At 31.6% G+C, this 72089-nt stretch overlaps 4 protein-coding genes, 1 long non-coding RNA gene and 1 pseudogene across 9 annotated transcripts; 5 read left to right on the top strand and 1 right to left on the bottom strand.

Moving 5' to 3' along the window:
• The first annotated feature begins 3202 nt into the window (after window positions 1-3202).
• Window positions 3203-11036, top strand: LOC137807585 (formin-like protein 5). 3 transcript variants are annotated; one of them, XM_068608411.1, is made up of 8 exons: window positions 3203-4130; window positions 5463-6195; window positions 6276-6803; window positions 6849-7128; window positions 7209-7411; window positions 8141-8376; window positions 9071-9935; window positions 10629-11036. In XM_068608411.1, the coding sequence occupies exons 1-7, from the start codon at window positions 3975-3977 to the stop codon at window positions 9917-9919; spliced, it is 2985 nt and encodes a 994-aa protein (XP_068464512.1). In that variant the 5' UTR covers window positions 3203-3974; the 3' UTR covers window positions 9920-9935; window positions 10629-11036. The 3 variants fall into 3 exon arrangements, with proteins under 3 accessions (XP_068464512.1, XP_068464582.1, XP_068464436.1); XM_068608481.1 differs by having other exon boundaries at window positions 3211-4130; window positions 6276-6812; window positions 6861-7128; XM_068608335.1 differs by having other exon boundaries at window positions 3211-4130; window positions 6276-7128.
• Window positions 11037-34713: 23677 nt separating this feature from the next.
• On the top strand, window positions 34714-37484 carry LOC137820315 (uncharacterized). The gene is made up of 2 exons (XM_068624344.1): window positions 34714-36068; window positions 36644-37484. The coding sequence occupies exons 1-2, from the start codon at window positions 35381-35383 to the stop codon at window positions 37273-37275; spliced, it is 1320 nt and encodes a 439-aa protein (XP_068480445.1). The 5' UTR covers window positions 34714-35380; the 3' UTR covers window positions 37276-37484.
• A 5936-nt stretch (window positions 37485-43420) lies between these two features.
• Window positions 43421-47609, bottom strand: LOC137830530 (putative anthocyanidin reductase). Of its 2 annotated transcripts, none has more exons than XM_068637942.1 (5): window positions 47349-47609; window positions 44979-45149; window positions 44650-44867; window positions 44403-44562; window positions 43421-43871 (listed from the first exon to the last, which is right to left on the bottom strand). In XM_068637942.1, exons 1-5 carry the CDS (start codon window positions 47500-47502, stop codon window positions 43510-43512), a joined length of 1065 nt encoding a protein of 354 aa, XP_068494043.1. In that variant the 5' UTR covers window positions 47503-47609; the 3' UTR covers window positions 43421-43509. The 2 variants fall into 2 exon arrangements, with proteins under 2 accessions (XP_068494043.1, XP_068494051.1); XM_068637950.1 differs by having other exon boundaries at window positions 44979-45144; window positions 47349-47531.
• A 6148-nt stretch (window positions 47610-53757) lies between these two features.
• LOC137806435 (uncharacterized) lies at window positions 53758-54537 on the top strand. The gene has a single exon (XM_068606560.1). The coding sequence runs from the start codon at window positions 53758-53760 to the stop codon at window positions 54535-54537; it is 780 nt and encodes a 259-aa protein (XP_068462661.1).
• A 2222-nt stretch (window positions 54538-56759) lies between these two features.
• LOC137825112 (uncharacterized) lies at window positions 56760-58960 on the top strand. Of its 2 annotated transcripts, XR_011083290.1 has the most exons (5): window positions 56760-57770; window positions 57893-57970; window positions 58076-58144; window positions 58310-58562; window positions 58679-58960. It is a non-coding gene; the product is annotated as an uncharacterized lncRNA (long non-coding RNA). The 2 variants fall into 2 exon arrangements; XR_011083289.1 differs by lacking the exon at window positions 57893-57970 and having other exon boundaries at window positions 56766-57770.
• A 10633-nt stretch (window positions 58961-69593) lies between these two features.
• LOC137806442 (uncharacterized) overlaps window positions 69594-72089 on the top strand; it is a 7663-nt pseudogene continuing 5167 nt past the window's right edge.

Consider the following 72089-nt stretch of genomic DNA (forward strand, 5'->3'; position numbering starts at 1 on the left):
TATAAAACAATCGGTTGTTTCGACAAAACAACAGGTTGTTTTTCACTTAGTTTGAAAAACACTTTTCAATTAAAAGGTTTGAAATTGCTTATGCTTTGGATTCAATCAAGAGTGGATATATTCAATTAATCTACCCCAGATCCTATCTAAAGACAGCTCAACAAAAGCAAGCACATCCAGCCTTTCATCAACCTTTAAAGGGTTTGGATTCTTCAAAGCTTGAACACACTTGGTTCAACTTAAAGCAGATATTAAAGAGTTCAGGGAAAGAGATAAGCACACAAGCAGATTTATATTGGTTCACTCTTATCCCAAGAGCTACATCCAGTCCTCAGAAACCACTAGGTATTCCACTATGCAATCAATCACAGATTACACACACACATACCAAAGAAGTGATCTTGAACCCTTCAAGAACACACACTTCTTTTGGCAACCACACCACAGAACTCAAAACAACCTATGATTTTGCACACACCACAAGTATTCCAGAAATAGAAGAGATAAAGAGAAAGGATTACACCTGATCAAAATTAAATCAAAAGATTAAAAAGCAATCCTATTCCACTCTTTTAGAAAACCCAAAAGGTTGGAGTAAATCTTTGAAAACTGAAATCACTTTGCTTAAACTGATTTCTCTAATATGTAGTATGTTCCTTAGGAGCGTAAAACAATCTTTATATACTCCAAAGGTTTGTTAAAAACATTTAAAGCTAGAATCAATTCAGTTTTAAAACATTTAAAGCAGATTTACCAATCTTAACAGAATTTTGTTATGGATTTTAAAAAAAAAAATCGGTTGAATTGTCGAAACAATCAATTAAATTGGTTTGACAACAAAGTCAACCAAATTCAAATGGTTTCAAATTCTTTTCAAAACCCACTAAGTGTCAAACAATCAATTGAAACGATAAAACAACATGTTATTTTTCCTCTTCTTTAGAAAACACTCTTTGGCAAAAAGGTTTTGATTTAAATCATATTTGGATTCTAACCAATAGTGGATTATAAATTCAAACTACCCAGAACCAACACACACAAGATACAACTAAGCCTTCAACCAAACTTCATGGATTTGGAGATATCAAAGCCCTTGTTCAACAGTAACTTCATGTAACATTTTAAAAAGATGACTTTAAAATTATCGTGACTTTGAGAGAAAAAATGTTTGCCTATAAGTAAAGCCCATGACTACATACTCCATAAATGAAAATTTGTTGCCAAAAGTTTATGTCAAACTTGCTTAACTTAAGGAAATGTTTTTAGTGTTGTTTAATGACAAATTAAGTATAATGTTATAATATGTAGTTTTAAGGGATAATAAGGGTTTATTAGATAAAGAGTTTGAGAGATGATTTGTTAAACTCAAGTTTAGTATATGACCAATTATATTCTTAAATCTGAGTTTTCAATAAAACACATTCTTCAATGTTAATTCAAATGAAATAGTGAAATGAACAAAAGTGAAGAAAGAAGAGATACAACCCCAAAAAACTATATTGACTTCTATAGACTTAAGGCTATATATCCAATTATTTATAACTTTTCAAGTTCCATTACCATAATTTGTTATAACACGAGTATTCTTCAGTAATCATTCATAGTTTATACCACTTTGAAAGCTTTTCTAAGTTATTACAACTATAATAAGTATTGTTTTACATCTACCCCAAGCTATTACAACCATATGTATTCCTTGAAACAGACAAGCCACCCCTGACTTACACACTAAAAGTTTTTATAAAGAATATTAAAAATAAATGTATTAAAGACAAATATAAGGTATGAGGCCACTAGAGATTTAGATTTACCATCTTAACAAACAAATACATAGATTACTCTCACCAAGACAAAATAACTCTCAATGATATGAATATGAGCAGGGAGATGTTTACAAATAGCTAAAAGGGTTGAAGGAATTTTCTCATAAGAGTTTTCTTAGAATGAACTTTTTGGAATAACAACCACTCTTTTTTTTTTTTCTTCTCTTATGTGTGTGTATATGTATATCTATACATACATATGTATATGTTTGGGGGTGTGAGTGTGTATGTATGTATATATATATGTGTACATATATGTGTATTAATCTTCAAAAAGCAATTGTTATCTCAACAATATTCTTTTTGAAGATAGTTATTGTAACTTAAGTTTTTCCTTGTTCTTCTTCCCATTTATTCATTTGTCCCTTGTTTAGTTAAGGTGAGCCTTTAATAAAAATCATAAATTAAATGTTTGGCTTGGAGTTGATGATAAACATATAATACTTTGTTTCTTTTCAAACAAATTATGTTGCTTATTAGTCATAGGTAGTGCAATTTCTTCTACTTTCAACTTTTGTTACTTCACTTTTATAATGGAGAGAATAAGTAGCATTAACACTCTTTTGTGTGTATTTCTCTTAGAATGTGCCTTTTGATGTAGAGAGTTTGATAGATCTTTTAAATTTCAGTGTTTGGACACGAATATTCTTAGAGATGTACTTTTCCTTTTTAAAGACATTCCATACTTAAAAGAAGACAAATCAAGTGTATTAATGTGTTCATAGAAAGTAAATGAGGCACAACACAAAAGATTATTCATATGCTTTATTAAGTACCTAAGGCTCGCAAACATTGTTGTATGAACATAGAAACACTATTTTAGCCCAATCCAAATAATAAAAATATTCGAAAAACAATATAATATGGAGAAAACATAGTTGTTCGAGTGAACAAAATAAACACTTAGTCTCTATGTTTGATGTTGTAAAACAATATACTTTAGAATCTTCAATTGTGTATCAATCTTCAATTGTATCTTCACCTTTGCATTCAATGTTTTATTTGGTGAAATTTATTGTAAGATAAAAAAAATTTAGTAAGAAATTACAATAATATTTATGAGATTCAAATTGAGTGTTTTGAAACATAATAGAGAAATCATTGTTAGAAAAAAATCACATAACTAAAAATATAAAAATAAAATAAAAAAATATAAACAACTAAAAAAATATAAATAGATGTAGATGGAATAAGTTGATATTTTTTGCAAATAGTTTGTTAGATTAATAAATTAAAGTTTAATTATTCAAGTCTACCCTTAACAATTGACAAAAACCAACGTTGCTGACCCACAGTCACACCATTCTTTGGTGCTGCTATTTTTTCAAATTTGAAATGTAATAATTTAATATATTTTAATTTTCAAATGTTATATACATATCCATTTAATTAATGGTGGAATGAGAAAGCTGAGTGCAAGACATTTCGGAAGTGGCTGCAGTGCAATGACTGAATCCACCATCCAGAATCTTTTCTCTAAGACGGTTCTTAACGCGTAGGGTTCTATTCTCTGGCGCCAAGAAACTTCCGTTTCCTTAACACCAACTCTCTCTCAGGACGTTCCTTCTTTTTACTATAAGTCTTTGCTTTTGGTCAACTTTTTACCATTTATTACACACTTTCTGCACACGGGAAAAAGTTGTCGCAATCAGTAACATTTCATGGTCAACAAAGCCAAAAGCCGTCCTTTTTAGCTTGGATCCTGCAAGAAGCAAGTATCCTTTTCTTGAATCATTATTTGGAGCCCCAGTTTGTGTTTTCACTTGGAGGGTGATTTTGATGCTTCAACACCTACCCAAGATTTTGTTTTTGTTTGAGTTGTTTTCTGATTGATGCATGTGGTGGGGTTTGGCTGGACTTGATCCGATTCGATAAAAGTTTGAAGCTTTGAAGAGGGGCAAGTATTTTTTTGGATTTGCTTTTGGGCTTTTTGTTTGATCTTGAAGTTTTGTTTTTTGCTACAACTCTTGTTTGGTGTTGGGGGATTCACCTCTGTAAAGTACCGAGTGGGGTTCTGAGGAAGAATTGAAATCGTTTGGAGGTGGATTATGAAAAGAAGGTTCTTTTTTTCTTGGGAGTGTTTGTCGGTGATGAAGGGATTGGAGGGGGTTTAGTCCTTTGGGGAAATGAAAAGCATATCAAACGCTTGGAATGGGAATTCTAAAACATATGGTTAACAAAAGCTTAGGTGGTTTTTTGGTTCTTCTTCTTGTATCAGCAGTCAGCCCTTTGGAGAAGAAGGAAACCGAAGATGATTTTGTTAGGGAGTTACTTGATCCAGCATCTGGGTTATTCAATGAACACACGGTAAGGCTCCCTGTGTTTGGATTTTGCAGGTTTCTTTTAAATATTTGGTTTGTTTCTTGTTCAAATACTAAAAATCCAAAAGGTGATCAACTGATCGTAGTATTGGAGCTCAGAAATTTTGGTTTCTTACCCTGAGTGAGGTGTTTGCCTTTTCTTTAAGGGTTGGGGTGAATGCCGTGTTTCACTTTCTCATTCTTATCTTGACTGTCTTAGACTGACATTTCTTCATTTGGCAATCCCAATCCCAATAATGTTGTAAGCTGTGTTTTTTGTGCTTTTGCTGCCTAATTCTTAACTCCTAAGCAAGTGGTAGTCTATGGTTAATCTGAAATATATTTTGGCTTCTCATAGAGATAGCTAACATAAAAGTAACAAATCTTGCAATGCTTGAGGTAGCTAACATGGTTACCTAAATCCATGATTCCCTCAAGCTCTGGTCAAAATTGGTCTTAGTCCTTATACTTTAAAGTTGTTGATATTGGTCTTTGTACTTTTATAATTGGAATCATCGTTTTGGGACTATTGGAAAATTTGACAGAAAATGAAGGGACCTGAAACACATTTTTTCTTAATAGTATGATGCTCTGAATGATATTTGAGCCTAGGGCCAGAAGAAGTCAACTTTTTGTGTGGACTGCGAAGATAAAAACTGTTAGTCCGTCAGTGATACTGATTGCATAGAGACATCTCATTTAGATTAAATGCAAGTATGTCCTTCCTTTACTGCCCATTTGGCTAAGTCTTATTAGTCAAATTTTATTATTATCTTTTGCATAACTCTTTTCGTGTGGAAAAGTGGTTAGAGAAGACATTGGGGTCTTACATTGAACAGTGAACTATGCATCCTCTTGTTTTGCATTTTCTTCCTGCGACCATAGATTAAAATGTTTCATTCTGAACCGGAGATCTTACATTTTTGCAAAGTTTTAGTTTTAGTATGTTTTATGATTCCCTTAGTATATAAATACTAATTCTGAGAGATAATCATCTACTAAAGATTGTTTTACGCATGCTGTGTTTACATGAGAAACACACAAACTTGATCAAGAACAATTATAGAATGTATAAATGCATCTATGCTTCTACCTCAACCAGCTTGCTCTGAAATTCTATTACCCTTCACTTGATAGCTTGAGCATTCCTTCCAAGTTATGTTTCTAAATTTTCTTTTGTAATTGTTGCTTATTGTCATCTGACTCTAAATTACAGGGACTTGATTGTTTTATGATTATTTATTAGACTTGGGAAACATAGAACGGATTACATTATGTTTTCATGATTGCTAAGAATAAATGGATACACTCTAAAAGTTGTTAAGTTTCATGACTGCAGGCAAAGTTCTTATGGAAATATTGCAGGGAAGATTTATTTCATTTAATGAAAGATGTTGGGAATCATGATTTGTGTCTTTCAAAGGAATTATCTGGCATCACCAATATAATCAGTTCAGAGATTCAACCATTAGCACGAGAAGACACCAAAAAATTTATCAATGCTTACTGTTCTAAATTCAAGGAGAACATTCTTCATTGTTTGAGAAAAGATAATTTTCCAATACCTGTTTCAAGAAATGAGGATGGGCATGTTACTTATATGGGACCACTTTTTTCCCGATCCAGTGCTCCTACAAGAAATTTTGGTCGTAGTTTGCTTCAGCACATATCAGAACCACCTAGTCCAGGCCCTGCACCCAGTTCAGCACCATCTTCTGAACCCAGTCCAGCACCATCATCTGAACCCATACCAGTACCATCATCTCATGCTCCAGTACCTCATCATCTTCCTGAACCACTGCAACCTTCTTTCGCACCAACACCTTTTTTTCCAAAATGGACACCAGCAGCTTCAGATATTTCTGCTCCTCCATCTTCGGAAATTGACAAACAGGAAGATGGTCACAGTAATAAAAAAACAGTTGTTCTTGCGGTAGTTATAACTGCATTGGTGACATTTGTAGCTGCAGCACTGCTCTTTTTATGCTGGAGTCGGTATCGGAAGACTGGTCATGTTAGACTAAATGATGATAGGCCTCTTCTCAGCTTGAGCATGAGTGACTACTCTGTTGGTATGTATCATGTTACCATTTATATTGTACCCTGTTATAATATGTTGTACTACTCTTGACAAAGTGGACTTATCCTACAGGTCCTTCCAGTTTTTCTTTTGGGAATTCAATAAAAGGGGAGAAACTTGGGTTTCAGTCATCTAGTAATAGTTTAGTAGACGATAAGAAGTACTCGGTGCAAGAAAGTCAATCAATAGGAGCTCTTAATGCTGCTACAGGATCACCATTTGAACTGAAACCTCCTCCCGGGAGGGTGGGAATCATTCCTTCTGGAATGCCTCCCTTAAAACCTCCTCCAGGCAGGTTAAACCCTCCTCCAGGTAGGTTAAACCCTCTTCCTCCTGAGCCACCTTCATTTAGGCCGTCGGATGCTGCTGCTCCTCCGGTGTCTACTACTACTGTTGCTGCAGTTCCTCCTCCTACCCCTCAAAAGTTTGCTATTAGTAGCATTCCACCACGCCAACCACCAATGGGTGCCAAACCTAGCCCGCCTCTACCACCACCGCCAGCACTAGCTGGTTCCAGACCAGGTTATCCTCCACCCCCTCCAGCACTAGCTGTTTCCAGACCTGGTCCTCCTCCTCCACCACCCCCTGCAGCCCCAGCTGGTATCAGACCTGGTCCTCCTCCACCACCACCCCCTGCAGCCCCAGCTGGTATCAGACCTGGTCCTCCTCCACCACCACCCCCAGCACCAGGTGGTGCCAAACCTGGTCCCCGCCCACCACCACCTCCTGTGAATGGTGTAGCTCCTCCTCGACCTCCTCCATTTGGCTCAAAGGCGCCACGGCCTTTAGCTAGTGGATCAAAAGCTACAGTTGCAAGTGAAGCTGATGCTCCCAAAGCCAAGCTAAAGCCCTTTTTCTGGGATAAGGTTCAAGCAAACCCAGATCAATCGATGGTTTGGAATCAAATCAAATCAGGATCATTCCAGTAAGGAATAAATACCAAGCCTCTTTTGTTTATCAAAGATAATTTATCATTAATGTGCTTAAATGACAAACATTTTACAGGTTTAATGAAGAAATGATAGAGACACTTTTTGGCTATAATGCTGTGGATAAGAACAATGGTCAAAGACAGAAAGAGTCTTCCTCTCAAGATCCTTCACCTCAGTTTGTCCAGATCATTGACAAAAAGAAAGCCCAAAATTTATTGATTCTGTTGCGAGCATTGAATGTGACAATGGAAGAAGTTCGTGATGCACTTTATGAAGGTGCTTTCTTGTTCCTTCAATTTCCTCTGAAATTGCTTATAACTGTATGCTTAATAGTAAGGACATACATATTTGTGCACCCGTAGACTTGATATGGATTCTTTCAAACTGGTGCCATGTCCTTACTCTTGAGGAGGATAGATTGCTATATTGTTGATAGGTTTGAATATTGTTCTAAAATTATTTGATTATGATAATGTTGTGTACTAGGGAAGATAGATTGTGGTAGTCCTGCCTATGCTTAAGATATTTTTTACTGAACTGAACAAATGGATTAATGCCTTTGAACCTTTTGTCATAAATCATGATACTTCAATATGTGGCACGTGATACATATCTGTATCTGATACTCTAGGATGCTTTACTGATACTTATTGATGAAGTATACAATCTATGAAGCACTAATACTTTTATGATGACAATAATTTATAATTTTTTTATTTTGACAATGTCTAAGAAATGTGATTTTAATTTGGACACAATTGCATTTATATGTTTATTAATTTCTTAAGAATTATTTTTATACATTTTTAAACACATATATGTCATATAATTGTATCCTATTATTTTCAAAAATAAATGTATTGCCATATTGGATATGCGTTGTTCCTGATACACATATTATATCTGTGCATCGTATTTGTAGAATTCTTTCTAAAAGAAAAATTGTTTGGTTGTATTGTTCCGCACTTAAATGAAACACTTTGCAACCTCATTTTGGCTGATCAGGACATGAGCTACCCTCGGAATTCCTTCAAACTTTGCTAAAGATGGCACCAACATCAGATGAAGAGCTTAAGCTTAGACTCTTTGGTGGTGATCTATCTCAACTTGGTCCTGCTGACAGTTTCCTCAAAGCCCTGGTTGACATTCCATTTGCATTCAAGAGAATGGAAGCTCTGCTTTTCATGGGCTCATTTAAAGAGGAGCTTGGAACTACTATGGAGTCTTTTTCCATTTTGGAGGTATACATCATGCATGCAGTTGCTTTGCTTATGCTCTTTCTATCACATGGATCATGATGATTTGAATTTTTAGTTGCACTGATGCCAACTGAGATTGTATAATTACCTGAGTATATGCTATATCATCCTAATATTGCTACTGCCAATCATAGGACATCAATGGTATCATAGAAAAACTGGTAAAAACATGGCTGAGTATGTTGTTTGTTGCATAAGTAATGCCAAATTAAGGCTTTAATTAATATGCAGAGTTTTGATTTAATTTCAAATTTAATTGTATTTAGATTTTGGTATCATTCAAAGTTTTGGTTTTAATGCCAAAATTATTTGATTATGGTGGAATATTATTTTCATCTATCATTCAAAATTATTTGCATGCATATCCATGTGAAGGAATATACCTTGTAATACTAGTAAATTTATGATGTATGTGAAATTGTGAGTTTGATTGCAGTTTGTGATCTGTTAATCTTAAAAATGCTATCGAACGTTGCTTGGTTAGTTTAGTTTTATGGTATGTTAATTAATTTGAAACCATACACAAACAAACACGACAATGTTCTGTAATTGATATCCTATCATTGTAATTTCTTTGGTTTTGGAATCTCTGTGCTCATTTTTGTTTACTTTATTATCACCCTGTGACGTTGAAGAAATAATCTTATTTTTCTTGCAATTGTATCTGATATGTCAGGATGCTTGTAAGCAACTAAGAAGTAGCCGGCTGTTCCTGAAACTTCTTGAAGCTGTTCTCAAAACTGGCAACCGAATGAATGATGGAACTTTCCGCGGTGGTGCTCAAGCATTTAAACTTGATACACTTTTGAAATTATCTGATGTAAAAGGAACAGACGGGAAGACTACACTCTTACACTTTGTTGTTCTAGAGATTATCCGCTCTGAGGGCATAAAAGCTGTCAGAAAGTCCAAAGATAGCCAGAGTTTATCCAGTATTAAATCGGATGACCTTCAGGATAGTATTCAAGAAACAGAAGATCACTACCATGAGATCGGCCTTCAGGTGGTTTCACGCTTGAGCAGTGAACTTGAGAATGTAAAAAAAGCAGCAGCTATAGATGCTGACAACTTAACAGGAACCACTGCCAAACTTGGGCATGGTCTCATAAAAACACAAGACTTGATAAACAAAAACATGAAGAATGTGGAGGAAGACCGGGGCTTTTGTGAGACAGTGAAAAGTTTTGTACAGAATGCCGAGGCTGATGTTAAGAAACTGCTGGAAGAGGAGAAGAAGATCATGGCTTTGGTGAAGAACACTGGTGATTACTTTCATGGGAATGCTGGGAAGAATGAAGGCATAAGGCTGTTCATAGTAGTACGGGACTTCTTACTAATGCTGGATAAGATATGCAAGGAGTTGATAGACACACAGAAGAAGCAAACAAAAACACCAAAACAAGAGAATCCTCGAGGACCAGCTTCCTCTGAGACACGTCCACCACCTGATCTTCGTCAGCGGCTCTTTCCAGCAATTGCTGAAAGGAGGATGGATGACATTAGCTCAGATGATGAGAGTCCATAGATTCAAGTTGAAAGTGGTATTGAATCTGTTCCCTTACTAACATATCCTTGTATAGCTTAGCACAATTGAAGACTTGCATATTGTTTGGCATGGCTTTTCTAAATGTTAAAATCTATTTTAATGATAAAAGCTATTCTGATTTTAAGAGATTTAATTAAAAGTTAAACTTGCTTGATAATTTTGTCAACTTGTAGATTAAAAAGTTGAAGGAGATGTTCTTTTTGTCATTGGAATTTAGTATAGGTGAGGAAGAAGAGAAACACAAAATTAGTTTATTCTACTACTTTCAAATTGTCTTTTTGAAGGAATGAAAAATATATGTATTGTCAATATAAATGTTTTTTGTACTATCATTCAACCACAAACTATTATGCATAATAAGTTTGTTTACTTTAGAGGAGTACTGAAAACACACTCTTTCTAGCACATCTCCCGAAGTTACAATTCATTGAGAACTACAAAATCATGGAAGAGAATCATGAAATAGTATGTGGAACCCACAAATTTGTGATTTTCAATAGACTTCAATGTATGTATGTTTATTGAAGTCTCTATAAGGAGAAGCTCCTATTATGATTTAGGCGTTCTGTAGAATTCAGTTTGGCATTGCTTCAACTTTAAGAGAAGTCCCAAATAATATCCAAATTTATTATGTAACGATCATTGATATTTGAATTTGAACTGATGTTCTTTTGGCTTACTTTTGCAGAGGGATGGTTGCATTTGTTTTTCATGAATGATGGAAATGGCATGTATTTTTACACTTCTCAAACTAAATGCCATATGTACAGACCTGGCTGGAGCTGTTATGAAGCAATGCACTTGCTTCCTATCACCATTGTTGAGCCCCCCATTGGGAATTAGCTTCATAGTTTGAGATAGCCATTTCTGGAACTAAAGTTGTGTAGGGTCTTGATTTTTTGTTCTTCATGATTCTTTATTGAATTTAATATGTCAGTGCATTTATTTATTGAAAGGGGCAGCAGGATGTAGCATATTACTTTTCTTTAAGGAACTTAGAATTGCATTATTTTTTAACTCGTCATTTAACACCAAGATTGTATGATAATGTAAAAGCAGCAAATGTAGTTCTCATTATTGGTTTTGTAAGCTGAAATCATATTAGTAGACTTAAGCTATGGATTGGCGTGTGGGTTTGATTCACGTCAGAATGATCTTGTGACTGGTCTAGGATAGTATCATTAAGCACTTGACAATAAATTAAATTTAATTATGATCCAATGCTAATGCAAGCATTATGGGCCCACATCGGTTAAAATGTTAACCAAGCATGAATCGTTGTGCTCCACTCGTCCATTAGATGATGATGAGAGTACCTCTATTGTGGGACTAATGATTAATACACAAGACTTTTATTTTATAGTGGTCGCCTCTTTTATTTATATTTATATATTTTATATATTTAATAAATTTATCATTTATTCGATCATCTATTTATATAATTGAATTGTTTCAACATTTACCCCTAAACTCAAATGTGCATTATTTGGCATGGTGTTAAACAGAATGTTCATTTGATAAACACTTCGGAGGCTGCTTCTTCCTCCACCTTCATACCTTGTGTCACCCTCATAAGTTTTTTTATTTCAAAAATACCCTTTTTTTAATATTTTGGATTACATAATTTGGAAGTCTTTTTTTAATCCAGAATTAACTTTCGGATTATGTAATCCGGAAGCCTTTTGTGATTAGCTTCCATAATCTGAAAGTCTTTCTATACATAAGATTAATTCAGAAGTCTTTTTTTTCCCAAATATATGATTAGCTTCTGGATTACATAATTCAGAAATTTTTTTAAATAATAGATTTATATATGGTGGTGGCAGAAAAAAGATAAAACAGTATTTTCACATTTAGTATGCGGTGACACAAGAAGATATGGAGGTGTAGGAAGAAAGAGTCCACTTCGTTTCAAATAGATCTTGATCTGTAGCATGACGCCATTGGTTCTAAAGGTTTAATATTACCTTACTTTGATATTGAGATGGCCTTTTAGATGGAATGGTTCTGCAGATGGTACTTTCTCCTCAAAAATACATATAACTTTGAAATGAACAGGTGAGGGTCTACTCTAAAAAGGGGTGTGAATTAACGCAATAGAAATATTATGTGGTACATGACTTATGTGTAGATCATTCCTAAAGAAATCATATTTGAGAAATACAATTTTAATTAACAAATAATTATACTGAAATCGTACATGTGAAAAACGATTTTAGAAAATGTTGTATAAATGATTTAGAAAACTTGTTATTTATTTTAAATGATGGAATAATTTAAGAATGATTTAGTTATGTTATTTTAACTGGAAAAAAATTGTATAAAAATCAATAATAACATTAAAAATAAACCAGAAATTAAGATTTTACCACCATTATTAATTTTTATACATTTTTTTCAATTATGTAAAACTTTTTCTACTCTTTAAGTAGCATATATTCTCTTTAGCGTTTGTTTATGGATTTGATGTTATCGTTTTTTTCTTGTGTTTAGAGTTTCTTGTATATTTTGTGTAATTTTTATTTGCATCTAACACTTTGTTATAATATCGTCTAGTCTTTGTGTTCATGCTCATTTCGTTGTAAACTTTGTCTAGTCTTTATGTATTTGTATCTAACATTTCTTCTAAAGATTCCATCTAAGCTTATTATGTGTCTAGTCTTCTTTTAGACTGTGTCTATTTTTTTTGTATGTGTAACTTTTTTTTGTTAAACTCCGTCTGATTGTTTAGTTTAATAGAGTTATATAATCCATTGGACACTAAGTAGCATTGTTAGACATACCAAACACATGAAATTATTTGATGTTATCAAAATCACGAGTGCCTTTAGCAAGACTCTCGTATTTAAATTTGTATCTAATTATATGAATTATTGTCTATGCTTTAACAAATTTCCTTTTAAATTCACCTAACACTTCAAATGGTTTAATATAAGTTTGGAGCAAATTAATTCCTTCTTTGGTCTACTGGTTGGGTATGAAGCCAGAATCAATTGGGTTGGACTAACTAGACATCATGTTTAGTGAGTGGACTTAATCATTGTGTCCCCTTTATAATTTATATTTAAAGAGATCATTGTACTTGTAATGGGTGTGCAACAGGACAAAATGAAAACCTAATAGTTGTCCGTGTGGATGTAGGTTGCAGTTGGCGACCGAACCACATTAAATCTTGTGTCGTTTATTTTTCTACAGTTGATTTATGATAATGTGTGTTGTTTTCGCATGCGTTTTTTCATCACTACTTTCTTATTTGGTGTATTTATAATAATTGGTTGACTACAAATAATAACCTAAGTATGGTCATTGTTCCTTGTTGTCATCTTTAACGTGTTACTATTATGCTCAACACTTGTTCTTTGAATGCACATTTTCTAAATATCTTTCCAACCTGACTTTCTAACTTTTGTGCAGTGCCATTTTTATATAACTCTTTCATTTTCCATTTCTTGCAAATATCACAAAATGCTCAAGTTAAGATTGTAATACATGCCTCTTTCTTTAGTGTCATGAAAGTTGGTTTCAATACTTCTACTATTCCTTGAGATCTTTTCATTAGATGGATGAATTGTTTTATAAATAGTAATACTATGTGTATTCATTTTTTTAGAAAGAGAATCAATTTATTGATAAACTTGTTGAGTTTTAACATCAGATCTCGCAGTTGCATTTGGTGTGATAATGTTTCTAACTTCATCTATCTTAAAATCTTAAGCTTTTCAGAGATAAATATGATTTACCCTTTTATAGAATTAGGGATTAGTACTTTTTTTCTCTATCTTTTATGATATATTCTAATTAACTTTTCTATAATATTTTTTACCATTTTATATTTTTCTCTATTTTTTATTTAATAATTAAGGTGTTTAACACATGTTGATGTAAGTTTTATCCATAAATTATAGAATAAATAAAGCTTGACGTATATGTAGAAACAATTATTTTAATTAAAAAAAAATTAGTAGTTGAAAAATATGGTACATTTTAATTTGTTCTTACATTTCGTTTTTGGATTTTGATATTAAAAAATATAATATTTCTCACTATGGTTTGTAACATTATTTAATGATAATATAATATGTATTATGGAGTTGGAGTTAAATGTAGTTTATTCTTCTTTCTTAACCTATCAAAATATTTTTTTTGGGATAAAATTGTGACAAAGAAACTAGACTTTAAAGCGGATAACATCTTATATGCAATCATTTTAATCTTAATGATATTATCTCAATATTTTTGTGATCATTGTTTGTAAGAACTTATCTGCAGTGTATTGTACAAGTCTTTTCGAAAATAACAAGAAATTAGTTAATAATATCGAGGATCTTAGAACTAGAAAAGAAGTTCCTAAGAGCCAAAATAAACTCAGGATTGCGGAAGTAGAATAAAGTAAAAGAAAGAAAGAAGTAGAAGAAGGAAGAAAATTAAGTGAAGGGTGTGTTATTTCGAAGTGCATAAACTCCAATTTATACAATGTGAGAATGTAAGATTCTCCATAGTGAGTGGTATTTCTCCTCGAGGTCAAGGAAGATGCAGAGAAGAATGTGGAACCTATGGAACCTCTTCTTACCTTCAAGTTGCTTTGTTGAGAAGAAAGTGGAGCCAAACTGTCTGAGTCTTGTGGAGGAGACCCATTCCCAGGTAAGAACATGACTTGCGGAGGAGGAGATCTACTGGAACAACAATCTCACACTTGAGATTTCTACAACGTTCTAAGATTTTCTGTAACATTCTTCAACAACTTCTTCGTCAAATTTCTTTTGCAATATTCTTGGTTTTACAATAATCAACTCTATTATACTATCTTAGCATATTTGAGGTCACAACAATATATCTTTTTTATCATGTATTTCTAGATTAGGAATGACAAATAAACTCGTCCATGTAGGTATTGTTTGAACTTGTCTTGATTTTGATGGGAAATCCCTACAGTGACTGAATACGAATGTGAAAATGAATATTATTGTATTGGCCATGAGTGTTCGGGACCTCGATCCAAGAGTTTGGGTACGGTCAACTCGGTTGTGCAAGTTACGCCTAGCTTGACCTGGGTCGGGTATGGGCCCAATAGTGTGTTACGAGGTCAGTCCAGGTTTTCTAGTACGTTTACGTGGAAAAAAATAATTAAAAATAAAAGAAGAAATAATTGAATTGTTTGAGGTATACAGGAATAACTAAATTGGTTGAAATATATTATTAAATGTAAGTAAAAGCACTTAAGAATGTTGGTACCTGAAAGTAACAGGTGAACAAATTATTGTTCAGTGATATTATTGTTGAATATTATTTTCTAGTTGTTGAGATTATATTCTCATTGATAAAAATTGTGGAAGGAGTGTCTATAAAAGGGGCTTGAGACCCTAGGTAAAGGTACGCTTTTTCTGAATACTTTAGACTGAAACATATTTATAATTTGAATGTTTTCAATGACTTGGTTGTCGGAGTGTGATCAACAGGTAGAGTTCCATTTGTCCTAGTGGAGCAGCATTTCGGAGCACCAAGTGGAGACTAGTCAAAGCGGAGCTCAACTCGAAGACCGACCGAAGTCAACAAGCGAGAACAATTACATTCCTGCTCTATCCTCATTTTTTTTTATCAGCAAAGAATTGAATGAATTAAAAGGGCCACTTCAGGGGTGACCCAACCCGTATACATCCCGAAATCAAAAACTAACCCCCATTGAGCACCCACATGCTACTATGACATGCTAACATTGTTGATCCCCACAACCCACTAACCCTCTAGAGGACCGAACCACAACATCAGCAGTGTTAACTAGTAGATACAAAACTATTTAATTCTACGGCTTGTTATCCGTGGCTACATTTTCTAGGAACACCCTCCAGCCCACTTCCCTCAGCGAGTGTACTTGCATCAAAGTTGGTTCCACACATAGGCCATCAAACCGCCCATCTAGTTAAACCAAAAACAATTCCCCTGCTTCTGGCGCACCATACACCCCGTACCAGAATGACCCCTTAAAAACATGCCTATAAAAACAGATGTTGTTTTCCTTTTGAAGATCCCTTTCTCAATTGTAAGAGGTTATACCTACAACCAGCTATCAATACCACCATACAATTAAACCATCACCCTATGTCTAGCAACAGCTTATCATGATCACAGTAGTTATCAATGACTAGTGTTACTACCACCATATAATAAAACCATCACCCTATTTCTAGCAGCAGCTTATCATGATCACAGTAGTTATCAACGAATTGTGTTACTTGCCATGCCATTCCACCATCTTCTCCTATCCATTCATTTGACTCCAAAAATACTTCCGAAAATATGATTTCACCCTCCACAGTGAGGCCAAACTCTTCACACACTTGCTTTATCCTTAATCATTCACCACTCATTTCATCACCACCTCATTAGTACCTTCCACCCTTTCCAACCTTTTTTCTCTTTTTTAGGCATCCTCCCCTCAAAAGATATATGTAGCAATAACCGTGCCACGACTTCTTTCTTCATACGCACTTCAATTGTGCTTAAACAAGCAATCTTTGCTCCATAAGACTTTGAGCACCTTACTTCGTGCCTACAAAAAACACCACCTTTCAACCTTCTGTAATTCAGACCAGTACCACCACTTTGACTGGTTGGCATAGTCTCTTTATTCTAGACTCCAATATGTCAATCACACATCACCGTTGTATATTTAATCACTGTTGCAGCAAGGCTCGTGCACCTACCTCCAGTGCCTACAACCATGTAACTTCCTGTACCATTCCTTGTTGCCAACACTACTCACCTATACCATCTACTTTGCCAAGTTACTGGATCAGGGGAGCCCCCAAACCTGCACCTACACATCCTGTAATTCTCCACATCAGCTCCTTACCAGGGTCACCCTACCAGCATCCAACCACTGTGAGGTGCCTTCTGATGCTTCTGCATAGCTCCAGATTAAGCAGTCATTATCTTTTCTAGCTTGATAAACTGTAGTCTTTCTTCATATCTGTACTTTCCGCCTAGCTTCCTATAGCCATTCCACAGCAAGGCCTTTACCCAGCCACACATGGGCTTAGGCTAAGGATACTTCGAGTTACTGCTTGTAGCTTCTAATACATAATAAGGGATTCAATACCCACTCTGCAAATGAGTGACTAAAGAATTGACCTTTATGCTTTAACCACAGCCAAGACTTGAGTTGCGCCATTTGAAGGATCTCCTCCACGTCTACTACTCCTTGTTTAAACACTATGGCATTCCTTTGCTCCCAAATGCATCTCACTATGGTGGCCCAGACCCCTTTCCAAACAAGATTCTGCCTGCTGCTAAGTTGGGATAAGCTGAAGTTTTCGAAGTGAGTCAAAATATCGTGATGTTGTACAAACGCAATGCCTATCCATCTAAAACATAAGGACCACACTCTCTGTGCAACAACACATTCTATGAATACGTGCTGACATGATTCCTCCTTATCCTGACACAAAGCACATAAGGTTATGTTTGTGCTCACCCCTTTCATACTCAGACTTACCCTTGTAGGAATCCTTCCTACAAGCACCCTCCATGTTGTGGTTATTACATTGGGGAAAGCTTTAATTCTCCATAGGTACTTAAACACTTCCTGCTGTCGTCCTCTGTCATGCGTAGCTAGACACATATATGCAGAATTTACCGAAAATAGTCTTGAATCCTCACATCCCCATACTTGTTCATCTCTCTGCTCCCTTGCCAAAGTAGTATGTGATAAGTGCATATTCAGATCGGTTTCCAACAAGGCTTCCCACTCAAATCTAGCTCTCCTCCAACTAAGGTTCCATCTCCATTCCGAATCTAACCATACACCAACTTCTTCCACCTTTTGGTTCTGATTGAGGGATAGCATAAATAGTCTGGGAAACAGAGTTTTTAGACTACTACTACCAGCTCACGCATCCTCCCAGAATCTTGCTTTATCACCACATCCTACTTTCCAGATTACTTGTTGTTGAAACCAGCCCACTCCTTCTCCCTCTCCCTCTGTACAGACTTTTGTTAAGTCTCTCCACCACCAAGAGTGGAGTTTTATTGGTGCTTGCTGGCAATCCATATTTGTACCATACTTTGATCTCAATAGTTCCTTTCATCTCCCTTTCTCTTCGGAAATTAGACGCCATCTCCACTTAGCCAGGAGTGCATAGTTGAATTTTCTTATATCTCTGATTCCCAAACCACCCTCCTCTTTAGGTTTACACAAGACCTCCCAACTTACCCATGAGATCGACCTCTTTTCCTTACCCCATGCCCAAAGAAATCTCCGTTGTAGACTGATTATACTATTGCACACACAGACTGACACTTTATACAGAGAGAGGTAGAACAGAGGTATAGCGTTTAACACTGATTTAATAAGACAAATCCTTCCTGCCATAGATAGGAATCTTCCTTTCCATACATTGAGTCTGGCTTTTAGCTTACTTAGCACAGGCTCCCAGAATTTTTTCCTCCTTGGGTTCCCTCCCACTTCCAAACCCAAGTACTTAAAAGGGACTCCCATCTGGGTGCAGTTCAACGTCTTTGCATAGCACACCATAGCATTTCTTTCAACATTTACTCCTGCAATCTTGGACTTGTGAAAATTGATCTTTAGACCTGATGCTAGCTTAAACCCCCTTAGGATTGCCTTAATAGTTACCACATTCCTATGAGACTCCTCACATAAGAACAAGGTGTCATCTGCAAATTGCAGTATACAGAGCTCTACCTCCTCTCTTCCAATCTTGATACCTGAAAACAAGTCGGCCTTTTTGGCTTGCCTTACTAATCCTGCCAATCCTTCGGCCACCACGATGAAGAGGAAAGGGGCAAGGGGGTCACCCTGCCTCAAGCCTCTTGATGGTTTAAACTCCTCTGTAGGACTCCCATTAACTAACACAAAAATTGTAGCCGATTCTAGACATCCTCGCATCCACATAATCCATTTACTATGGAAGCCCATCCTATGGAGCATATCATACAAGAATTCCCACCTTACCGAATCATATGCTTTTTCAAAGTCCACCTTCAAGCACAACCCAGACCTCCCTCTCCTTCTAAGATCCTCTACCACTTCATTTGTCATAAGCACACTATCAAGCATCCCTCTGTCCTTTAGGAATGCTGATTGGCTGTCATTAATGACTGAGGTTAGCACTTTCTTTATTCTGCCCGCCAACACCTTTGAAATGACTTTGTATATAGCCCCCACTAGAGATACGAGTCTATACTGCTCTAACTTCGAGGGGTCTCTTACTTTTGGTACTAACGCTATGAATGAAGCATTGCATCCCTTCGGGATAATGCCTGTTTCATGGAACAAGACCAGGGCCTGAACAAACTCTTCTTTTATAAAGTCCCAACTTTTTTTAATGAAGGTGAAGTTAAACCCGTCTGGGTCAGGGCTCTTTGATCCTTCACATTGACACACTGCTTCCTTGATCTCCTCCTCTGAAAACTGAGATATAAGAGATATATTTTCCTCCAGGGTCAACATTTTAAATTCCACCGCATCAAGTCTCACCCCAAGATCTTTTGTTGCTTTGAATCTGTTCTCAAACAACTTTTTCTCTTCTATTCGAACCATACATGGCTCCTCGCTCCACTGACCCCCAACCTCAACACCCTTGATTTCATTTCTGAGCCTTCTCCATCTAAGAGAAGAGTGATAGAATTTGGTACATGAATCCCCATACTTAAGCAAATTCATCCTAGCTTTTTGGCTTATAAGTGAGTCTAGCTTCCTATCAGTCTCCCTTAAACGGCCCATCAGTTCCATTCTTCTCATCCTAGCACTTCCAAGCAAGTCATCATTCACTTCTTGGCCATCCAAATCTTCAATTTCTTGTAGAATGTTCTTCTTGATAATGTGCAGATTTCCAAACACATCTCTATTCCACACTTTCAGGTCCCCCTTTAGCATTTTCATTTTATCCTTGAGTTTCGTTAATTCGTTTCCCTGCACAACATAAGATTGCCACTTTTCCTTTACCATCCCATTAAAACCCCTTTCCATGTGCCAGGCATCAATAGTCCTAAACGGCTTGGGACCCCAGTCTTTATCCAGCGACTTCACCACCAAGGCACAATGATCAGATACCTCCCTCCGCTAGACATATTGCTTGCACATTGGCCATAATTGTAGCCACTCTTCAGAAACAAGAACTATATCCAACCTGCTCTTCGCCGACCCATTTGCCTTAAACCACGTATATTTTTTACCTACTAGAGGCAAGTCCAGCAACAGATTCCTTTCTATGAACTGATTAAACCCAGAGATCTCCCTAGATTGGCTGTGACTGCTGCTTACACCTTTTCTTTCACTTCTAGATCTTACGGCATTGAAGTCCCCACATACGCACCATACCGGATTCTGTGATGCCTCTTTTATGTTGGTCAGCTCTTCCCAGAGACTCTCCTTATCTTTCAGTGTACACATTGCATAAACATTGACTATAACTCATGTGTGAGATAGTTTTAGATGTTGCCCAGATATGGCAATGAACCCCTTCCCCATCATATGACTCTCATAACCAAACACTTCTTTGTTCCACATGGACAGCAGACTACCACCTCCATTTTCCCCTTCATTGTGTATCCACCCAACATTATTATTCCCCCATAAGGCATAACATCTAGCATCTGAGAAAACCGTAGTTTTAGTTTCTTGTATGCAAACAAATTCTACCCCCTCACTAGTGATGATCTGTCTCAAGTATCTCCCCCCATCCCTCTTATATTCAAATTAATTATCAACATGGAGAACCCGGTTTATTCCCCTGTTCGAACCTCTGCTTACATTCCACATCCCTCAATTCCATATTATGGTATTCTTTGATAACCTCTGTTTCAATCTCACGACAACCAATACCAACATTTTCCCTACCTCCCATAACACTGCTGGTTCCTCCAACCAATCCTCTTCTCGGAGACGATCATTACAGTTAAGTATATCTCCATCAGAAAGAGATAATGTGCAGGTTCTTTTTATGCAAGAAGGGGAGTTCCTTACCCGTGATAACCTTTCGCTTATCCTCATCGAGCGTCTAGGATGGGTACTTGGCTCTCCCAATTCCCATAAACCTTTCGTCTTACTTCTACTAGATGGGGATTTGTTTCTCCTTCCTCCATCTGCGATATCATTTCTGGATTCCTTCGACAATTTCCCTACCTTGCTTCCTTCTTGAAGCTCCCATAGCACCTCACCTTCTATTTGGTTTTTGAAGCATACGTCGTTTAAAAACGTCTCACACACGTGCTCAAATTCCCCTGTTACCACTTCCTCTTGGGCTGGTTTTGACACTTCGTTTACCCCACAATGGGCCTTCTGCTTACTCTCTTGGCCCAACCCAAAACTGGATTTGCAAGGGGAATTACTATGCTCTACCTCCACCACTAGCTTAGCCAGGTCATCATGTATAGCACGGCTTTGGCAGACCGAATCACCAACAACACGACTATGGCAGACCGAATCACCAACTGCACAACTAGGTGAGTTGACGATGACAGGTTCAACTGATATTTTCTGAACCTCCATTTCCTTATACGTGTAACACTTTCCATCTTTCCTCTGCTTTTGCGTACCCTTTGTCGCAGACCCCTCGCTTATCGAAATTTTTGTCGTTTCTGTAGCCCGGTCTCCTCCTACCACCGCCTCTCCTCCGTTCACCTCTCCCTTTGTCCGATTAAAATCTCCTTCCCGCTGCCCCTCCTCCTCCTCACAGCTATTCACAGAACACCCTGTATATTCTACATGTGTTTCCGACAAGGATACACTGTCGGAAGAGCCATAGCCATTATACTTACACTTACACAGGTTTTCAGATTTGCTTGGCATTTCCTCTTCGATATAGATACTGAAGATTTGGTTGTTTATCTTCATACCTTTCGTCATCTTAGCATTACGGTTATTCTGGATCCTAACCTGAAGTCTGGCATATTGGAGGTTTTCCCAAACCAGCGTGGCTTTATCAATGGATACCAAAGTTGTTATTTCTCCTACCACTTTGGAAAAACAATCCATATTCTACAGAGAAAGAGGTAGACCATAGCACCTAACCCAAACCAGTTTATGGCCCGCTACATGATTCTCAGACCACAGTTCAATGTTATCGAAGACTCCCTCAAACCACTCCTTGTTAAGATTGATCAGTGCCTCCATGTTTTCCCCTTCTCTTGGCGTAAGCATGGCTAGATTATCTCCCATATATCTCAGCTTGATCATGTCCATACCACCTTTCACAAACTCCTCTTCTAGTTTATCAAAATCCAACTCTGTATTGAACTGGCCAATAGCACTACTCACCATCCACGGTAGAGCTTGTTGGTAGGTCGTTATGCTTGGACCTTTCCATTGGTGTTGAGTACCTCCCTTGATTATGTCCGCAAACGACTTCTTCCCCTTTTTTTTTCCACCCAAACCTCCCTTCTTCCCAGCCTCCCATTAGCCTCCAGTCCCTCCAAACCCTGCCTCCTAGTCTCTTTAGAACCCACTGAATGTTGTTTCGTACTTTCCCTTTGCAGCTCCCTGCCATGTTCTAGCTCAGCTCTTCGATACCTCGGGACATTTGCATAGAGCTTCATGTTTCCTATGTAGATTTGGTCAAGCTCATTCTCAAGTCGTCCTACATTCCCAACCTTAAAAAATCTGACGAACCCGAATCTCCTCCCCCACTTGTTTAACCTTCGTGAAATAAACACTTCCTTCACTCTTGCCCACTTCTGAAAAACCTTGATCATGTCCTTCTCACCGAGACCATGTGGGAAATTTGAGAAGAAAAAAGTTGTTGCATTAGACCCTGACTTGTGGTATCTGTGATTGCTACGTGTACCTCCTTGCCATTGTGCAGTTCAAGCTTCTCGGCCACCCCATCGTTGCCCTCCGTTTCTCATGACTCCCTCTCCCTCCTCACGCATGTCCATGCCTCAAAGACAAAAAAAGTTGCTCTATCCTCATTTTAAATTACTAAATTACTTTTAGTTTATTAGGTAACCTTTCACCATTCTTTTTGGTCTTTTGGTGTTGTTTCATTTGAAGAATCTTTCTCTTTTTTACACAAATTTTTCTCTCAAACGAGAATTTCTACCAAGTTCACTCAAATCCCAAGGTATTTTTTCTCTTATCATAATCTTGATTACACTTTTTTTTCCTTTGTGTACTTTTGCTCAACATAAACCTCAATTTTATTGAATTAAATCATTTATAGAGTATACATTTGATCATTTATGCTCATTTTTAATATTTTTATTGTTGTTAATATAAAAATGTTTAACTATCGATTTTGAGTATTCAATCATCTAAACCTTTAATCTATTAGGTGACTTCAAAAATACTTATCTTCTCTTTTCTCTTTGGTTCTTAGTTTGTTTTATTTAAAAATTATTCTTTCACTACACAAATTTTCTTTTTTTTTCAACTCATTTAATATCTTCCAAGTTTACTAAAATATTTGAGGTCTTTTGAGAGGGATTCATAAGGGAGATTTGATACCAATTAGTCACAAACAAACTCATATAAGAGACTACAACATCACCTTCTACCCAAGACCATAAGTTATTTTCCCTCAAATATTTGAGATATTTTCCCAGTCCCATTAGCAAAGCTACTAGATTTTTGTTATTGTCATAAAATTTTAATTATGTGTAATTGTTTAGTCCTTTATAATTACTTGACGTTTATGCAATTAAGAAAACAAAATGTGTGCCCTTATGGTTGATTTTTTTTATAATACCATGTTCTTTTGCAGTGCTTTTTTTTTAAAAAAAAATTACTTAATTAATATTTGAGACAATGTATGGATATATCTACTATCGAATGAAGATAACACAAATTTCATACTCATGAAAATAAGTATACATTTTTTCTTTAAAGATAAAAACCAATATAATCAAAACTAACTCAGATTCTGTTCTGATCTAGATGTATAGTAAACTTATTTTTAAGTTTTATTTGCCATTTGGTTTAGGTTAATTCACCGTGTCATTGAATGATGACTATTCATCATAGGTTTAGCCAAATTCATTACATTTTTGGGTCCTTTAAGCCTAAAATAGCTCTCATATGTGTTTAATTTTATGGCAATTGCTTCCTGCACTCAATGATTTTGAACCTGCACATCATTCAAGAATTGGAAATTTGGAATTGAAAAAAACATTCCGAAAAAAGAAATGCTGAAAAGATTTTTACATTCCAAAAATAAAATTCTAGAAAAAATTCAAAAATATATTCTGAAAAAAATATTCAGAAAACAAAAAAAAAAAATCAGAAAAGTGTTTTCAAAGTACCAATCCATAAATATATTCCAAAAATTTAAATTAAAAAAATGTATTATAGAAATCCAAATTCATAACATAATACATTTTGTCTTGTATCCCTACTTTTATTTAAAAACTAAAAGGGAAATTTTTATCATCTCAGAAAAGACATTGGGTGTAGGTTAAAAAATATTGGGTGCATAACAATTGCATAATTTTGTTTTACATCCTTTATTAAATAGGTGGATTGGACTTAAATATCTACTTTCAATTAAAAAAAAGTTCTTTATTCCTATATTTCCATGATAGTTCCTTACATAATATTTTGTCCATAAAACTTTAGATTCAGTGATAAAAAATTCTGAATATTATATTTTGAATTATATAATATAAAATTATTATTTTAATATTTATAATTATATAATTTAAAATATATTTTCAAATTATACGATCTAAAAATTTGTTTTAAATTACATAAATATACAGATGATTACACCGAAATTATTTTTTTCACTTTTAAATTAGTTATTCTGAAATTGATTTTTTTCCATTCTAAGTTGGTCACCTTACAAGTGTGATTTTATAAGCTATAAGAAAATCATACATGAACACATTGGATGAATCATTTACCACACTTTTATAGCAGCCAATTTTTAGCACAGCATTCTTGAAACCCTTTCCTACAAAATTGTCAGTCTAAATTTTCTATTGATCAAGTCTATGGTTTGTCCATTTATTATGTTTTTAAAATATATTATTTTGATATATTAATTTTTTTAAAATATTTTAAAACATCAAATTCAGTATATTTCGAAGAGACAATCACAGGAGAGAAGTCCGATAGAGAATTCAACTTCCAACATTTCAATTGACACGGTTTCTATATGTTCACATTTCTATTAGTCGCAATGGCTAATAAGAAAAGATGATCAACTAATTTAATTTTTTTTTTAAACTGAAATAAGATATCTTTTTAAAGATAAAGTGAAAGTTAATAAAATGATTTTTTAATAATTAAAAAAAATAATGATAATGACATCCATTAATATTATGTAATTTTATTATCACATGTAATTTTATTATCACTGTTTAAACGATAATTAATATGATTGGTTGAGATTCAATGATTTTTCTTGTTGTCTTATGGAAGTTATCCATAAAAAAAAAAAATTCTACCTTTTTTTTTTAATTTAAATTCTGAATGTTTAGGGTAAATTCTCTATCTAGCACCATTTAGACTTTTATTTCCCTAATTAGCACCCTTTTGTTTTTATTTCCCTATCTAACACCCTTTTGTTTTTATTTCCCTATCTAGCACTCTTTTATTTTTTATTTCCCTATCTAGCACCATTTCAAAAATAAATCAATAAATAATAATTTATTTATTTTTTGATAATTTTAATTTTGAATGCATTAAAAAATAAATATTTTTAATGTTTAAAATAGTTAGAAATATAATTAATGAATAAACAAATGAGTTTTTATAAAATAAATTAAATTAAATTAAAATGTTTAGTTTAAAATTAATTTTTTTAAGAATGAAGAAAATAAAAAATTAAACCCTACAAAGTTGAATCTATAAACATAAATTACTATTTATTTTTATTATTATTGACATAATTACAAAAAAATACATGACATAATTACAAAAAAATCAAAGTCAATTAGTATTAATTAATAGTGGATACACAAGTAATATTGAAGTGTCTACCCTAAATGGAAAATCATAAAAAAAAAACTAATGCAAATGTTACACTTAATGTTTAAAAAAATAAGAAGCAAAAAATGAAAAAAAAGAGTCTAGAAACTAAAAACAGCAACAATAAAAAAAAAATAATGGTAGAAAAAAAATAATAACTAAAAACATAAAAGATATAAAATAAAGGCAAAACAAATTAAGATAAAGATAAAAGATATAAAAATAAATCCAAATAAGATAAATATAAGAGATATAAGGCGATGCTAAATAAGTATATGTTGATCATAAAAATGAAAATAAATGAAAGATGATAATTCATTTAATATTTTCTTCAATGGTACATTAAATAGTTTGTATGAAATGAAACATAATTAATGACAAGAAGTGCACAATCCAGTAATATTGGGACATATTCTTTATGTGTGTCTTAGTGTTTGACAATATGAACATTTTTTTTCCGATCATGTTGTTCTTTTATGTCCATATCAGTCCTTATTTAACTTTGTTTTTTATAATTATGTCCTGTATTTTTTACTTAAAATTAACATAATTACATCATCAATAATAATAAAAATAAATACTAATTTATGTTTATATATTCAACTTTTATGTTGTTGTAGAGTTTAATTTTTTTATTTTATTCATTCTTAAAAAAATAATTTTTAAACTGAACATTTTAAATTTATTAGTTTTTTATTTTTATTTTGTAAAAATACATTTCTTTATTCATTAATTATATTTCTAACTATTTTAAACATTACAAATATTTATTTTTTAATGCATTCAAAATTAAAATTATAAAAAAAAATTAATTTATTTTTGAAATGGTGCTAGATAGGGAAATAAAAAATAAAAGGGTGCTAGATAGGGAAATAAAAACCAAAGGGTGCTAGATAGGGAAATAAAAACAAAAGGGTGCTAGTTAGGGAAATAAAAGTGTAAATGGTGCTAGATAGGGAATTTACCGAATGTTTAGGCTATTTTTAGGAGGGTTTTTTTTCTCACATAAATTTTGTCTAATCTCCTCTTTTTTGTTTTTTTTCATGAGAAGTATTAATTTTAAAAGAAAATGATGTAATAAAAATATATAGAGAAAAATGGGATGGAAGTAAAGATGTAAAATATTTTCATTCTAGTGACCGGTACATTTGAACTAAAGATCACAAACCATACATTATTAATGAAAGCACATGTGTATAGTGGCAAGTGAGTTGTGGAACCATATGAACAATGTAATTTTTAATATGGGTGTGACTGACGTTTCAGAAGTTTTTGTCTTTGTTCAATTAAAGGCTTGATCGTGAGTTCACTGTCAAGTCTCATGCTACGCTTTTCTCCTTTTTTGATTGGTGTCTTGACTTTTTGGTCTGTATGAGGATGATTTGTTGATGTTTTTTTTTTCAGGGGTTTGTTCTTTTAGATGGGATCTCAGGGTCCAATTAAGTGAGTTGACTTGAATTTTTTTTATACAAATTGAACCATCCCTGAAATGATTCACATTTATTAATTCCTTATTGCCGATAAAGAGATTGAAAAGACATGTTTTCATGAAAAACAGAAAATGATAAGAAAAAGCAATAGTGAGCCAAGTATTTGACTGTAAAGATAAAATAATGCATTATCTTTTGGAGTTGTAAAGAAAACATGCAACACAAGCATCATAAAATATCACAAAAGATCCACATAATTGTAATCCAGATGCAAGGGTTATGTTGATGAACATTGTTTCCGAACATGTTATTGAACAAGTTTACATAAAAAAAAATAGTTTCAGATTAGTCAATGAAAAAGAAAAAAAATTGGATTGTATTGTATTATTTAAATCTTTTATACAGTACCAAAATTTTAAATTTTAAATTGTAGAATGCAATTTACAAACTTCTATATTGCTCAATTTAAAATAAAGATATTTTTAAAATTTGCATATTCTATAAGAGTACAGAAAAAAAAATGGATAGAGGAAGAAAAAGCCTATAATCCATAGTCATGGTTGAATTGAGCTTTTAAATTGGATTGATGTTGTTTTTTCTCTCTGTACCCATAAACAAAAACAAGGCAATTACTTCCGACACCTTATCATATTCGATTTTTATATGTGAAATAATATAAATGTCCTTAAATTTTTTATGTGAAATAATAAAAATGTTCTCAAATAAAAAGTGAATATGATTAAAAATGCATTCCAGATTTTTTTTTTCAAAATATAGTTTTAGGTTTTTTTTTCATAAGACATTTTTTACATTTTAAAATTATTTTTTAAAATGGAATTTTGATTTTTGAATTCTATTTCGGATTTTAATTTTTGTAACCAAATAATCTATTTCAAATTTTTAAAAAAAATGTATTTTTTCTAATTTCAGATTTTCATCTCTGGAATGAAGATCATTTTAAAAATAGGGTGTAATTTAGAAAAGGTTGAGTACAGATAGAATTTTCCAAAAACAAATCTTTGATTTTGTTTTAGACAACGGCTTATTGCCATCTACTACATCTTTTTTCAATTCAAAATTATTTTTCTAAAAAGGAATTTTGATTTTTTTTCAAATTCTATTTCGAATTTTAATTTTTGGAACCCAATAATCCATTTTAAATTTACGCAGAAAATGTATTTTTTCAATTCCAGATTTTCATTTTTGGAATGAAGATCATTCTGAAAATTTAAAAATGTGTAGGCTGTAACTTAGAAAAGGTTGAGTGCAGATAGAATTTGCCCAAAATAAAATTCTTTGATTTCTTTTGGACAATGGCTTATTGCCATTTATTTACTACATCTTTTTTTCAATATTAAGACAAAAGTGAGTTTTTAAAAGTTTTATATATGTATTACCAAATGAGGGAAATAAGTGATTGATTATGTAAAAGAAGAGCCAAAGAGCGAAATAAATATAGAAACCATCTCATTTTAAAATCAGGGATTCAAAATTATACTATTTTATGTGTTTCCATTTTTTTATCATAATAATAAAATTTAAAAATTAGATATTATAATAATTACTAAAAAAATTTATTATAAAATAGTAATTATAGAATAAATATTTTTATTAATTTTTATAATATTAGAATTACATAGTACTTAAAAATGGTTATTATTTATTATATGTAATTATTTTTTAAATAATGAAATCAATAAAATAGAATAAAAAATATTTTTTAAAAATTACAAAGAGAACTTCTCTTTATTATAAATTATAGATTATAAATGATAACAATTAAGAAAGGGTATTCATTCTGTAATTCTTTTTACATCTTGTTCTGATTTTATTTTTTAATATTTTTGGCATCTATCTTTAATTATAATAATTTTTAAATTTAATAGTTTTTTCCCATCGTTACAATTATTTTTCAAATTTCATCTCATTGTTTAAAGAAATTTCAATTTGGTATATCTTTTTATCAAATTGATAATAATAATAATATTATTATTATAATAATGGTACACGGTGTAAATAATTGTTAACAAAATCATTATACTAACAACACAACACGTATAATAGTATCATCATAATAAATTTAACAAAAGACAATAAAACATTCAAAATAAATAAAAAATTATAAAAAAGTCAACACAGGAATAAATAAGTTAGTTATCAAACCTAATTATTATGTCACCTGAATTTTTAGTTATATTAACTATTTTTTATTATTATGTGTACACAGAATGCCCAAGTAGTATCTTATAAAAAATAATATACTTTAAAATATTATATTCCATATTTTTTTGTCAGCTTCCATATAGAAAATATAAATATAGCTATTCTGAATATGAAGTATAATTTTAATGTGTACCATGTCATATTTATTTTTTATGATTTGTTCTTTAATGTATTAAAATATTTTGTTTTTAGCAAAGTAGATACTAAAATAATTGCAACAATATCTGTACTTGTGAGTGACACACAAGACAAATATTTAATTTGATATAATCCATAAAAAGAGAGACAAAATTGTAACACAAAATAAGGAACTGAATATCTGAATGTCACAATTGGCACTTTATATTCACATTTATATCTTGATAAGGCCATGGATGATCACAACTGGGCTTCAATGGGGACACAATTTTCAGTCGAAAACAAAGTCAGATATGACATGTTAATGTTTCAATAAGTAACTCAAAACCTTGAAAGATCTTGAAAGATTGATTATCATAGAAAATTATGTTAAAATTGCCAAACTTCATGAAAAAGTGTATTACAAATTATACAACAAATAAAATATTAAATCATATTATATAAATAAACGTTGTGTATATTAGAAATTATATAAGGTGCTATAAATTTTTTTAAAATTCAAAAGACTTGGTAAATTGTTTTTGATCATATAGATTTTTTTTACCCCTATAAGCATGTATATCTTAGAAGTCAGAAAGTTAATGACTATTTTGTTTCCAAACAGAGAACTCTAATACATATAATTTCATTGACATATTTGGGTATAGCAGTAGATAACTAATTTTAACAAGTCATTAGCTTAACAGAGTAAAATGTTATTATATCTGTTGGATATATTAGATCAACTAAAAATAAAATTAATTTATATTATATTAGTGAGATACTTATAAAATAAGCAACTCATTTTATAAAAAATAAATTAATATTAAATTTATTTTTGAATAAAATATTATAATCTATTTTAATAAAAGTTGATGGAAAATTAATGTAATCTATTATTGAGTCGTTATGTGGATACTTAATGTTGTTCCTGTTAGGAGAATGAGACCTAAAGAATCATTGGCTGATTTCGTCTACTTCCTTCTTATCGGACAGCATACTGAAACTTCAGTTTGCTCCTTGCTTAACGCTACTCCTTCAGATCTTGATCGCTCTATCTTAAGTGGATGCCGAATGGAAGTACCTTTAGAAGGCATAGTGGATCACGTTTAGGGACGTATTACCTAGTTCTTAATGATAGTTTAGCTTTACTGATATTGATTTGAGCATTAATGATTTAGGTGTGTCGGTCGGCCTGCACGAACGTGCTAGACTCGGTTAGCTCGGTCAAGGATGTATTATAAATAAAATTAATTTATAGATAAATAAACAATTTTCTTTTTATAAAATGTTTTTTTTTGTGGAAACGAATTAATCTAGAAATGAAGTTTTATAACATTATTATATATATATATATATATATATATATATATATGTATGTTATGTTTTGAATTGAAGCACAGATGGTCCAGAGGCAAAAGTGGGATTGTGTAGCATGTGCTTGCATTTAATCAATGAATTGAATGGTGGGTTGCACCACCACATGCCCAAACAATCATCTGTGACACTCTGTATGATACTGCCCCATTTTTCACTTCATGCCTTAGCTTTTCTCTGTAATTTCAATTCACATTCACACACTTAATTTATATATTCTTGCCTTTGTCTTAACCGTCCTTGTAGTTTTCTTCCAACCACAACTCACTTTGTCATCTTTTGCCTAATCCATTACAAGCAGCATCACGACAACAAATCAAGCACTCTCAGAATCAGAAAAAGTTATTACCTTGCTTATGCAGAATCATTTTTATTTTAACCCTTCAAAACTCATATCTTGCATCTCTTTCACCACCTCTTTGATTTTCTCAACTTGTTAAAATAATTGTTGTGGTCAAACATAATAATGAGCTCTCATATTTTTCAAGGGCTTTTTGTGCTTTTTCATGTTTGGGTTCATAATTATACCCCACTAATCCCCAAATTTAGGGTAAGAAGTAGGAGTCACATTCATGTCTCCAAGAGAGAAAAGTTTGAGAAATAAAATAAAAACAATGAGTGAGGCTAGCTAGATCCTAATCATCCATGGTTTTACAAATAGAAACCACTTTATCTGAACGAGATATTGTAGTGACAATCCAACAACACTATTATGGTTATTTGAGAACATATGATAATTTGAATGTAGATGACATCTTATCCACCTCAAATCAAAAAAAAAAAAAAAAAACTAAAATTTTCAATTATTCCGTGACTTTTTCCCATTTTTTTAGTTTATTGTTTAAAGTTAATTTTATGTATTTCAATTTTCGAATATTTAATGCATACTTTGATTTAATTTTTTTAAATTAAATATGTTTTCCGTCTATATACTATAATATAAAATTAATTTTTATCATAAGTAAACTTTAGAATTCATGAATACTTTTAATAGATAAATTATTAGGATAAGTATTTATTAGTGTTCTTTTAATTTTTTTATAACAAATAAATTTTCAACGTAAAATATATTATAATATTATATAGTCCATATTAACGAAGAATCTAACATAAAATATTCTAATATCATAATTTATATTAAAATCTTTTTATTATTCTAATTCCAATAATTTCTTTATTACCAATTGCTAAAAATCTAACATTTTAATTAAAAATAAAAAATAATTTTTTATTTAAATATAGAAGGAAAAACATATTTAACTCTTTAATTTTCTATTCAAATTTTGGTTTCAAAACAAATATAAGTGTACAAACATATGCTTTAAAAAAATCAAAGTATAGTTAAATTTGTACATAAATAAAAAGAAGCAAACGGAAAAACTAAACATAGACCTCTTTTCTTTTCTTTCTTAACCCCTTTCTTTATACTAAATATTGCATTAACCTTTGCCTAAAAAAAGGAAAGACCTACTATAATATTGATGGAGATATACCCTGGAAAACGCATGCATATTAGCTGTCTGTTTTCTTTTTTTAACCATTGACCAATACAAATCAAAATCAATTTATAGGGTCAAAGGATAGTCCCACTAACAAATTACATAAATCTTATTATATATATATGCATTAATTTAATTACAATTATTGTTTAATCAACGTCTATTACCCGTTGTTATGTTCTCTAATATAAAGTTTTCACTTTAAGAAAATTAAGTCTTGACTTAAAATTTTAATATTTTATAGTTATAAACTTAATTTTATAAAATCAAATCTGAACCAAAATTAATTTTATAACATTAAATAGGTTTTACAGCCAGCAAAAATATGCAGAGGTATGTCCTACATGTCATAATGTTTTAATCAAAATTATTAGAAGCCTGAAATATCAATTAAGAGGTAATTGAATGCGAATTCGAAAGAAAAAGCTTGTACTTTTGAGTACATGTCGTTTAGCCCATTAAGCAAATAGGTGAAACCGTGGTTAACATTGTTGTATGATGCACAAAGATTGGTCCTTCATATAGGTGAAAAAGTGCTTCAGAAGTAAAGGCACTTAGCACGTAAAAGCTGCAGACATCAAAGAGGAAAATCTCAGGCATGTTTTGTGACAACCTTTTAGATAAGTTCACTGACACAATGTCATGATGCTTCATATTAATCAGTGTTTGGTTGTTAGACATTATCGTCCAAATCTTACTTCATACATTAATTAAATATGGTGAGAAATGTTTTTATAAATGTTGCAATGATTGTCATGTGTTAATGTAATAAGTAATCTTGTATGCTAGATTTTTTTGATCTGTGTAAAAACATGTTAAATCAGTGAAAAATTATTCAAAAACATAAAATAAATTATATTAACAAAAATTACTCATTTTACCTATGTATTAAAAAATTAAATATGTTTTTTTTATAATATAATATAAAATTGATTTTCATATTAATTCAAACTTTAAACTATTTCTTATTTATAAATATGAAAATAATTAGAATGTCTCCTTTTATATCTAAATGATTGGTAATTGTTTGTTTTCTTTAAAAATTTGTTATTGTTTTAATTGCTGATGTACTATAATTATTTTTTTTTAGTTGATGAAATAAAACATTAAATTGAATCAATTATATATGTAGAAAAATTTATGTCAATCATTTACATATTATTAGTATTCGATGATCTAAAATTTGGATTATGAAAAAAAATAAAAATTTGTTATAGTATAAAGATTAAAAACATATTTAATTCTATTAAAAAATTATATATTAAAAAGAAATTACCCATTTTAAATATTAAAAAGAAAATAGATACATTATGTTTGATTAGAATAGTTTAATTATTTATTCAAGGTGAAGGGATGAGAGTTAGGGACAAAATGTATATTCTCCTCTTATGTTAAATCCAATATTTAATTCCTCCAAAAGAAACCCAAATAATTCCATGGTTTAGAATATACAAAAATGGGTAAAGTAAAACAAACACTTGAGTGGTCCTTCCTTTGGAACTTGATTGCATGTGGCATTATTTTGTGTTAGTAATCTTCCTCATAAAATAAAAGTTATCACTATGCCTTCATGTGCTGACAGCATAGCCATAGTATTTATTAAAAGGGACACTTAATTTGTTCCACAAAAAACATAAAGCACTTAATTATTTCAAGTACTGCATTTTTTTCTCTTCAATTTGGGATACCAAATTTTTGTTTTCCTTTACTTTTTTTAGTGTACAAATTTGTTTCAGCTTAAGATTGTGTATATTTTAAAACAATTTATCTCTGAAGAGTTATTTGTTTCCACCCTCTTTCTCTTTATTTTTAACCAAACAAAATAACTTTTTGTTCTTCTCCCCATTTTCTTTCTTCTCATTAGCCTCACCGTTAACTTCCGTACTTAAATGTATTTATGTTACTGATATAAATAAGTTTACTTGAGGCAATTTCCTCTAAAATGATTTTAGCATGTTTATTTGAATAACAAAATTAAACTCAAATCACAACTACATTTTTTTCTCTGTCATACAATATAAAAAAAAAAAGAAATCATACTTTGACAATCCTTAAAATTTAATAAATTTTTAATGTGATAAATTTATATATAAATGTATATAATAAAAGAGAAATTTATAATTAAATAATATAATTTTTTTTAATATAATAATATTGGTTTAGGTTGTATAAAAATTATGGGTTCTGAAATTTTCATTACCCAAAAAGAAAAGGTACCATTTGAGTAACTCACATTTAATGGTGGTACAGTAACTAGTTTGTCCAAGTTAGTTGTCATGTTCCGAAATCCCATATCCAAGGGCCAAAGATTCTTGTTATGTTTTTCAAACACCCGTGTTTCAACTAATGCTCTTATTCATGTTTTATCATCCTTTGGATTTGAGACCCTTTTGTCTCATTTGCTCTCTGATGGGGTCACGGACACCATCCTATGCAACTTCCCTAACTCATTCCGTATGATGAATCAGAACTTCCCTCACACTAATCTCTTCATGGTAACACCTGTACTTGAGAGTTTTCAAGGTGTTTGATAACATAGTTTGGTGTAGTCTTTTGAATTTTCTTCCTTTTCATCTCTCTTTCGAAACATGTTTTCCTCTTAGGTAGTGTTGTTTTTAGTTGGGTTGAGTTTGTTTCTTGGAAAGTGAAGGGATTTTCTGGAAAGAAGAAAAGGGGTTGTTTGCTTTAGCCAGAAAGAAGCTGAAGTTGATGTCTTTTTGAGATTTTTTTTCTTTCTCTCAGCTTTCACTTAGGAAAAGGAAGGGAAAGGTGGAAAAGGGGAACATGGAGATAGAGCCTTTTGAGAATGAGCATTGTGAGGTAGTTAAGTTCAAGAGCGCAGAAATTTAGGGGAGTCTAGTTGGAGTGTATGGAGAAGGAAGAAAAGAAGAAGACAAAGGGAAGCATTAAGGATAATATGCCAACAGTTTGGTTCTCTCTGAAGAAGTCTTTACACTGCAAATCTGAACCATCTGATGTTCATGACCCCAAAACAAGGAAGCACTTGAGCACAATCTTGACCAAGAGAGCAGGGAGGTCAGGGTGTTCTAGGTCCATAGCAAATCTCAAGGATGTTATCCATGGAAGCAAGAGGCATCTTGATAAGCCACCAAGTTGCAGTCCAAGATCCATAGGGAGCAGTGAGTTCCTCAACCCCATAACTCATGAGGTGATTTTAAGCAACTCAAGGTGTGAGCTGAAGATAACTGGGTATGGAGGCTTCCAAGAAGGGGTTGGCAGTGGTGGCAGCAATGCTGGTGGAGGTAGTGGTGGTTCAACTTTTGTGGGGACTTTGAGGCCAGGGACTCCTGGCCCTGGAGGGCACCCTACAATGCACTACTTTAATCCTTCTTTTAGGACCTCATCCACTCCTCCAAGGAAATCTCCTTTCCTCTTATCAGATAAAGAAGGGTCTGGTCCTCCTGGGCTTCAACCTAGCACTAGGTTGTCTCATGAGACAGATTCTAACGGGTCTTCAACTGTCACTTGCCACAAATGTGGAGAGCAATTCAACAAATGGGATGCTGCTGAAGCTCATCATCTGTCTAAGCATGCTGGTAACAACATTGTTTTCTCTTTTATTTTTCCTACCCAAATATTTATGTTAATCTTGTTTGGTTTCATGGTTGGTTTCTATCTTCATGTTGAAGGTCCACGCTCTATCCTCCTACATGTATATCATGTGCTTGTAACCTTCACTATAGCATTGCCTTTTTCTTTTTTTTTCAATTTTTGTGTGACCCTCAAGTTGATTATTCAAACATTCTTCTGACCACAAACTTTCTGGCCACATCTATATCTGATCGACATAGATTTTTATGTTGAGATGAGGAATATTAATTTATAAATCAACATACTTTTTCAGTTGGGACAACAAAACTGTTTTCACTTTTTCCATTACCTTTCCAATTTATAACTATGCTCAGATAGGATTCCCCTGCGGCTTTACCTTAAAAAATCAAAGTGTCTAAGAGAAAGTCTTTCTCTCTCGCTCCAACCCACATAATTCAAAATTGGTTGAAGTGTTTAATGACCTCCAAGTTTGTTGCTGTTTTTGTATTTTCTTTTTACATTTTATAGTATCATATTCATATATTTTGAAGTTTAACAGCAATAAGTTTTGACTTGGCAGTGACTGAACTTGTGGAAGGAGATTCATCAAGGAAAATAGTGGAGATCATATGCAGGACTAGCTGGCTAAAGTCTGAAAACCAGTGTGGTAGAATTGAACGAGTTTTGAAGGTGCACAACATGCAAAAGACTCTTGCAAGATTTGAAGAGTACAGGGAGATGGTGAAGATCAAAGCCAGCAAGCTCCAGAAGAAGCATCCAAGATGTCTGGCTGATGGAAATGAGCTTTTGAGGTTTTATGGCACTACTGTGGCATGCTCTCTAGGCCTTAATGGCTCTTCTAGTCTCTGCCTATCAGAAAAGTGCTGTGTTTGCAGAATCATAAGGAATGGCTTTTCAGCAAAGAAAGAGCTCAAGGGTGGCATTGGAGTCTTCACAACATCCACAAGTGGAAGGGCTTTTGAGTCCATAGAGATTTTTGACGATGAACCATCACTGAGAAAAGCACTCATAGTGTGCAGAGTAATTGCTGGCAGGGTTCACAGGCCACTAGAAAACATTCAGGAAATGGCAGCACAAACAGGATTTGATTCATTGGCTGGGAAAGTTGGTCTATATTCAAACATTGAGGAGCTTTACTTGCTCAATCCTAGAGCTCTTCTTCCTTGCTTTGTGGTGATTTGCAAACCTTGAACCAAAAGGATAAAATCAAAGTCAAAATGCCTTACATGTTGTGTAGTTTTGTAGATTCCCTTATTTTGGCCTTGTGGATGCAGTTTGTAATCTTTTGAAGAATTTTGATTCTTTCCTCCAAGTCAATTCTGCTTCTTCATGTTCATTGTGTGAACCTCCCATTCATACATTTGTAATTTATTTTTTAAATGGTTATGGATATTTTTACATCTGCACTTGGCAACCTTGGGTTCAAGAATCAGAAATAAATACAAGACTTGTAAGATTGTACTAAACCAGATTTAATAATGACCCCTCCAACATTTCTACAAGAATGCAGTTCCCTGCAGGTTCTATGTCGGTGTTACATTAATTGAAAGTCTAAAGAACAGAGCCATTTAAATTTGTAATAACCTAGAAAACCTACTTACCAGATTAAATTTTTCATAGGCTAATTGAAAAGTGTAAGAATCCTAGTTGCATGTTCCATTTAATTAAGTGCTATTGACTTGGACAAAGTAGGAATGAGTCATGCTTGGTTTATTTTAATGTAATCAAAATGTTAGATTCCACAAGTGCCCACTAAATGTGTTTGTTTTGGATTTATTTCTATCAAGTTAAGTAAATATATTAAAGATAATAAACTATGATTTTCTTTTTATCTTTTAATAAAATAACTAATTATTTATGTATAAAACAATAGTTTATTTATAAGATAATTAAGGCAAATAGTTTCATACTATTAAGATAATCCAATGCAAACACACGTTGTATGGGGGTGATGATGCTATTGACCTCTTTAACCTTGTATGTGAACTAAACATGTTGTGTTCCTCAAACTGAGAAGCTCCAACCTTGTACATAAATGACAAGTTGTTCATTTTGTATTTAATGCACACCAAATAAATGGCATGTGACTCTTCTTCCATGGTTTTGGTTCTAGTTGGGAGAGAGGAGATTCTAAACCTAAGGACAAACATAAAATTGGTTTTTAAAAGTGAGATATTCATAGTTGAGGTTTATGCTTTGTCTCTTCTTCACTTTGTGAATTGAAGGGTTTTTTTGTTAATATTTAATGGCCATTTTTGTCTGTTATGCATCCTTCAAGCTTATTGCATCTTGATGTGAACAGTAATGGCTTAAGATAAGGTCTGGACCCATGTGTCATAACGCAAGGGCAGGTCTCTTTCTTATGTTTCTTTTTACAGGAATGTATAAAATTATCAGATGACAACTGCGTGTCAAATTTGGAAATTTGTTCTCAAATAATATTTTTAAATAAATTATCAACTAAACCCAGGTGCATGTATTTTCTAAAGAGTTAAGTTTAAAAACTGAATTCTCTACTATTTTTTCATTTCTTTTAAAATTAACAAAAGAATAATTTAATAAATTATTAACAAAATAAAATTAACAATAATGATAAATTATATTTTTATATTTTCATTAGGTTTTAAATAATTAACTAAATTAAAAATAATTTTAATAATAAAATAAAATAATATAATATATGAAACTAAGTAATGAAAATTAAAAAATAATAATTATAGAAATGGAAAATACAAGAAGGGAGAGTTGAATTGAGTTTTAATAATTTTTTACAACCTTTTGTTTGTATCGTATGATATTGTGTAATGAGATGATAGTTTTATAGAACATGCGATTTGTCAAAGGGTTTTTTTAATAAGAATTGCGTATGATGAAACTTGTTAGACGCAATTTTAAGTTTAACAAATTCACTTGTTTAAAAGTAGGTCTTTCAAACTTTGTTTTAGCAGAGACTCTCATTTTTTAGATTAGTGCAAATAATAAAAACATGTAATGTAAAAAAAGATAAGAAGAAAGATAAATATACAAGACATTTTGATACCGATTCATTTGACACAACTGACTGCGTCAAGTTCTCAATCAACATACTGAATTACATTGACTTACAATATCTTGTTTTTGCATTAAGATGAATCATTTCAAGCCAAGTACTCAATTTCGTTCCAAGACATTGGCATACTTGGTTGATTTGAAAGACTTTAGATAAATGAACGTGTCTCTCGACATCATCCAATTTTCATGGGCATAGATAGTGAGTCTCACCATCAAGCATTAAGCATTCACTTAAATAAAAAGAACTTAATCTTAAAAATAAGCATTTAAACATGAATTAAAAATGTGTTACATTGTTCTCCAATCCCAACAATATAGGTTTAGCTACTCATGACAGATGAGTGGCTAAGCACAACAAACATGGATCCATGTATGTTGTATGCCAACTTAGGCTCTCTTCTACCTTTGATTTGCCTCCGTTTCAGTCTATCTTGTAAAGTATCAAGACCTCTCTATTTATAGAGTTTAGTGAGGAACTCCATCAAATTCAACATTCAATTAGCGCAGGGCCAATTCGCTCAAAGAATTGGCTTTCTTCATTTTGAAGGAACCTTTTGGTTTCAAGCATTTTCCGAGCTTCAACGAATTTTTAGGTTTCTCAATCTTGCAGGGATTCACTTCAACCTTAAACCCAAAAAAATATTTTCTTAAGCATAAAGAAATCTTGGGTTTTGGATTCGCTCAAGCCAAGCCTAATGCATTTGAGTTTTTCTTAGTCTTGAAGAAACCTTTTTGGCTCAAGTTAGCTCCAAGCCTCTCTCAAGCGAATTTGGGATTTCTTCACCATGAATGACTCTTTTCGCTCAGTCCTTCTGGATTCGCTCAACCTTCTAAACTCTATAAATTTGATACATCTTTGGCCTTAATCCACTCAACGCATGCCTTGACGCTCAACATTCTTGAGGTTTTTCAATTCATGCTCTCTAGAGTAAATTCTCTTAGCCTTTGTTTCATGCGCTGAGCAGATTGATCATTTTGCTTATCAGTTATTTGTTTGTTTTTTTCCTTCTTTTTTTACAAGATTTCATCAATTTATTTTTCTCTTCTTCCCCTTTTGAGTCAAGTACATTTTGAGGGAAAATGCATTCTTTTTATGATGTTTTATCATCTAATCCATTCATTATGCATATCTAATTTGATATGAAATTTAAGAATTTTTTGCATTTATTAGAAGTCACTCTTGGCTAACCTCATTCAAGTATTCTTTCACACTTAGCTACTTTTGGCTAATATCAAGTACTCTTTTAGAAAAAAAGTCTCTTGTGGCTAACTCGTTAAAAGTATTTTTTTAACAACAACCCCTCTTTAGTTAATGATCGAGTATTCTTTGCCAAAGAGTCACTCCTAGCTAAGATAAAGAAATTATCTAAGTATTTATCAACAAATCACATAGTTTCTCATTAGAGAGGGATAATGTCTTTTGACATTTACACAATTTATACATTTTCTTCTAGTTTGCTAAACCCTAAACCCTAAACACGAACAATGTTTTCTATGAAACTTTTTAAGACACAAAAATTTGAGCAGTGTTTCAGTACTTTGCAACGTGTGTCTTTTATATTGTTTTGTTCTTAGTGAATGACTTCAAGTATGCATTGAAGAATATAGTTGTTGCAAATCCTTTTCTAATCGTTGAGCAACTTCAACTCACTTGAATGATTTCCTTGCATCTAATGAGCTTTGACGTAGAAGACGCATTAATTGCACTCTATGCAACTTTAATTGTTCTTCTCTTCTTTATGCAACATCTTGATAGATGAATGTACTTATCTCTTTTTGGACAATGTGCCTATACTTGAATTTGTGTAAAACACTAAGTCATACGAAATAGATATCCTTTCTAAGGTTGACAATGTGTGTGTCAGGAAGTTGTTGAAGAAATTAATTTTAACTCTTTACCTGAGAGATCATTTCACTGAGACTTGAATTTGAATAGAATTTCTTAGTAACATCTCCTACAACGTATACACATATTCGTGAAGTACGATGTTAGCTTAAAACCATGTATGTATCGTCTCTGAGCATATTAATGTTTTATTAGACGTAAAATAAGACAACACAATGTTGTATCATTTAACAAAAGAAACACTTGTATCTTACATAATTTTTTGTTGAACGAATACTATCGTCTTAAAAATAAAGCATGATCATGTTTTATACTTAGTTGTTTTTAGTACTTAATCAAAATTACGAATGTTGGATTTTTCCTTAAAAATAATTTAAAAAAAATGTAAAATAAAATTATTGAATATTTAAATATATTTTAAGAGTAGTTTATAAAAGATATGAAAATGTATTAATAAAAAATATATATATTATTAATTGAAAAAATGTGAAACAATTTTATATGATAAAAATAAAAAAATTGTTTGAAAAATAAAAAAAATTAATATTAATTGAAATTAATTAATATTATGTTGTGTTAGGGATTATTTATATAAATTAAAAATTAAATTAATATATAATTAATAGTGTAATGTATGAATTTGAATTTAGTTCGTTAATATTATCATTATTACTATTATATATATTTTGGGTTAATAAAATTAATACTTAGGTAATATGAAAGTAATATCATAAATATAAAATTTATGTTTGAAATTTGAATTAAATTGTAAGTATTATAAAAAATAGTTTCGATAAATACTATGAATATTTACATTAGTAGAATGAATTGTACATTATCATAACATTATATTGTAATCTTATATAATATATTATATATGTAGTATCGTAATAAAAAATTTAATTTATATTAATAAGCCCAATACACAATAATATTAATTAATTTTAATTTGATATTTATGTATTTATTCTCCAACCCATCTTTTTTATGTTTATTATATGAAAACTTTTATATTATTCTTATTTCTACGTTAGTAATATATTCTTATTTTTATTAATATATTCTAAAATAATGTGTCATCACATAAAATATATAATAAAAGAAAAAAAATGGAAGAAATACATGAATAAAAAAATAATCCAAGACTAAATATAAGGAGATTAAACCTATTTTGGAAAAAGTTCTAATAAATGTTAGGAGCTAAACTACTCTACCAGAGAAACTCCAACCTATTAATTATCCCTAAAGAAGCAAGTTATCTGCATAGTAATTACCCTTAGCAAAAAACTTTAATCTCAGTCTCTTTATAAAAAATCAAACATTTTTTCCATATGCCTTCAATAGACCAATAGATAAGTTAGGTGATATGGTTTTTAAAAAAAGTTATTTAAGAAAAAAAAATCGTAAAATTTGGTAATATGAACATTTTTCTTAGAAATTTGGTAAGATTATTTTGTTCTCCTTCTTATTTATTTTTATAACACCACAACCATTTAGAAGCATTAAACTATTCACAACGAAGTCATGCAGAAACAAATGTTGACATGGTAAATTTATTAGTGTCTTGGGAAGGCCATGAGTACTCTGAGAGCCTGTACCTTGGTGGGGGTTGGTAGTGTCACTTAATTACTGTAACATCTGTACAGCTTTCATTTCTCATGGCACATGCTCCTCATAAATGTCTACTAACCCTCATTACATTTCCCTGCTTTGGAATGGAGGTCATTCAATGAAACTCCTCATATTTCAAATTTTGAAGTCTAGTTTGGTTTCATAAAATTCAATTTGCAAAATCACCCTAGCTTGCTGTTGTTGACTCACAATAAGGCTGCACAAGCCATGCTAAGCATAGGTTTATGAACCATTTTGAAGGCTTCCCTCTTTAATGTTTCAAGCAGACTTTGCAATAAGAGAACAAGGATGCTGTTGGGTAAGAAATTTAAAAAGGGAAGACTTTAATAGAACATTTGTTAGCATGTGCCTAAAAGATGTATTAACACAGGTCAAAGTTACCAAATAGCTCAACCTCTCCAAAAATGTGCTTTCTTAACCCTTTGCCTAAGGCTAATTCTTAACTAATTTTTCTTCATGTAAATGACTTTGGTACCAATCTAGACCAGAAAAATCTATATGTGAAAGTATAATTAGGCCACACCTATTCAGCAGGTTTGCCTCTATTAGCATCTTGTCTTGCCTTCATTTACTCTACAAACTGAATAGGGAGTGACCACTATTGAAGTAGTTGATTCAGATTAAGACATAACTTAAAGTTGTTGGTGTTTTTCAACTCATCACAATCATGGTCTAATTAGTTGTCGTATATATCATGCTTGAAATATTTGGTGTCTGGCCTCTATTTCATTGATAATAATGATGGCTATGAAATGTTGTAGCCAGTATAATAAGGGAGAATAACATACCCAAAATTCAAGGAAGTTGTTGGTTTGGAAGAGGAATACATCATCTATTTGTGTGGCAAAAAAGCTCAATTTTTCAAGTCATGTATTTATGGTATGAAAAACTACAGACTAAACAGGAGGTAAATAACTGTAGTCTAAGCAACATGTAATTGTTTGATAAATTATATCTTCAAGACCATGGTTGTAACTGAACCCCAAATCTTGTAGCTTCTTTGATGAGATCTGAGAGAGAACTTTGTCATAAAGCTTTTCAGTCTTCATGCAGATATTAGAACATGAATAGACTTTGGAAAGAAGAGTAGACAAGTTAGACAGTGTACAACTTTGGCTGCTGCATATGTATCGGCCTTCTGCTTTAGCATGCTCCATTAGGAACATGTGAGCCCTACATATATCTTCAATGTGAACTAAAGCAATTGACCCCATTCTTGCATTTACAGCAGATAATATCCTGAAGTACTCAGTTTCACCTACATTTCAATAAAGCTTCATGTTACCATTACATTAAAAAATATTGTTTTAAAATGTCTGTGAATAAGAAATGAGACTCTTTGTTTATTTGGGATTTTCATTTATAGGTGATGTTTTACTTTTTTTTTTTTTTGTTCCATAGTTTTTTTGTTTGAATTCTTTCTTATAAGAGTTAAAACTTATGTTCTGATTGGCCTAAATTTGTGTATGAGTTTTGGCCTATTCTTCTATATTGGTTTGTTCAGGTCTCCTACATTTATGTCAATACAGTGATAATAACTCAAAAAATATTTCTTTTATGTAGAACTTGATGTACAATCTAAAATTGCATTGTTTGTACTTCATGATGCACTTACAAAAGCACAGAGGCACACATTCTTTGAAGAACTTGTCATACAAGATACTTAAGTTCACAAATTCAGGAATTGAATGAAAGTTCTTGAAATAAATATTAAGCATACTAATTAATTGGTCACACATTTTTTCTCTAAGGATTAGCTAAGATATAGTACTTTCCTAGTAAAAATCACCTGTTAGAGGGGACAGTAGAACTTTAACACTTGTTGGTACATTAGCAGTGAAGAATGGGCCTGCAACAGTGCTTGTGACTATTGACACAAGATCAATACCGTTATCTTTTGCAAATTGAAATGCTGCATCTTCTGTGAGAAGCTTTGAAAGTGCATAAACCTGGCACCACAGAGAAAGCCCTTTAAGGAATGGAATCAATTGGGTGTAAATTGAAAGTGAAAAACCATTGAAAACATCACTTATTACCCATCCACTTGCTTGTATATTCACCACATTGTCAGGTTGAATTTGGCAAGATTCATCCACCATAGGTTTCCAGTTTCCACTGCTATCTCTGGCAGTGATGGTACTAATGGAAGATGTGAAGACAACCCTTTTCACAGAATTGGATTTCAAACAAGACTTGAGAAGGTTTATGGTTCCTCTGATAGCAGGGCCAATTATGTTTTCTTGCACAAAAGACTCTGCCAGTTCAATACAAAATATTTTTCAGTTACCATTTTAAAAATTTCAAAAGTGAAAAGTTCTTGTTCTATGTCAGGTTCATTAAAAGCACTATACATTCATGGTATTACCATTGTTTTCTTTCTCACTAACATTGAATTCCATTGAAGCAGCAACATGGAACACACCAACACACCCTTTTACAGCTTCATCGAAGCTTCCTTCTTCATTCAAATCCGCTTGGAAGAATCTCAATTGGTCACCACCACCCTTCCACAGAGACAGAAGATGCAGTGACTTTGCTTTTACATATCCACAAGAAAGTGAAGAATTGATCATAATTAACATATACAAATATTTGTATTAGACAATATCAAACATATAATAAGAAAGAATTCGATTTTGAGTTTCATTAGCCCATAGATACTACAAAAACCGTTGATCCTGAATGTCTGTTATTTTACTTTTTGTGTTTCCCTCTAAAAATAGAATGTTTTTTGCATACAAAAGAAACATAGATCTTTGATTAAAGGAATCATCTCTTTTCATGGTAGGAAGATGAAACATCTTATTAGTATAAATCACAATATAAATAAATATATTGAATTATGGGGCAAACCACTTCAATAATGTATTAAACTTCCCGGGTTAATTACTCCTTAAGATTGGTATAGTGAGATGGTATGAACATTTTGGTTTAACAATAAAATGAAACAGTGATTTTGGAAAACTTAATAATGGGTTTGTAGACTAAAGTCCAACACTAAAGGGCTCAAAGTAGTTTAGAAAGGGCAAATTCTTTCTGCACCTTCATAGATTTCTTCTGCACCTCATAAACATAAAAAAAAAAATTCATTTGTCCTTTTTAGGTAGGTCATTTTTTTTTCTAAATTGTTTTTTTTTTGGATTGTACAGTGTTAAAGATATCTTTTATTTAAGGATTGCATAATTTAAAAAGTCATTTTTTCCATAAAAATCTTTTAAATTACACAATCTTAAAGTCATTTTTTTTATAAAAAAAACTTTTGGATTACACTATTCTAAATTATACTATCTAGAAGAAAAAAGAATTTTAGATTATGTAGTTCAAAAGTATTTTTTAAAGAAAAAAATGACTATTATCTAAAAGTAAAAAATTACTTTTAAATTGTGCAACCAAAAGATTTTCAAATTGCATAATGCAAAATTATTTTTAACTTTTGTATTGCTTAATTTAAAAAAAAAATAAATAAAATTTTGTATGTTTATGAGAGTGTAGGATGAAGATCGATGAAGAATTGGCCTCAGCAAAGAGACCAATAATGGGCTTCTAGGAGACCAATAATTAATGGAACAAAATAGAGACCAGTAATGTTAAATGAAAAGAAAAATAAATGTTTTGCCTTCACTATAATAACAATTTTTTTAAATATTATGAAAAATAAAAATTAAGGCATTAAAATTATGCTAATTTATTATATTATTTATTTTATTTAAAATAATATTAAATTGGAGAATACTTCTTCAAATGAAAATTTAATTATCTCCTCTCTGCTTCTAAAAAATTCAATTCTTACACATATTTCTAGAAACACACAGATTGTATCTCGATATCTGACAATCATAATCTTTTCAAAAAATGTAGCATTATTGATTTCTAGATAACTCCGAGAGAATATGATTTTAAGGAAATTTGTGTGCGTTTGAGCAATTTTTTAGCTAAACACTAAGCTTGGAAATTATATAATTCTCATATAATTTTTATAATAGGTAAAACTTAAAAACCATTAAGTATTATTTTAGAAACTAAAATAACGATTTAAAAAATAAAATTGTTGCATCCTAAGTAACTTTCTGTAATTATAAGCACCTTATGAGATGGAAAATGAAAAATTCTGGAACTTTGGCCATTTGAATATAAGAGAACTCACCCATCTTATCTCCATCATCTTACATCACCGTTCAAATTCTAAAATCTTCGATTACTAATTAACATGTTCAGTTCTCACCCTTTTCTTCTTGGCTTCAGTTGATAAAATCTTTTACTATAATGAATCAGTGACAGTAACAAGCATTAAATTTGACCCTTTACTACAAAAATGGAGAAAAACTGATAAAAAAAAAAACTTGTGTTTGAAAAATTGACTTCTGTCAAAATCTACCATACGTCATGAATCATGGTTCTCTATCATGAACAATCAAATTCTTCTGATATCACCTCTCACAAATTCAAAATCAAAGATTATGGAAAATACAAAAAGTAACCTGAATATTCTATGTAGTATTGGCACAGTTCCAAGTAAAAAATATGTCGAATGTTATAATTGATCTAATAATATCAGTGAATGATACTATCTCTATATCAGTGAATGAGTTTTTAAAGTAAATTCATTCATTCCTTATTTATCCTAATAAAATAACTTGTGTTTCAACCAATAATTTTCTCACGATAAGTTCTAATTCTTTCTCTTGTACTAGTTTAATTTTGGAAGAACAGAAAAAGATTAGAGAAGAATACTAACCAGGATCTCTAACAGTGGCATGAACTGTGCAACCCTTTTGAAGAAGAGCTTCCACTAACCATGAGCCAATATACCCTGTGGAACCTGTGACACAGTATTTGGCTCTAGGAGCAACTTCTCCTTTGTTTTTCACCATCTTCAGCACTTCCTCCATTCCCTTTTTTACTCTTCAAACCCTTGCAAACTAAACCACCCTGATGGAAGGAATCCTTTATATGAAAGAGCATCTGGTAAGGTAAAGTGTTTGATCTATATTGATTCTCTATTTAATAATGTAACTATCATTATAAATAGTATATAGGTAGTAGGCAAGCACCAAGCACACAAGTAGGCAAGTGCTGTAAAATAAATAAGACAAAATCATCCCTTTTAGCATTAATAGGCATGTTTCAAAAAACCCTTTTTCTATAATAACTTTTCTACTGTCTAAAATTACTTTTTATGCATATTTTTCACTAAAAAAAATCATCAAATAAAAATTAAAAATTTAGAAACTATTTTAAAACTAAAAAAAAAAATTAATTTTTAAATTAATTTTTATTATTATTAAATAATTTCTAATTTAGTATCTAATTAGCAAATAAGATTTTAACTATAATTATTTAGATTCTAAATTTGGTAGAAAAAACATTAATTGTTAATTAAATATCAATTTAAAAACCATTTAATAATAATAAAAACTAATTTAGTTACTATAGCAACTAATTATTTTTTGTCTTTAAAATTAGTATCTATTTCATGATATTTTTTTTAGTGATTTATAGAAACGGATGATTTTTAATTTATATATTCTAATTAGTTTTAGTTTATAAAAATGTTTACTGAAAAATACTCTAGCATGTTTTTAAAATGAGAGTTGTTCATAAAAAAAATTAAAATAAAAATTAATTTTAAAAATTAAAATAATTAATTTTATAATGAGTAAATTAAAGATTATTTTATAAATTAAAAAATTATTAATATTTAAAATAATTTTTATTATTAATAAAAATATTATAAAATAATTTTTAAATTAATATTTAATTATTAAAATTTTATTTATTAGTTACTTATATTTTAAATTAATCTTTTTTATTAATTTAAAATTTAAAATATTAGTAGTAAAATTTTAATAACTAATTTAAATATCAATTTAAAAATTATTTTATAATATTTTTATTAATAATAAAAATCGTTTTAAATATTAATAATTTTTAATATCGAAATAATATTTAAATTAATTATATAGTAATTAATATTTTTAGTTTCTAAATTTAATTATTATTTATTAATTTTTTATAATAATAATTTAAAAATTAAAAAAAATATTATTTTTATCATAGAAAAATGAAAAGATGGGTTACATTTTCAATCAACCTTTTGATCATTAGATGCATATGGTGTTTTCCATCTTTCAAATATCATGACTATGATGTGATGATATGTATTGAGACCAAAATGTGATTTAAATGGAAATGAAGTGATATCAATATTTTTTTTCTTTTATCGACAAAGAAAAAAATTTCATTTATGTAACATACATACTCTTCATGAATTTTGTAACTGCGATTGACCCATTTTTGTTTTCTTTTTCTTTTATAGACTAATTTTATTAATCACATATATAAATGTAATAGAAATGGCTAGACTTCATACTACAGGAAAAGAAAATTCGAGAACTCTTTAGCAGGATCTGAGCCTTACAAATTTTCAGTAAGTTTACTAGACACATCCTTGAAGAAAAAGAAAATTACAATAAATTTTATTCATAAAATTAAATAAATAATAATAACAATAATAATAACTTAAAAAATAAATACATAATAATATAATTAACTTTTATTTTTTGAAGTTTTAGGATATCAACATAACCGGCAAAGTTACTCCTTCTATTCAAATTGTTTTAAAATTATCGCATATTAGTTGAATTGAAGTTAATGTTAATGGTGTAAATAGAGATTGTTCGTTCAAGAGATACGGTTTGTTCAGAAATTTTTAAAGGTAGTCGGAGTAACTATATTGGTAACTTTTTTATTTATTGTGTAACTCTACTTTTTTGTTTATGTCAAATTTTTCTCTCTCCTTAGGTTCTTCCTTAAAATCTGGTGAGAAAATGGAGTTTAAAATATTACATGTCTTTCATAGGAAATTATTAAACTAAAAAAACTATAAATCTTAGGAAGAAGAATTATTGTGTATCTTATTCTTTTTTATGATATAGTTTATGTAATAACATATGTTTGATGAATTTTAAAGTTTCTTAGTCTATATGAAATGTCAAAGTTTATAATAATCTCTAATAAAGATTTTATAATAATAATTCTTAAAAGAAAATGTAAAACTCACATTTATGTATAATTTAATTAGAAATAACTAGTAGATTTTATAAAAAAAAATATGATGTTCTAACTATACACAACCATATAATAAGAAAAATGAAGACTTACGGTTTATTTATGAACTTATTTATAAATATAGATTTAATGAAATTTTTGTTTATCTTTATAAACCCAATCAAAATGATAACTATGTGATAAAAGAATGTATAAGACATATTCGGAAAGACTATCAACTCATCATAATATAATTCATCCCAATCCAATAGTTATGTTAATTTATATTTAGTCAAATAAGTTATTTATGTATGTTTACTTCAGTTACTATAAGAAAATTAATAAACAAAAAATAATTTTAAAAATAAAAATAAATAAATTAAATTATATATTATTTTAAAGATTAATAAAATTATTAATATTTAAAAAATATATTTAATTAAATATTAATTTAAAAATTATTTATTTATAAATAAAAAATAATTTAAATATTAATATTTTTATTTTTAAAATAATATTTAATTTAGTTAATTTAATAGTTAGTTAAAATTAGTTTTTATTTAATATTTTTTTAGTGGAATAATTTTTTTTAATAACTGGATATACTTAATATTTGTATTGAAAATTTGTTGTATTAAGTTAAAGATAATAATGAAATAATGAACGGTAATAGTGGAATAATGATGATAGTGGTAGAGACCAGAATAACAATTATAAAATTATATTATCAATAATGTGTTGGTTGAATATAAAAATGTTAAACAGCATAACCGGTGGTTATGACAGAAAAATAAAGTTCCCACTAAGAACCATGTGGTGGTGAAAGCAAAAAAGTCTTTCAATATATTTTTATTTATTTTGGAATCAAATTTTGAATTTAGGTGTTGGACCAGAGCGCTCAGAGCTCAACACTTGGAGGTTGGAACTCAGCACTTGTCATAGACAGGTCAGCTCGACTTTTGGTTCTGGTTGGCAAGTCATGTGATGGGATCCCAAATGTATGTATTAACCTTTTTAGTAGGTTTACTGCAACCTTGCGTACACAAGGCCTAGTGACCAACAAGGGGTATTTATGGACCTAGGGGTGTGCTTAGTGTGCATGAGGTCTAACTCAAGTAAAACATTTTCTTTTAAACCTAAGCCCATGTGTGTTAGGTCACGTAAAAGCTTAAGTTGCATGTATGATGCGTAGCGCCACGTTGAGGGTGCCTACGTAAACAGACTGGACCCTTGATGCTGGTACATGAATTGATACCCTGGTGGTTATTCTGTTATGATTTTATGCACTCCAAGGAGGAAAGATTTTGTTCGGTTGCATCTCCAAGAGAGGGTGCCCTTGAACAAAATATTTTCTTGTTAAGTATGCTTTTCAGTTGAGATTATATTCTCGTGAGGAAAAGCTGTTACAAGAGATAAACTATTAAAATGGACTTGAGATCCCAGGTAAAGGTACGCCGTTTCTAAGACTAACACTAATTACTTCTTGTTTCTTATAAGCCCTGTACTTACTTGATCGTCGGAGTGCAATCAACGGGTAGGGCCCCCTCTGTCTCAACGAAGCCGCGTTCCAACGAAACAAAAGGAAGAACAAATTCCAACAGAGATAGACAGAGCCAGAGCTTGTCACTAGGATCAACCGACGAGCATGTCAACCGACATGAACATTTGGTGCCCACTGTGGGGCCTGATAAAACCAAGTCCTACCCGTAGTTAAGTTGAAGTTCCTGGACGTAATTGTTGGGTCTATTAATGTCTAAGTTCAAGAGGGGAGGGGTGAATTGAACATATAAAATTTTCGCAAGCACAAACTGTTTTCAGTATATCAGAGGTAAAAGAACAGATTGATTAGAATGAACAAAATTGATTCTTCAAAACTGTCTAACACAAACAGAACTGCACCAGATTGGGATTAAGGCCAGATAGTGAAAGATAGCTAAATCAGATTGGTTCACTTTTAACAGTTTTGAAGAACACACACTATACCAAAAGAACAATCAAATTTATTCAACACAAAGCTTTAAGGACAATGAATCTTTTACATGAATTTTATGAAGAAACCTATTAGTTCTTAATTCAATTGCAAACTTATATTTAAAAGCTTTGTTTATGATTAGAGAACTTTTCCAGATTAAGAAGAACAGTTTTTATTAAGCCCAGAATTAACAGATTTGATTTCAAATGAACAGATTTCGTTCTTGACAGAATTAAGCAAAACCAGAAACAAGTGCAGGGATGAGAAGAGAAACACAAGAGTTTTTATACTGGTTCACTCATCAAGAGCTACGTCCAGTTCACCTTACTCCAAGGTGGAATCCACTAAAACAGATACAATCAATTACAACATACACAGCAGTTCTTGAACCCTACAAGAACTTCAACAAACACTGCTGAAAAACACTATTCCGGCACACTTTGCACTCCAAGAAACCCTATCAAGAGTGACTAACACTTATACCTATTACAAGAATGAATAAGGGAAAGATTACACCTGAAATTGTGTTGCAAGAACATAAACCAGTTGTTCTATTTGCTCAAAGACAGTACCAACACCTTCATCCAGCACAAGGTTCTTTAAGAACAAGCACACATCTCTTTCTATTGAAGAAACCTTTGCAAAACCTTTCCAATTCTCTTCCTCACACAAGAAATGTTTTATCTCTGTTAAAACTGTGATTGCGCAGCATCCCTTCATGTGAGAAGGGCATTTTATTTTATAGAGAACAGTTTCTAACCACTTTTCAAAAAACAGTTTCAGAGCAGTTTTAAAACAACAGATTGATTCTAAAAACAACATGTTAAATGTTAACAAAACTGCCAGCTCAACTTAACTGAAATAACAGACTGAGCTTTATCTTTGGTGCCTTAACTAAATTTCGAAAAACCTTTCAACAGAGCAAAAATAAACCTATTGTTTCTCAAGGAAACAGATTTATTTTTGTACTGAATCAAACCTTTTAAGAAAACTTTAAAAAGCTTTTCCGAAACCATTTAACCACATCATGTGCGTGATCTTACTACCTTGATTTGGCATCTAGGATGGGTCATGCAGCAAAAGGCAACCTTGAATACACACAAACCTAAAATACAGGATCATCTAAGACACATTGCAACCTTCAAAGCAAACTAGCTAAAGACTACATCAAACACACCAATGCAAGGTAGAGATGAGCTTCATCCATCTCCAACAGTAATGAGGAATACAAGACAAGGTTCGGTAGGATCTAAAGGAAGCGACAATCCCACAATGCAGCAACTTATGGAGACTGTGAAGGCTCTTCAGTAGGCGATAACAACATCTAGAGCTAAACAGGAAAGGCTCATGGCGGAGACTTGAGCCGAGAAGGTGCTCAGGAAAGACCCACTCATGGCGGAGATAGATGCGTCACAAGCAAGTAATGAGGAGTTATGCAAAACCAATGAGGAGTTGCGTAAGGATTTACAACAGTTGGGCGAACGCTCCACAGGGGAGCGAGGCTCGACTATTCAAACAAGGGCTCGTCCCATGGCTATTCTCACAGGCGTTTATGGACGCTGTCATACCAGCTAGTTTCATAACGCCCAAGATTGTTTTTACAGGTACAAAAGACCCTAAGGCCCATCTCACAACATTCAATGCTCAGGTGATGATTTCAGGAGGAACGGACGTTATGCATTGCAAGATGTTTATGGGCACGTTTACATGCACGATGCTACAGTGGTTTGTTGGCCTCCCAGACAACCACATCACCTATTTCGATCAATTTTCTGGATTGTTGAGGGAGCAATTCATCGTCAACCAAGGTCAACCGCCTGTCCCTTTCGACCTCTTCGGTGTGAAGCAAAGACAAGGAGAACCTTTGAAGGATTTTTTGAACAAGTTTGGGGAGTTCGTAGTGAAGCTCCAGACTCAAGATGAGGTCCTGATGATCCATGCCTTTGGGCAAGGGATCATGTCAGGACCATTCAGTGACTCGCTGATAAGAAATCGAGCGAGAACGTTTGGGGAGATCCGACGACGGGATGTCGCCCACATCGTCGCAGAAGAGGTTGTAACAGTGAAGCACGGTAGCACATACCCAGGGCAGGCCAAGCCCAAAGAAAGAAGTTGAGCTTAACCAATGAGAGTGCATGAAGCTGTGACCGAGAAGAGGTCAGACACATGGCGAACACCTTACGCACCAAGGAAGAGCCAACCCAGAACAAAGGCGAGAGATGACTTGCCTTTCCGACCAAAGTTCAGAATGGCGTACAAGGAACTGTTGGCCATGTTGAGAATGGCAGACAAGCTAAGGTTCCCCTCGAAATCTGATAGGAACTTGGGACCGCGAAAGGAGATCTGGTGTGAGTTCCACAAAGCCTTCGGGGATGATGTGGAGCACTGTATAACCCCAGGCTACCAGTTAGCAGGATTGATAAAAGATGGGTTCTTGAAGGAATACCTGGAAGGGAGCCAGGAAGGATCGAATGAGGAGCTTCCTCTAGCGAACCAGGGGCATGAAATACTTGTGCACGACGAGATTAATACTATCTCAGGAGGATTTTCAGGAAGGGAATGTTGCGCTTCCAAACGTAAGAAGTATGCGAGGGAAGTGGTGAAGGTAGAGGCGCGAGAACCTGATCAGCCGGCCGAGCCCGACCTCTACTTTACAAGGGCTGATTTGGGAGACGTAGTTCTACATGAGGACGACCCAGTAGTGATCTCGGTCCTCACAGTGGGAATAAGAGTACATAGGGTTCTCATCGACCAAGGGAGCTTGGCCGACGTGATGTTTTGGATGACTTTTAATAAATTGCAGTTGTCACCTGACCAGCTGAGACCATACGACAGCTGCTTATTTGGTTTTGCTGGAAATCAGGTGAAGGTAAGGGGGCATGTGGAGTTGAGGACGAATTTCTAGGATGGCACCTCATCTCGCACAATTACTATAAGGTATTTAGTTGTTAACGCGGTTTCGACTTATAATATGCTTTTGGGCAGACCCTCCTTGAACATGTTAGGTGCGGTGACCTTGACAAGGCACATGAAGATGAAGTCGCCCTCCCTTGAGGGAGGGGTAATCGTCACTAAGTCTAACCAGAAGGTGGTGAGGAAATGTTATGAAAACAGCCTGAAGAGGAGAAGGGTAGTATGCACGGTCACCACCCAAGCCCAAGGACCTGATGTAACCACCCAAACACAGATCACCAGCGAGAGGCGACCTGAGCCCGTTGGTAAGGAGAGAGAGATCAAAGGGAAGTTGTTCAGGCTTGGCTCATCACTAGGTCAGGAGATGCAAGATCAGATTGTCGAAGTGATAGCGAGGCACGTGAACGCTTTTGCATGGACTGTCGCAGATATGCTTGACATCGACCCTGACTTCTTGTGCCATAGGCTCACTATGGATAAGAAGGTCAGGCCAGTAATACAAAAGAGAAGGAAGTTCAATGAGGAGAGACGTTTGGTCATCAAGGAAGAAACCCAAAAGTTTTTGAGGGCTGGCCACAAAAGTGAAATCCAGTACCCTGAATGGCTACCAAATGTCGTGTTGGTAAAGAAGGCCAGTGGAAAGTGGAGAATGTGTGTCGACTTCACAAACTTGAATAAAGCCTGTCCTAAGGATTCATACCCGCTACCCAACATTGATTCATTGGTGGACAACACTTCGGGTTGCCGACTTCTGAGATTTCTAGATGTGTTCTCGGGGTAAATCAGATCCGCATGCACCCCTGCGATGAGAGCAAGACCACGTTCATGACGGAGTTCTCCAGCTATTGTTACAAAGTCATGCCCTTCGGGCTAAAGAATGTCGATGCTACCTATCAGAGATTGATGGATAGGATTCTCGCCCCCATGATTGGGCGAAATGTGCAAGCATATGTGGACGACATGGTCATCACCTCGGAAGAGAAGGACCAGCACGTCGCCGACTTGGAGGAGCTATTCGCTACAATAACTAAGTATGATATGAAATTGAACCCAGGAAAGTGTGTATTTTAGAGGTAGGGAAGTTCCTTGGGTTCCTGCTCACTGAACGGGGGATAGAAGTGAACCCAGACAAGTACGCAGAAAACATAGGAATGAGAAGCCCTGCCACGGTAAAGGAAGTGTAACAGTTGACTGGACGCATGGCCGCCCTGTCCCGGTTCTTATCAGCAGAAGGAGATAAGGGGTACCCTTACTTCCAGTGTTTGAAGAAGAACAACCGCTTCACATGGACTCACGAATGTGAAGAGGCGTTCCTCAAGTGGAAGGAGTACCTAGCTAGCCCGCCTGTCCTTTGTAATTTGCTACGATGTACTCTCATTCGTCTCTATTTTGCAGTTATAGATCGAGCGATCAACTCGGTCATTGTTCAAGAGCAGGATCAGGTTCAGAGGTCCATATACTTCGTGAGCAAGGTGCTGTAGGTGCCCGAGGTACGGTATCAGGCCATTGAGAAGGTGACTTTGGCAGTGGTGTTCACGGCTTGTTGACTCCATCACTACTTCCAAAGCTTCATAGTGATCGTCATGACTGATCTCCCATTGCGCAAGGTCCTCCAGAAGCCTGATGTAGTAGGACGGATGGTGCATTGGACAGTTGAGCTATCTGAGTTTGACGTACAGTACGAACCCAAGGGGCATATCAAGGGCAAGGTATATGCTGACTTTGTAGTAGAACTCTCCTCAGAAGCCATCCAGGTAGACGGAGGAGATTTTCAGTGGGTCTTCTCTGTAGACGGATCCTCCAACCAGCATGGTAGCGGCGCTAACATAATTTTGGAGGGACCCAATGGACTGTTGATTGAGCAGGCCCTTAGATTCGCTTTTAAGGCCAACATTAACCGGGCTGAGTACGAAGCGCTGGTAGCTGGGATGTTGTTGGCCAAAGAGTTGAGCGCTTGATGTTTGCTAGTAAAAAGTGACTCGTTGCTAGTAACCAGGCAGGTCACAGGTGAATACCAAGTCAACGATCCACAGGTGACTTCATACTTAAGGTACGTTACACTCTTGAGGGAAACTTTCCCCACGTTCGAATTAGTGCATGTCCCGAGGGAGCAGAATGCCCGAGCAGACTTGTTGGCCAAACTGGCAAGCTCAGGCAAGGGAGGTTGGCATCTATAAATATAACAAATAGAAGGCACTTCCAGGGTAAGTTTTAAAAAAAATTCAAAAAGAAAAAAATTCAAATTTTAACTAAAAATAGCAAGCTGAAACTCATTCTGGGAGTGACAAGTGGCACTCTATATGACTTACACGTTTACAAAATCTCATTTCTTTAAATACTATCTTTCTTTATATACACTTTCAGCCTTTCTCTCTCCTATTACTCAACTTCTCCGATCTCTCTTCGTTTTCCCTTGCATTTGGTTTCTTCTTCTCTGGGTTTCCTTTATAGTTCTTCATTTCTGGGTTCTTCATTTCAGCCTTCTCCTTCTCCAGGTGACTATTTCTTCCGTTATGTGGATTCTGTTCATCTCATTTACGATTTCTTTGTTCCACCGCATAAATATGAAAACTTATTTTGTTTTTCTTATCAAAGTTTCGTTCTTTTCATGTTTCTGATGAATTTTTTTATTCTTTGGGTTTCCTGCACCGATCTTCTCTGGGTTTCCTGCGGTTCTCTCCTATTTCTCCAGGTTATTATTTCTTCTTTTTGGGTTTTTCTTATCAAAGTTTCGTTCTTTTCATGTTTCTACCGTTTATTTTCCTCTTTGTTGTTCACATGGTTGATTCTGTGTTTTCTCATTTACGATTTCTTTGTTCCACAGCATAAAAATGAAATATTTTTTGGTTTTTCTTATCAAAGTTTCGTTTTTTTCATGTTTCTGATATTTTTTTTATTCTTTGGGTTTCCTGCACCGATCTTCTCTGGGTTTCCTGCGGTTCTCTCCTATTTCTCCAGGTTATTATTTCTTCTTTTTGGGTTTTTCTTATCAAAGTTTAGTTCTTTTCATGTTTCTACCGTTTATTTGCCTCTTTGTTTTTCACATGGTTGATTCTGTGTTTTCTCATTTACGATTTCTTTGTTCCATAGCATAAAAATGAAATATTTTTTGGTTTTTCTTATCAAAGTTTCGTTTTTTTCATGTTTCTGATGATTTTTCTTCTTCTTTGGGTTTCCTGCACCGATCTTCTCTGGGTTTCCTGCGGTTCTCTCCTATTTCTCCAGGTTATTATTTCTTTTTTTTGGGTTTTTCTTATCAAAGTTTAGTTCTTTTCATGTTTCTACCGTTTATTTGTTTCTTTGTTGTTCACATGGTTGATTCTGTGTTTTTTTGTTACTTTTGACAGCATCAAAATGATATTCATCTACATTTCAGTTTCTGCACCAACCGGTAGTGGAAGTGGAATGGATTTTCAAGCACCAAGGTGAGATCTTTTCCTTCCTCGATTTTTCTGTCATCATTTTTTTTTTCCATTTTTCACTTTGCTGTTGATTTAATATTTTCTGGAGTTTTTCCATCTACATTTCAGTTTCTGCACCAACCGGTAGTGGAAGTCGAATGGGATTTTCGTTCATATCAACCATGTTCAAGCACCAAGGTGGATTTTGTTCATCTCATTTACGATTTCTTTGTTCCACCGCATAAAAATTAAATATTTTTTTGTTTTTCTTATCAAATTTTCGTTCTATTCATGTTTCGACCGTTTATTTGTTTCTTTGTTGTTCACATGGTTGATTCTGTGTTTTTTTGTTACTTTTGACAGCATCAAAATGATATTCATCTACATTTCAATTTCTGCAGCAACCGGTAGTGGAAGTGGAATGGATTTTCAAGCACCAAGGTGAGATCTTTTCCTTCCTCTGTTTGTCTGTCCTCATTTTTGTTTTCCATTTTTCACCTTGCTGTTGATTTAATCTTTTCTGGAGTTTTTCCATCTACATTTCAATTTCTTCAGCAACCGGTAGTGGAAGTGGAATGGGATTTTCGTTGATATCCATCTTTTTTTCAGCATCAAGGTGAAATCTTTTCCTTCCTTGGTTCTCATTGTTTATTTTTTTTGCTGATAAAATCTTTAATGGTGTTTTTTTGTGTTTATTTCATAAATCTCATACATGTGTTTATTTTCTTTTAGGATCTTTATCATAAGGCCAAAAAAGCTTCTGTTAAATTTGGTTGTGGATGGAGAAAATTTTGTCAGATACATGCACTGTGTGAAGACCACAAATTGATCTTTGAAAGTGGACTAACCCCAATTCCTATGATGGTGTTGTTAGTGCTTCAAAATTCAATATTGTATTCAGAATTTATTTATAGATAGATGTAATTTCCAAATTGTTGTAATGTCGAGTATAGAAAATTAATTCTTTACTTTATTTTGGTTATCAATTTTGTTTTAAATTTTTATTCGCATTAATGTACTCCAGACAAACTTTAATCATAAGATTATTCGCATTATATTATTATTCAAAATTCAAATTCAAATTCGAAATTCAAATTCAAATCTATAAATACATTTAAAAGTCCAAGATCATTAATTAACTTTTTGATTCATATCTTCTTCTGAATCATATCTTCTTTTTCTGACTTATTTTGCTGCTGCCGCACACTTATTTTCGAATTCCAAGATTATTATTATTATTATTATTATTAATCTGCAAATATTTAATTTTTGATATTTTCAAATTGTTTAATTCCAAGATCATTAATTACCTTTTTGATTCATATATTCTTTTTTCTGACTTCCCACTTATTTTCAATTCCCAGATAATCTTCAAATCTATAAATACATTTAAAAGTCCAAGTTCATTAATTACCTTTTTGATTCATATCTTCTTCTGAATCATATCTTCTTTTTCTGACTTATTTTGCTGCAGCCGCACACTTTTTTTCGAATTCCAAGATTATTATTATTATTATTATTATTATTATTAATCTGCAAATATTTAATTTTTGATATTTTCAAATTGTTTAATTCCAAGATCATTAATTACCTTTTTGATTCATATATTCTTTTTTCTGACTTCCCACTTATTTTCAATTCCCAGATAATCTTCAAATATTTAATTATTCATATTTTCAAATTTTACAATTCCAAAGATCATTAATTACCTCTCTGATTCATATCTTCTTTTTCTGACTTCTCTGCTTCTGCACAGTTATTTCCAATTCCCAGATTATTAATTACCTTTTTATTCATATATTCTTTTTCTGACTTCTCTGCTTCTGCCCCACTTATTTCCAATTCCCAAACATTTATAGATTCATATTTTCAAATTTTACAATTCCAAGATCATTAATTACCTTTCTGATTCAAATCTTCTTTTTCTGACTTCTCTGCTTTTGCACACTTATTTTCAATTCCCAGATTATTATTATTAATAATCTTCAAAAATTTAATTTTTCAAATTTTCAAATTTTACAATTCCAAAGATCATTAATTACTTTTTTATTTGTATCTTCTTTTTCTGACTTCTTCTACACACTTATAATTCCAAGATTATTATTATTACTAATAAACTTCAAATATTTAATTTTTCAGATTTTCAAATTTAAAAATTTAAAAATTTCAACAACATTATTAACATTAATTACCTTTTTTTTATTCATATCTTCTGCCACACAATATTTGGGATTCCAAGATTATTATTATTATTACAAATGTCAAATTTTAAAATTTGAAATTTCCGATTATTTCAAATTTTTAAATTTTAACAAATACCATTAGAATTTAAAATTTATAAATATCAAATACCATTAAATACATGATTGTGGTTTTCCTGTACTCCTTTGATTGTTATTTCAGCTCCATGTGAAGTTAATTTATTTTTGTTTGGGTTTGTTTTCTTAATAGTCAAGTTAGGATCACAGGTTTGTGGTTAACAATGAGGCCGAAAGGGAATAAAGGTTTCATCTTTTGTCTTTTTTCAGAGAAAGTGTTAAGAAAGTTTGTATTATAGATAGATTCAAGTCAAACATATTCCATTTGGTTCAAAACTTTTCTAAACTTTTAAGATCTGACATGTTCATCCTAAATCCTTAATCTAACATCCTTCCATTTTCATCCTAAATCCTTAATCTAACATGTTCCCACATAAAAATGAGGGGTACATAATAATAGTCAAATATTTTCATTCCTTGAAGTCATCTTTATCATCAAGGGGAATTGGTTTGTTCCTCCAAAACACAGCAAGAATACTCTCACCGAGCTGCATGAAACCATACTTTCAGTAAACTTAGATCTGATTTTAAACCTTTACCCGCGTGCGTTGTATTGGTTTTTTTGTTTCTATTACCTTCTTGGCTTAAGTCATTAATGTTGTTCTGTGTTCTTTGTATCCAACCTTTTCTCTTCTTTGATTTCCTTTCCTTTTTCATGAATCTGTCAACCCCACAGCTACTTTCAGAGGTTTGTATCTTCATTTTCCTGTTTTGCTAAGTAAGTATTAAAAAGTTTTCATTTTTTCAAATATCATTTTGCAGAGATCTGATTTGGTTCTTTTGTTTTTATTACCTGATTATGTTAAGTCATTATCTCACTTTTTCTCCTCTTTCAGTTGTTTACGGTTTCAGTAATCTGTCAACGGCACCGCTACTTTTATAGGTTTGTTTCTTGATTTTCATGTTTCAAATTGATTCCCCAGTATATCAAGCACCAAGGAAAGACTTTTTCCTTCTTTCGTCCGCATGCAAAAGCAAGAGTCTATGGTTATATGAAATTGGTAAGATTTCTCTGTTAGGGTTTCCACTTTTTGTCTATCTGTGTATTATTTCAGAAATTTCAAAGTAAGGGTTTTTTTTGCTAAACAAGAATCCTCTTTTTCAAATCTCCTTTGAAAACGTACCTAAAATTCCATTTCTTTGCAAAGTAGGGTTTTCCGATCATGCTAGCAATTTAAAAAATTGTGTACTTTCAACCTTACTTTTCAAATTCAAACCACAATTTCATTAATCGCAATCCTTGAAGTTGAAATATTTGCCCTTTTTACAGTTTCGATTTTTTATAGGCTTAATCTCTTCTGTATGAAACCTGACATGCTTAACTTTGTTTTTGTCATTCATTGAAATTGTAAATTTGTTTTTTTGATATTTTTGAAAATAATTCCTTACCACCTCCTCAGTATATATATGGGTATGTTTTGTGTTTCACATTGACCATTGCATTCTACATTTTCCTTTTACTCAAAGGTCACCCTTACAATGTCTGTGTCAAGACAAAATACAAATTGTGTGAAAGATGTTAATCCACAAAGTGAAAATTGGATCTTGATAGCAAGGGTTATACATTTGTGGTTTGTTTCTGATTTCAAGAAAACAAAGTTTCCATTCTCCATGGAAATGGTCATACAAGACAAAGATGTAAAATACTTTATCATTTTCTTTCATATTTTTTTTATTACAGTTTAATGTCATTTTTATTAATCATGCTTAATGTTTGTTGCTATCTTTCAGGGTGATAGAATTTATGTTTCCGTTAGAAGAACTCTAATTTATAAATTTCAAAATGATATTTTTGAGGATAAAGTTTATTCCTTCAATTTCTTTAGTGTGTCTACTAATTCAGGATCTTATCGCACTACCTGTCACCAATACAAAATCAATTTTCAGTTTGGAACCAAAGTAAGCTCTATTGGTAATGATCTGGTCTCATGTCCAAAACCTCATTACACACCAATTTCTGTGTTAAAGGCGCCTGGATTTGATACGGACTACTTAGTCGGTTAGTAATATTCTTTTACTTCAACAGATTTCTTTGAACATGTTTTTAAATGAATATGTTTTTACAGATGTTATTGGAATATTAACTGGTGTGGGAACTGAAAGAGAGCTGAATAGATCAGGGTCAACAACTAAGTTAAATGCAATTTCTATTGAAGCTGATGGGTAAGCTAATATTTTGTACCATAACTAATCCAAAATATTTGTTCTTACAATTGTAATTTTAATTTACAACAGCTACCGCATTGAGTGTACTTTATTTGGTAACTATGTTGATGAGCTCAATGCATTTCTGTCATCTGGAGAGCTGGAAAATATTGTCATCAGTGTGCATTTTGCTAAAGTCAAAATTTTCCAGGGTATGTCAAGTGTTGAATTTCTAATTTATTTATATTTTTTATTTTATTATTTTATTTACATTATATTTTAATTTTAATGTAGACAAGGTTTTTATACAAAATTGCTTGGAATGCACGAAAATAATATATAATGATAAGTCCAAAGATGCAACCGAACTCAAGAAAAGGTTAGTTTAATATATTATTTTTCGATAATTAAAATGTATGAACCTTTCTAACTACAACTTTTACATCTGTAGGATGATTGAAAGTACGGATTCTCCTACACAGGGACTCAGTCAATTGTGTGACTCTGGAAAACATAATGTTGAGGATGAATTCATCACCTTCATTCATAGAAATACTATTCAAGGCCTGAAAGATTGCAAAGAGGTATTACTAATGTTTTTTAACAGTGTATTGAAATCGATTATTAATATTTGAAGATCATTTTTTTTCTTTTTACAGGAAAGCACTTTTGTTATCTTAGCTACAATAAAACATATTGTGGCTGATGACGATTGGTGGTACACAGCTTGCTTATGCGGTAAAACTGTTTACCCTGATTCCAAAATGTTTTTTTGTGAGAAATGTAACAAACATGTTATCAAAGTCCAACAGAGGTAGTGTTTGTACTTGCATGAATTTATTTTTAATTACATATTACATATTTCTTAATACTTATTACTTATTATATTATTATATTAATTATTTTTACTTATTTTAATTAATAATTTGTTAATAATTAACTATTAATTATTTTCGTTAAATTATAGATATAATTTGTAAACCTTTATGTATTTTATATTTTAGGTATAAGCTGAAGCTGCGAGTGATTGATGAAACGAATTCTACGACTTTCGTTCTATTTGACAGGGATGCCACTACGCTGATCAATAAATCTTGCGCCGAATTATTTGAAAGTCATGATAAGGTAAATTATCGAACCATGCATTTGTTTATTTATGCATATAAGAAAAGGTTATTATATTAATTGATATTTTTTTTTAATATTTAGAACGGTGATTCTGGTGTACTACCAAAAGACTTTGATCTTTTGATTGACAAAGCTGTGTTGTTTAAAGTTGGTTGTGTTAAAGATCAATCTCTTAGGTTTGATCAATCATTTCGTGTCAAAAAAGTTTGTATTGATGATAGTACTATACAAAGGTTTTGTGAAGGTCGTGTTGAAAATGTGGTATGTTTCCTAATTTGAGTGTATTCTTACTTACATTTTACCCTTAAATTGGTTATTTATACTGTTTTTGCTTAATTTAATTTACTTATCATTTTGTGAAGGAACTTCATTCTCAGAAGAAACGACTGTGTACTATTAAAGATGTCCAACAGGATAAGTCTTCTGTACCACTTTCTCAGGTAATTATCATTTAAAGTATTAACTTAAAAAAGTGAATAATTTACTCTTACTAATATATTTTGCTATCATCGCATGATTTATTTAATAAATTCTCCACTGAAGCTGCTGAATTGCAATCTAAAACTATTGATTTAGGCAGTGATAGTGTGTTAGGTACTGCTACTGAATTTGTTGCTCCACGGGTTACAAGAGATTTTGCTTCACCTGCTCACACACCTGATGATGATATCCCGCTTAGGGTATTAAGGAAAAATATCAAGATCGAAAAGGGAGTACTATAATTTCATACTATTTCTCTAACGTTTTGTAACTTGAATGATCTATTTTCATGTATTGTAGGCTTTCTTTAATTTCTATGTAGAACATGTTATGATGTATTAGTACAATTCTATTTTTAAATCTCTTTATGTAATATTGTTAGTTTCATATGTTGACATTATCTTTGAGGTACGTACTGATTTTATAGTTCATTTTGAAGTTGTTATATTTTTGTTTTTTTTTTCAATTTTATGTCTACATTTTAATTTATTTAATGAGTTTGTTTTTGTGTAATTCATATTTATTGCATACTTTTTGTAACTCTATTTTGTAACAATGGTTCTTTCATTAAATATCAGAATCGTAATGGTAAGTGCCTCAACTTTTACTTTTTCTTTAATTCATAAATTTATATAGAATTATATAATATTTTAATAATTATAATTTGTGTTTTTTTTGTGAAGGTTATTGAAATATTGTTTTCCTTTCCTAGGGAATTTTTTCCTTTATTACAGGTATTGTTTTCCTTTATTAGAGATATTCTTTTTTTCGTCAATTCATTTTTTATACATAATATCTTAGTATGTGATAAAAAATAAATCTTTGTGTAATGATATGTGTGTCCTTACGAGAAAGATTTTTTAAAAAAAAAAATTCACCTTACACTCAACCTCTAAGGATTCAAACGGATATAGAGGATAGCATTAACTACGTGTCAGAGCAATTAATGCATCACTTCATTTTTTAATTTTTTATTTTTGCATAAACTGTCTCTTCTATATCTTTTACACTTCTTTCAAAGTATTCATTTCATCTTCCAAGACTAATTTATTAAAAATTATGGATAGAAGTAATAATTACAGAAGTTAAAAATATTATATTTTAAATTCAATATGAAATTATATTTTCAATTTTAAATTTTAATTACATGTATGTTATTTAATGTTAGACGTTAGGGTTTAAGTATTTAATTTAAATATATGTATATATGTATATATATATATATAATATGATATATTAATAATATTTAATATGTTTAATATATTTGATATTATATTTATTTTATACTTATGTATATATTTATTTATTTATTTAGATATAATACAGTTTTATGTTCACTATTTTAATTTATTATTATATAATGCTAATTAATTATTAATTATACGTGTCATTAATATTCATTTTATTTATCTATTGAAATAGTTGTATTTTTATTAATTTTTTATTTTGTTAATAACTTATTTAAACTGAAAAAACACTGTTGTATAAGGCAATGTAAAATGGAAACGTCAAAGAATAATTACAGCTAACAACTAACCTACTATGCTTTTTAAAGTTTTGTCTTTTCATAATTTTTTTTTTACTTTAATATTATTTCATTATTAATTATGAATATTTTTTCTTAATTATTTTACTATCATTATTTGATTTTAATTATTTTTTTAATTATTTAATTTAGTAACTGAAAAGACATGTTGCTTCAGAGGAAATTTAGCGTAGATTTGTGACTGAAAAGGTATGATTGCTATATATAAGTAACGTAGGGCTTTCTATTACTCAGAAACCTATTGCTATTAGTCTTTTATACTTCTTCCCTACTTCCATTATCTTCATCTTTCTTTTTCTAATTGTCATGGCTGTCATTCCTGAAGAGATCGTAAAACTTTGTGGGAAAGGTTTATTTACAATAGTTAACATTCGTGGGGAGGTATGTTTTTGGTTCTTAAATTCCTTACTTTTCATAGTCTTTTCAATTCTTTAAGTATTTTTATGGTTTTAAAATGGATAGAATGGACACGTGGATCGTGCATTCGCCATCGAGTTTGAAAATGAACTGGAGGAGGAATGGACCCTCAACGACAGTCAAGGCAATATTCATATAGTATATTATAACAAAGATATACTTTGTCCCCAAATTGTGTATGGATGGTCCCTTCTGAGTGATTTTTATGGGTTTAAAGGTGACCACAATATATTGTTTCGTTACGTGGGTAATAACTCCTTCCATATAATTGTTTTTATGGGGGAGTTATGTGAAATGATTTTGACAAAATTTCTGAAGGAAGTTGAAGGGAGGTTGCCGCTCAACAATGGCCCCTTTATACATTTTGGCTTAAAGTTGAGTTCAAAACAGGTCTTTGGAGGATATGTGGTAAGTTTACCATCCTTTCTTTTTAAATGGATATTAATATATTCTATTTCTTTTATTAACTAATTATTAACTAATATTTTCGTTATTTTTTAAGGATCTGCCTTCTCCTTTTTCTGAATATATTCGTAGAGGGAAGTTCAAGAAGGTTAATCTACATGGATGGCTACAAGCTGTTGAATGCACCATTTTCAAGTCCAGGTTTCCTTCCAGAAGCGTTACACTCTGTAGCGGGTGGAAACAATTTTGTCGTCTTCATTCTATTCGTGAAGATGACAAAATTATATTTGAATGTAACAAGAAGCCCTCTTCTGATATCAGGGTTCTACTACTGAAGACGTGTCACTACAAAAGACTTAGTGCTTAGGATAATCAGTTATTGTTTTGAACTATATTAGTTTGTTTAAGTTAATTTATTTTTGCAAGTATTGCTTCTTTTTGTTGGGAAGTATCCAGTTTCCACTTTGAGGAAACAAGAACAGTTTATTTTGTTTACTCTTTATTTTTATTTCATTGTGGTTCTGTTTAATTAGCTCATCTTATTTCTTTGTATTTATTGTTTAGTGTTTCTTTCTTTTCAATATGTATATATATATATATATATATATATATATATGCTTTTAATTTTTCATTTCTTATCTGGCATATTAATAATGCGTTGACATTTCTAAATATGCTCAATGCTATAAGAATTGCCAGTATATTAAAAATATCATAAGCCTGTTTTAGATTTTGGAATGCATGCATATTAATTGGATTTTCTATACAATGTTTATGTTTATATTTTTTATTATTAATTATTAGTTTATTAGTTATTGCTGTATTAACTATTTTTTTTATCTCGAAACCTTTTGATGTACATTTGTTTGTTTTTCTGTATTATTTTTCTAATTTTTTAAAATTTTTATGAATATTATTTCATTTTCAAAATATTTCTTATTTATTTTTGGAGGTGACTTCATAGTTCAATATGAATTTGCCTACAATATGTTTCTATTGGAAGAAACAGACATTTTTTTATTTACAAGGACTTGATTTGATATAATGTAATGAATTATACTTTTACTTGCAATAATTATTTTGCAGTATTTTTTTTGCAGGTTCAACTTAAGGAAGGAAGTTGGTCTTTAATACTTTATTTTTTATGTATATATATCTTATGGGAACATAGTATAAGAAATCGTTTTATTTAATTTAAATTAGTTTAAATTGTAATGTATTGTAATTTACAAGTCATTGTAAAATTATGTAATTTTAATGTTATTTTTTTTGTGTATTATATTTAATTTAATTAAATTAAATTTAAACTTCTGAATTTCACTATTTCTATATTTCTATATTTATATATTCCTCACTTTCACAATTTTTATATTTAACCAAACTTATTATAATGTTAAAGTTCAATAAAAAAACAGTTAAAATGTTAAATAGCATAAAAATATTATTAAGAAAAATAAAAAAATCTGAAGAAAGGAAATATATCTTATTTTAAAATAATAAAAAGTTATATAAAGTATTATTTAAGAATTCAAGAACTTTCAAGTAATCATTAGTTCCACTGACTACAAATTTCGAAGTTAAATTAAAAATTAAAAATAAAAACAAATTAAAATAAATATAATATTAGTGCAGATTCAAAATAACTTAATAACACAATTTTCAGTGTAAATCATTAACAAAATGATTGAAGAAGTTTCTGGAAAAGCACATAAAGTTGGTTCTATTAGTTCAAACTCATTTGTCCCTTATCATCTTCATCTTCTTCGACATTCATAAGCCAACTGATATCTATTTTTTACATTTTAGAAACAATCTTTGTCTCAACATCTTCTTTTTGTTCATTATATTAGATATCAGATACCAGATCTGCTCTCCATGGTGTACTATGTTTCTGCTTGGTTCTGGGAGGTACAACTCAAACGCTGTAGAACGAAAAAGGTAATTAAAGCTTGGATTTTTTTCATTCCGACCATAAATATTAATTAAAGGTGCATGCATTTAAGACATAAAAACTCTTTCTCTTCTTCTTTGATTTCCCAGTATAGAACTTGGTAAAAATAGGCACTGTAGAGGTATCCCTGGAATGGAAAAGGTAATTAAAGTTTGGATCTTTTTTCATCCTAACCCTAAATATTGATTAAAGTTTCCATTTTTAAATGTTTTAAGTTCACAGATTTAAGGTATATACATTTCATAAAAAAAATGTGTTTATAATAATTATTTGAAGTTCTGTTTTAGTGAAATTAGTAAATACAAAATGAGAATATCTGTTTTAGTCACTTTTTTTTGGCGGTATACATATACTACATTTTTTTGCATGCTGTGTATTATTTCAGATATATCCAATGGAAGGATTCCTTTTTTTTGTTAAACAGAAAAGCTATTCTAGAATGGTGCAAAAGAAAGTTAGCCAAAGTTCCTTTTTTTTTGCTTAATAGGGTTGCCGGATCAGGGTATATTGATGTACTTTATGTTTCTGTTTTTGGAGGTTGCTTCGTTCATCTGTGTTTTAAGAGATGATTGTTCCTAGATAAATGTCCGTCCAGATATATTACTATATTTATTATTTACTATATATATTATTATATATACAATCTGATAAATTTATTCCCTGCAGGTTTCCTCTTTCAAAAGTCAACCAACAATTCATTAATGAGAATGCTTAAAGTAGAACGTTGTTCTTTTGTCCTGGAATAGGAATTTGTTTTCATATCTTAAAAGTTAAGTTTCCCTTTTTCACAACAACTTCTACACATGCATTTCTTCATCGAACATGGATACTACCTAAATTTTTAAATTTTTTATTGTTCTTACATTTCGAAGTTTGATTGTTTATTATGCAAAATATAGAAAAATTGTGCAAGTGTTATCCCTTTTGGAAGGTAAATTTTTGGTTTAACATTTTTAAGTATTAAATATAATTATATAAATAGATATGATTATTATATAAAAATATTACACATTTTTTTTTCAATATTTTAATATTTAATTAATAAATTTATTATGTCAAAGTAATAACATAAAAGGGAGTCCCGTGCGTGACCATATACTGTCAAAATTGGCGCCAAAACAAACAGCCAAAACAAAGCTACTGTGAACAATATATTTTACATACTTACTCCTGAAAACAGTACATACTTTTATGGCTGAAAATATTTGTTCTTACTACAATACTCCCTGAAGTTCAGTCATTCAACTTTCAATAGTTATGGAGAAACTGAAGCAAAATATTAATAGAAGAAATAGCATTGTTAGCCTTTCTCAACCAAATTCTAATGCATCAGGTATACCAACTACAATGTATATTTATATTTTTAAGCGTCATATATACATACATATAGATATAGATATATATTTCAAAATTATTTTCAGAAAACAATTTCATAGTCTATTATGATCTATCTATAATCAACTGTCACGCCAATTTATGGTAAAAATATATAAAAAAATAAATGGTATGTTATAGTTCTTAATAGATTTATTGTTTGTTTATGATTTGACCTATTTTATTAAATGATTTTTATTTTCCAGAGAATCAAAATCCAAACACAACATGCATATCTGAATCCCGCAATGGTAAGCATAAGTTTAAGTATATTGTTTACTTCAAAGTACTCTATGTTATTTATTTATCATTTTCACTGTAATTTTTTTTTTAGTGCTCGCAGCTGATAATGGAAAATATGCCAGAAGAAAAAGAAAAAATATATTGTATGAATTGCGAAGAGAGAATGTCAAAACAACAGGTAGTCAACATAATTACCTTTTTTTATCATTAATAATACTAAATGTCAAAATTTATCCATGTATTTTTATTTTTAAACAAGTTAATCCAAATGCAATACACTTAACTCATAATTCTATGAACTTAACTTACTGTTATCTAATTTTTTTATTATATATATTTAAAAATTAGGTTCATAAAAGAAGTTAATAATCACTTATGATGTAAGAGTGAATCAACTCTCAACACAATTTATGGTAAAAATATATAAAAAATAGATTGCATGTTATAGTTTTTAACAACTTATTATTTTACATGGGTTTTATTCTCCAGAGAATCAAAATCCAAATACAACATGCATATCTGATTCCAACAATGGTAAGTATAACTTTAAGAATATTCTTTACTTTCAAAGTACTTTATCCTATTTATATATGATTTTCGTTGTAATTTTTTTTATTTTAGTTCTCGATGCTGATAATGGAAAATATAACAAGAAAAAGAAGAAATATATTATATGAACTGCGCAGCAAAAAAGTTAAAACAACAGGTAGTGAAACCTAAATACCTTATTTTTATATATATTTAGATTTAAATTTAGATTTAAAATATAATTAACATTATTTGTGATCCCTTTACCTTATTTATCACCAATTTTGACTTGTTGTTGTAGGTGGAAGTACTCCTAACTCATGTGAAGATCTTGGTTCTCCAACATCAGGAATTATGATAACAAATATCCTAGTTTATGAGAAGTTTACTCCCAATAATCAATTAATGCATTCAGCAACCAAAGTATTGTCATCAATGAGTACTGTTAGTAATGTAGAATTGCTTCAAGGTTAGTGAAAACGTATTATAAATTTTATTCATTACAATTTAAACTAATACTACATCAATAAACATTTGAATTTTTATATATACTGTTTTTGTGGAATCATTTTTTTTTATATTAATCAGATGTTGCCAAATCTGCAAAGGTAGAACGGGGAAACTTCATTTATGGTCAGCGAGAAAAGGTTGATCCAACAACAGGTAATAACAATGACATTTTATTTCATTTAACTCTCGCAATATGTCATTCAATGAAATTTGTAATTATATTACTAAAGTCAAATCTTATGCCTAATTTATTTTTTTGTAGGTCAAACTATTGTGAACTCAAGTAAGAAATTTTTGTGTCAAACTTCTCAAAATACAAGCATAAATGATTCTATCTGTGCAAAACTGACTCCTAACAATGAATTCAACACCATGCATTCAATTCCAAAAGTATTATCATCAATGAGTACAGTTAGTAATGAAGAATTTGGGCTTACAGTGCAACTTCATGGTTAGTTCTAATGGATAATTCAACTGTTTTCATTACAATTATAGTATTATTACAAATATACAGACAGTTTAGATTTATTAAGTATAGTACTAATTTATGTTTTACAATATTTTTTCTAAATCAACTGAAATCATTAAGTAGTAATAATTATCATATATATATGGTTCAAACACACTCAAATGCTAAAGTTCTTCAAATCATTTTTCTAAGATTAAGTTTAATGTAAAATAATTTATAAGTTCTTATATACTGATGTTAATTGATTTATCTTATTCGATCACTCATTGAAAGTTTTTGTTTTAGGTCAAAGTACTCTTAAATCAAGTCAGGATTTTGCTTCTCAGACATCTGGAATTACAGGCTCAAATTTCTTTCTTCTCATCAGCTTACTCCTAAAAATCACTTAAACATGATGAATTCTACTACCAAAGCAATGTCATTAATGCAAACAATTACTCATGGAGACATTACCCTCACTCAACTTCCTCATGGTTAGTTTACGATCAATGATTCGTTATATTTGATTAAAATATCTAGCAATGGCACATTATAATTTTATTTCTTTATTTTTTGAAAAAAAAAAATCTTTGATTTTGTGCACATTTTGGTAAAGCTGCAAAAGGGTGATCAAGCTAGATGTAGTAGAA

This window comes from Phaseolus vulgaris, chromosome 11, assembly GCF_000499845.2.
Source record: "Phaseolus vulgaris cultivar G19833 chromosome 11, P. vulgaris v2.0, whole genome shotgun sequence".
Lineage (NCBI taxonomy): Eukaryota > Viridiplantae > Streptophyta > Magnoliopsida > Fabales > Fabaceae > Phaseolus > Phaseolus vulgaris.

What these genes read in the sequence shown, in the direction of transcription:
- LOC137806435 (XM_068606560.1), top strand. Translation starts at nt 53,758, where the DNA reads ATGAGAGTGCATGAAGCTGTGACCGAGAAGAGGTCAGACACATGGCGA.
- LOC137807585 (XM_068608335.1), top strand. Translation starts at nt 3,975, where the DNA reads ATGGGAATTCTAAAACATATGGTTAACAAAAGCTTAGGTGGTTTTTTG. An exon ending in GGTTATTCAATGAACACACG is followed by an intron (nt 4,131 to 5,462) that starts GTAAGGCTCCCT and finishes TCATGACTGCAG; the next exon opens with GCAAAGTTCTTATGGAAATA. An exon ending in TCGTGATGCACTTTATGAAG is followed by an intron (nt 7,412 to 8,140) that starts GTGCTTTCTTGT and finishes TTGGCTGATCAG; the next exon opens with GACATGAGCTACCCTCGGAA.
- LOC137830530 (XM_068637942.1), bottom strand. Translation starts at nt 47,502, where the DNA reads ATGGAGGAAGTGCTGAAGATGGTGAAAAACAAAGGAGAAGTTGCTCCT. An exon ending in TGCCACTGTTAGAGATCCTG is followed by an intron (nt 45,150 to 47,348) that starts GTTAGTATTCTT and finishes GATATGTAAAAG; the next exon opens with CAAAGTCACTGCATCTTCTG. An exon ending in TAGTGAGAAAGAAAACAATG is followed by an intron (nt 44,868 to 44,978) that starts GTAATACCATGA and finishes TTGAACTGGCAG; the next exon opens with AGTCTTTTGTGCAAGAAAAC.
- LOC137820315 (XM_068624344.1), top strand. Translation starts at nt 35,381, where the DNA reads ATGGAGAAGGAAGAAAAGAAGAAGACAAAGGGAAGCATTAAGGATAAT. An exon ending in TCATCTGTCTAAGCATGCTG is followed by an intron (nt 36,069 to 36,643) that starts GTAACAACATTG and finishes TTGACTTGGCAG; the next exon opens with TGACTGAACTTGTGGAAGGA.